Source organism: Dioscorea cayenensis, chromosome 10, assembly GCF_009730915.1.
Source record: "Dioscorea cayenensis subsp. rotundata cultivar TDr96_F1 chromosome 10, TDr96_F1_v2_PseudoChromosome.rev07_lg8_w22 25.fasta, whole genome shotgun sequence".
NCBI lineage: Eukaryota > Viridiplantae > Streptophyta > Magnoliopsida > Dioscoreales > Dioscoreaceae > Dioscorea > Dioscorea cayenensis.
Genome location: NC_052480.1, coordinates 19,851,587 through 19,909,567, shown reverse-complemented (window position 1 = coordinate 19,909,567; position 57,981 = coordinate 19,851,587). Strand labels below are relative to the sequence as shown.

At 32.7% G+C, this 57,981-nt stretch overlaps 2 protein-coding genes across 5 annotated transcripts; one reads left to right on the top strand and one right to left on the bottom strand.

Annotated features, from left to right (window-relative positions):
• The first annotated feature begins 13,299 nt into the window (after nucleotides 1–13,299).
• LOC120269985 (endoplasmic reticulum metallopeptidase 1) lies at nucleotides 13,300–35,630 on the top strand. 3 transcript variants are annotated; one of them, XM_039276983.1, is made up of 21 exons: nucleotides 13,302–13,649; nucleotides 13,732–13,817; nucleotides 16,048–16,149; nucleotides 16,810–16,916; nucleotides 17,010–17,110; nucleotides 18,973–19,060; nucleotides 21,065–21,153; nucleotides 21,722–21,861; nucleotides 21,968–22,130; nucleotides 22,258–22,393; nucleotides 23,098–23,194; nucleotides 23,918–24,047; nucleotides 25,798–25,857; nucleotides 26,948–27,066; nucleotides 29,021–29,145; nucleotides 29,737–29,961; nucleotides 32,806–32,966; nucleotides 34,300–34,463; nucleotides 34,544–34,626; nucleotides 34,718–34,803; nucleotides 35,204–35,630. In XM_039276983.1, the coding sequence occupies exons 1-21, from the start codon at nucleotides 13,431–13,433 to the stop codon at nucleotides 35,345–35,347; spliced, it is 2,625 nt and encodes an 874-aa protein (XP_039132917.1). In that variant the 5' UTR covers nucleotides 13,302–13,430; the 3' UTR covers nucleotides 35,348–35,630. The 3 variants fall into 3 exon arrangements, with proteins under 3 accessions (XP_039132918.1, XP_039132917.1, XP_039132919.1); XM_039276984.1 differs by lacking the exons at nucleotides 34,300–34,463; nucleotides 34,544–34,626; nucleotides 34,718–34,803; nucleotides 35,204–35,630 and adding an exon at nucleotides 34,099–34,263 and having other exon boundaries at nucleotides 13,300–13,649; XM_039276985.1 differs by lacking the exons at nucleotides 21,065–21,153; nucleotides 21,722–21,861; nucleotides 21,968–22,130; nucleotides 22,258–22,393.
• Nucleotides 35,631–41,929: 6,299 nt separating this feature from the next.
• Nucleotides 41,930–48,417, bottom strand: LOC120270082 (UPF0235 protein At5g63440). Of its 2 annotated transcripts, none has more exons than XM_039277089.1 (7): nucleotides 48,233–48,417; nucleotides 47,975–48,089; nucleotides 45,393–45,546; nucleotides 43,120–43,216; nucleotides 42,644–42,732; nucleotides 42,485–42,553; nucleotides 41,930–42,086 (listed from the first exon to the last, which is right to left on the bottom strand). In XM_039277089.1, exons 1-7 carry the CDS (start codon nucleotides 48,345–48,347, stop codon nucleotides 42,027–42,029), a joined length of 699 nt encoding a protein of 232 aa, XP_039133023.1. In that variant the 5' UTR covers nucleotides 48,348–48,417; the 3' UTR covers nucleotides 41,930–42,026. The 2 variants fall into 2 exon arrangements, with proteins under 2 accessions (XP_039133023.1, XP_039133024.1); XM_039277090.1 differs by having other exon boundaries at nucleotides 47,975–48,081; nucleotides 48,233–48,298.
• Nucleotides 48,418–57,981: the final 9,564 nt, after the last annotated feature.

Sequence of the window (57,981 nt, the reverse complement as noted above, 5' to 3'; positions counted from 1 at the left end):
TGTTTAAATTGTGATCAGGTTATGAGTCATGATCAATTTTTGTAGTTCATTTATTATGATATTGTGAGTATCTTAACTAATTTTTGTAGTTCATTTTCCATTTGTGTTGTGGATTTCAAATTGATGGAAACTATTGGGTCTCAATCAACACCATCAAATGAAGTTGAATCTGCTGAGCAAACTTCTTCTGGTGTACATATCCAACAAAAAAAAGATATTGCATGGAGATATGCAACCGAGGGGCAAAATTCTCAAGGGAGAAGGATCTTCATTTGTAATTTTTGCCAAAAGCAAAATGCGGGCGGGGGAATCAATCGAATGAAACAACATTTTGCTGGATCAAAAAGCAATGTTGATTTATGCAAAAAAAGTCCCTTCTGATGTTTGTTTTTTGATTCAAGGATCATTACAAGAAAATGTTCAAAGAGCCAAAGAAAAAAAAGGAGTTTATGATGATACCAATGTTTATGGAGAGTCTATGCATGAATGCAAAGGCGATGATGTTTTGGTTGGTAAAAGTAGTACATGTGTGGAGATATCCTCTAAAGGGAAACGAAAAGCTAATTGTGGCATTGGGTCTTATTTTAAATATGGAGTTGGCGATCCTACCCAACTAACTATAAAAGCTTCTATGCAAAGTAAGGAGAGGTGGCATAATACTAATATGGCAATTGCTATGTGGCTTTATGATGCATGCATACCATTAAATGCTATCAATTCTCCATTCTATCAAACTACAATTAGCAAGATAGCAAGTATGGGCCATGGGTACACAGGTCCTACATATCATGCATTGAGGGTCAATGCTTCATATTCATATTCATATTCATGACTATTAATTCATGAAATGAATTTTTAGGTGATGATGAACAAGATGATGTGATAATCACCGAAGATAGTGACCATGAAATAGTCGGTTTTCAAGTAATGACTAGCAATAATTTAGATGAAGAAGATTGGCTACCATCCCCACCTCCACCCCCTCCAAGAAATTAGATGAAGATGTTATGTTTTTTATTTACTAAACCTTTTAATTTTCATGTATGCATGTTGTTGTGACCTTGTTAGATTCTCTTTCATGTTGCTATATGTCTTGTGACAATGTTAAATTTTCTTTTCATGTTGTTGTGATGTTGTTGTGACCTTGTTAAAAAATTTTCACGTTGTTGAGACCATGTTAAATTTTCATTTATATTGTGACCTTGTTAAATTTTCTTTCTTTGTAATATTGTTAGATTTTTGTACTATTATTTAGATGTTCTTCTATAATATTGTTTTTAGCATTTGACATTATGTGATAAATAAGGTGCAGTTTTTTGTCATTAGATTAAATTGGACATGGAATATATATGTGAGTTTAGAATTTTGGAGAATATATATGTATATATATATATATATGTATATGTATATATACAATTATTACATCATCAGGTTCGACCAAACCGGGGCATCCGGTCCAACTGATTGACCCATAACCCGGTTGCTTTGGCTGGTTCACTTCCTGGTCCGGTTCTGAAAACATTGTTAATGTGGACATGCGGAAGTGTGTTCTTGACTGTGAGCCCTACCCCTTAATCAAATCCTAGCCATTGCTTTTAATCCTAGCCGTTGGTTTTACTTTTAATCTTAGCTATTGATTTTGTTTTTGTTTAGTTTCAAAACCCTAGTCGTCTCTTCAGCTTCTTCGGTTTTAGATCATAGGGGAAAAGAGAGAGAGAGAGACTTGCCTCATCTCTTTCTCTTCCTTTTTGCCGGTGGTGTCGGCGATGAGGACGGGAGAAGGGTCTCATCGTCACGGATTTCGTTTCACTGTTATTGGTTGAGGTAAGATTCCGAGTTATTTTGTTATTGCTCTTTCTTATGCTTGTTTGTGACATGTTACTAGTTAGGGTTAGGGATTTGGTGAGAATTGATTTGATTTTAATTTGAGGATAAAATTCAAAAAGTCCCTGTTAGCACAGTAGAGATCTCTAATTTATTTCGAAGATCTAGAGATGAAATTTGGAAGAGATAAAAATAGAAAAATTGTAGATCGAGATCTTGTTTAGCTTGTTACCAAAATTTCAGAATTTTCTGAGTAGTATCCTACAAATTATAAATTTTTAGACGCAGGTGACGCGGACAAGATTTCTGTTCAGCCCTTGAACAGTTTTTGATTATTTTCATAAATGTATGTTCTGTTTTAGATTTATATTTATATAATAAAGTTATATAGGATGATCTTATATTTGACTCTGCAAAATTTCAGAATTTTTAGCCATGTAAATTGTGAGATATGATCATATTTCTATAGGTGTTCTCAATACTATTTCTGCAGAGAACATAACGATTACTTAGACAATTTTGATGCTCTTGTATATGGAATTTGGAGATGATTAATATAACAAAGTTATAGAGTTTGATGTTACCTAAATACCTGCAACAATTTTCAGATTTTATTCATCTTTATTTTGTGAGATATAGCCCTATTGGTATAAGTGTCTCGGATGATATTTCTGTGCATAGCCTGAAAAATTATGGTCATTTTTTATGATCATGAAAATTGAATTGGATAAGGTAAAAAATAGGAAAGTTGTTCATTTCTAAGTTATCTTATTGTCAGTAAGATTTGTATCACTTTTGAAGTTATATGTTGTGAGATATTTTTTATTGGAATAGGCATGCCTGAAACTGTTGGTTTACATAAGTATGATTGTTAATACTGGTGGCTTAAATTCTGTAGGTCTCAAATCATTGTGAGGTTTGGATATGTTTTAGATGAAGATGCCAAGTTTTCTCATAAATTTGAAATTTTTGATTTGGGTTAGAATTTGCAAAGCTACGCTGATTTTAATCTTAAGGTTTGTAGGTGAATTAGTTATTGGTCTTGACCTTGGAAATTTTGTTAGTGTTTGATTTGTTTTTGCATTCGTGTGAATTTTAGAATTTTTTTACTTGTAATTCTGATGGGTTATTCCTAAATTAGGACTTCCTAAGAAATACTCGATTGGTGTAAGAATTCAAAAATCTGGCTGTTAATCAGGTAAGTATCTTACATATAAATCATATTATATGTATATACTTTAGTTTTCTGAACATCTGAAAATTTTGAGAAAAATAATGGTTTTATGTATTTATTTATATTTTGAATTATTTATTTATTATTATTTTTGGAATTATTTTAAAGTTCCAGTTAATGATATTTTATTTTGGATTAGAATTATCTGAAAGGTTTAAATAATTTAATTACATTTGGATTACTAAATTTTTGAATTCCAGATATTTATTTACTTTCTGATTAATTACTTTTGTGTTTTTCTTTATTATCTGTTCATGTTTGGATTCAATTAACTGGATTATTTTGATATGATAAAAATGGGATCATGTGACTGCAAATTACTTGCATTTTGCCCAGTATGAATTTTGATAGTTTATTGTTTTGTAAACATGAAATATTTTGACAAAGTACTCGTAGTCCCCAAACTAACTTTGGAATAACCCTGTCACTGGGGGTTAAACACTGACCGTGTCGACATGTACTCTGATATAGAAACTATAGTTTCCCACCGCTTTTCGTCGGTGAAGAATAACGGCCTCTGATAAATCTGGCTCGGGCCACCGAGGGTAAACTTATGAGTTCTGATATTATGGCTTGGGTCACCAAGGATAAATATATGAGTTCTGTTATTTTGTTTTGGCAATAGTTGTTTGGGGGACCTATATGCTTGGTTTTGACATTTATGTTTATTTGAAATAAATTTGATTTCTGATTTTGATTTTGATAATTTTTTATTTTTGCAAATGATCCCTATAATTTTTTAGTGGGTGCTTACTGGGTTGTCAAGCTCATAATTTATTGTTTAATATCTTTTCATATCAAGAGTAGAGTTGAGTGGCAGATAGCTTAGCGGGGATCGTTAGGCAATCGTCGAGTATTAGCATGTATTAAGTCCCGTTTTTTGTGGGGCTATGTTTTATTTGTATAAGTTTATATTGTTTTTTGCAATTCACTAAGTTTGATTCTTTGTTCTGTTTTGGATCAGGTTTTGAGGCCTTGTATGCCTACATGGTTTCGGCCTTGTAGGTATACGGTCATTTGTCGGCGTCCCAGGTCTATAGAGCTGGGTTCGGGGCGTGACATTGACTTTTTAGGGTGTTGGATGTTTATCACACTAAGTGTTTGTCTTTTTTTATTAATGTTAGTATATGATTAATAAAATTATTGATGCTTTCTATCCTTCTTGCTTTTAACAGTTAATATTAAAGACCTTGTAAACAGATGGTAAGCAACTATTAGGAGATCTCAAAACAATGACTTCTATTAATTTTATAGGATTGTTTTAAAATGAAAACTTGCAAGTTTGATGCAAAGAATTTCAAGCATTAGAAAATCCATAAGGATGTATTGTTTGGATGCCATGAGATTTTCGTGAGATTTTCGAGATCATTAAAGAAGGTTTTATAAAATATGTAGAACTTGGTATATTTATCATTGGACAAAAGTTACTCAGGCTGTATTTGTTTCAAGGGATTAACTCCAAATCCTTTCCCTTTTTGAATCCATTGTTTGTTTTAACGTAGTTTCTTTTCCAAATGTTTTTGAAATCCTATGAATGAAGGATTTTGTTTTATTGTCATTTTGATCATAAACAAAATCCTATGACTGTGGTGCAGATGAAATCCCTTACGTGATAAATGCGTAAGGGATTCATGAATCCTTTGCGAAGGTGAGCAAATCTCACCATTTTCCAAATCTGCTTGCATTCCTTCTCAACTCCAACGCCAGCCTAGCTTCATCGCCATCGTTTCTTCTCCAAGCTCCAGCCTCGATATTGTCGACATTACCATTTTTTTCTTTCCAAGCTCCAACTCCAGCACTGTCACTATCATCATCTTTCCTTCTCTAAGCTCCAGCCCTAGAACAGTGATTATCTTTTTCCTCTCCCCCATCCCAGGTTGGTGTTTCTTCTCAAATTTTAGATTCTACTTTTATGCAAGTGATTAATACTATTCAAACATATGAAAACGTATTGAACCAATCCAGACTGCATACTTCATCATTAAGACATTTTTCATATTCTTCTATTTTGTTCCTTAAATTATGGCCATCAGATTTTATTCCTCAAGAAGCCAACCATTTTCTACTAGTTTTCACACTTTCCAAGCCAAAGCATCAAAATCACAAAATTGTAATAACCATGAATTAAAGCATATCTTTGCTTTCATACTCCCAAACTAAAGAGGCAAAGAAAAAACACAAAATTCTAGGTAGAACTCAGCAGGCCATCAAATAACATAAGAAAGGAAAAATTATACATGGAAGAAGAGGACATGAGGAGATCTTCATCAATCCTGCAAGGAAAAATATAATAATAATAATAATGAATAAAGGACCCTTGTTAACAAGACCGGTGGGTTTCTTCATTCAAAGCTTTAGAGATGAGATGATCTCAAACTCATATGAGATTTTTATTAGTTCAATTATTGATGTGATCCTTTTCTTTTTCTTTTTTTTCATTTGCTAAAGTGTGATTCTATAATGAGTTTCATTGAGATACGTGACTATATGTAGACCTAGTTCATTTATTGATGTGATCCTTTTCTTTTCTTATTAGCATATGTGACTATATCTTGTAAATATGATGATGAATATCCGAAGTCCAATTTGACGACATGATTAATATTTTAATATTAATTAAAGAACATTAGTATGGTATTATATAATGCAAAAAATGATAATGAGTTAGGAAAAGAATGCTTGGTGACAAAGTCACACTAGCCATTTAGATTTAATCTCTATTTGTCAGACTTTGTGCCGTCTGGCACCTAAGAAAGGATATTAATTAATTGTATTAGCATACATGTAATTCCAAAAGCCAATTAATTCAATTCTAATGCACCTTATTTTATTGGTTTCAAATTCCAACAAACAAACATAATAGATATTGAATTTCCTTTTATAATTTATTTTACTACTTATATGTACGTATGCCATTTTCTTTATTGAATATTCTTTTCAAATTTATTGAATTTTTTTTTATCAAACAGAATGGATAGTGGATTGTTTATTTATGTAATTTTATTTTATGTATGTCTATTTTGGTCAAGTTTGTACAACTACTACATTTTACAATATTCTTTTGATTTTTTTTAACAGGGATGTTGTCGACTGTAGGACATCACAAAGAATTAGTCTTGAAATGAAGAAGAATGGTATATGTAACTTACTCTATTTTTTATATTGTATATATATATATATATATATATATGTATATTTGTCATTAATTAGTCATAAATTGAAAAATGAATTTATCCACATGTGCAGGTCTTTCGAGTTTTTTTCAAGGGTGGCCAATGAGTGGACATGAATATGTAAACTTTAGTCTTTAGAGTTTTCATAAGATTGACTTTGAACCTTTTGAATGTACTTTTTTATGCTCAGTGAGTTTACATTCTTCTTGTAGTAAGTGCACTTTGTTTAGAGTCTTGTGATTTTGGATGTTTTATATTATGAAACTTTGAGTGTGATTTGTTTATACTCTTGAGTGAAGATATATTTATTTATGGATCATGCTTGAATCTTATGAACTTAGAATTTTTTTCCTTTAATATGTATTGAATTGGGTGTGTTTCAGCTTTTGTTGAAGAGCATTGTTTGAGATCTCCTTTGTATAGTTCATGCTCGGTTTATGAATGCACAAAAATATTTACTTTGTGTTTTCTTTTTTGTTTCCTTGTCATTTAAATAATAAAATTTACATTCTACACGTTTCATTTTTTTTTACATATTTTGATATTAGCTCTTACAAGAGACAAAACAAAAATGGTAACAATAAGTAGCAATTATTAAAAAAAAGAGTAATGATATTTTTACCGAATAGATTTTCCGAATAGATTTCCCGAATGATGTGGATGTCAAGTTGGCATCTATGTAAGCATCACGTCATTCTTTATTTATCTCTTTTTTTAAAAACAAATTAATTTCTCTTTATTATCTAAATCCTAAATTTAAATATTTAATATAAACATGTAAATGATAAACCGAAAACCCCTCCCTAAACCCTAAACTGGAAATCACAAACCCCTGCAGGGGTTTTGTGATTTCTTGTTTAGGGTTTAGAACATAGGATTTAGGATTAGTGTTTAGGGTTTAGGGCTTAGGATTTAAGATTTAGGGTTTAGGGTTTAATATTTATTATTTAGGGTTTAAATTTTTAGATTTTTAAGGGATAGATTTTGTAGTATTTGGATTTATGATTTTAGATATAGTTTTATAATTTTTTTTTAAAATTTTAAGAATTTAAAAATTATTAAGGTTCAAATTTGAAGTTTATATAAAAAAATAATAATAATGTGGATGAGGATGTGGATGACAACTTGGGCATTCACGTCATTCGAGAAATCTATTCGGTAAAAATAGCACCGCTCTAAAAAAGAGTATTTTCTCCTTAACAACTCTTTCTTTAAGAAAAAGAAAAAAAGAAAAAATTTAATGAATAAATGATAATAGAAATGATCCAATTTTTTGTTGTGACTCTATTATAATAAGGTATTATAATAAATTAATAAATATAATAATAAATTAATTATACGAAATTAACATGGTCAATAGTAAATAATATTTAAGTACATAATAATAAACAATAAAGTTAATAATTTAATGTATACATAGTAATTAGAATATTATAATAAATTGATATATTAAAAAAAATATAGGGGAAACTTCACGAGGGGTACCCACATCCCAAAATACATCAAACCAAGCATGTGTTTTTCAGTTTCAAATTTACAAATCTTTCTAAACAAGCATAAAATCTTATAATATAATAATTCTAGTTACATCTAAGCAAACACAAAATTTGAGTACATTGTATGTATGAACAAAATCAAGTATTTTCGGATATATTGTAATTAAAAATCCACTATATTTAGAATTACATCCAACCAAATGCACTTTAAGAAGCCTTGATGAAAAATCTCAAAACATTATTTTGAATATTTTAATTGATAGATTTGACCATAGTTGAGAATGTATTGTTGATAAAGACAACAAAAGATACATGGGATGCCTTTATTTATGCTTGTAAGGGTGTGGAGGAAGCTTAAATGGTTTGTCAAGTTATATTTTGGAGATAAGTTCTAATTTTCTAAATAAAGAAATCATAATCAATTTCTGATTATTTTTTGCAAACATTGGCTTTAGTTAATCGTATGAAGTCCAATGGTGAGAAGATTGATGATAATTTTTTTTTTCAAAGAAGGTACTTCATTCTCTTGCTTTGCACACTTCTGTCTTATCTCATAATGCAAATATATAGTAACAACTATAATTTAATTTAAAGATCTATCTACAACAATCGTGAATGAATTGGTTACTTCTCTACAAGTTTGGAAACAATGTTTAAGGGAGAAATCAAAGAAGCATGTTGAGGAATCTTTACAAAGTTAATTAGTATCAAAAGATGTTAAAAGAAAATCAAATCATAATTTTAGCAATAAAAAGGGATTTTTAATGCTTAAAAAAATAATATGATGCTTTGTCCAAAGAAAGAGAAAATGAAAATTTAGTGCTTTAATTGCAAAATGTCACGTCTCGACCAATGGGCCCACGGGACTAGGGCTGTGCACGGTCCAAAACCGGACCGGACCGGTCCAAACCGTTTTGGACCGGTCCGGTCCGGTTTGGACCGTTTTGGACCAATTTGGTCCAATCCGGTTCGATCCCGGTTTTTATGAATTAAAATTAAATTAATAGAATGGTCATTTAATATATAGAGTTAAAAAAACAAACAATCGACTTCATTAGCAATAGAAAATTTACATATATATATATATATAGAGAGAGAGAGTTTAAGGTAAAAAAATAACTAAGCAGGGTAGAACCGGTCCGGTCCGGTTTGGACCGCTGTTCCAAAAAGCTGAACCCGGACCGGACCGATCCGGAACCCGGTTTCAAAAGCTGGACCGGACCGGTTAATAATGAAACCGGTTGGAACCGGACCGCGGTTCAAAAACCGGTCCGGTCCGGCTTTCTGGTTTAACCGGTTTTTGAAACGACCCTCTACACGGACGCGACAACTGACGCAACGATCCCGAGGAGGGATACCCCGCCACTCAACCCTCAGGACGCACTTGCAAGACTGACCAATACACCTGGAATTCAATAATATCTATCGCAGATATAGAGTAGAGAGGAACAATGTTACACAATGATAGTAACAACAACAACAATAATGACAGCAAGATACAAAAAATATAAAGGTTCACAAATGCATAGGGAAACAACATTAACAACAATAGGAAATGCTGATACACAAAAGTTTAAGAGTTATTTAGATACCAAATCATGCAACAAGGTTTTCTACACACTAGTGGATCCATAGGTCAAACAACATGTTCCATGACAAAAATAACATACATGAACTGAAAGAAGTATAAACAGAAGATGGAACAGTAGGAAATGCCAATACGCTGCCACACAGCCACACCTACTACCTGCAACAGACTGGGAGAAAGAAAGAGGGGTGAGTAACTAAAGTTACTCAGTGAGGGGAGGTTAGTACAACTCTAACAAAAATATACCAACAACAAAAATAATAATAAATCATCAAAACAAATACTTTACGAAAACAATACTAGTTTAACAGCATTATCACATATAATATAAATCTTTAAAAGAAGTAAAATAACATAATATAATACCAAGAAAACCCTTTTTACACCAACTAGCGTTTACAACACCAAAACCACAAAACATAGTTTCAAATACAAGTAAAAACAACTAAATGTCATGATTTTGAAATAAACAAGCACAATACCCAACACTCACCCAACATAACGTGATCTAGAAAACTCTCTAAACCTTCGCCGTGGCCATGGCTAGGTTTAGAGCCGTCAAGGTACTCATGTCCTTGACGTTGACCCATCGGTTCACCGATTGGTGACTCCGGCTACCCGATGAATATCTAGTCAAGGCTCTACACTCCCACCTGAACTAACCCTTGTAGAAATCAGTCGGTCTACCACGCCACCTCATCTAGGCTGGTCGTAGAGATAGCCCACTACAGTAGGATACCACCATACAACTCACACAATAAGTACAACTCCACTGGAGTACAATAGTCATCCGTAATCATAAATCAACAACACCTCGGCCATTTGCAGGAGGACAAAATAAAAATACAAGCAAAGCTCAACACAAATTAATTTACAAATCTCAACACAAGAAACAACATAGAAATCCTTTCCTTTCAACAATTCGAAATGAGTTTCAAGCCTTAGATTTCACAAAAATAATGATTTTCACAACAAATCCCAAGTTTCACACAAAACAAGGATTTCGCGAACTCATTGATATATATATCAATCACAAATCCAACGATAACAAATCAAATACCAAACGAGACATCCAAGATCTTTTCTCAATAATAACTATCATTCACCAAAATGCTAAACAAGTATAAATCAATAAAACTTACTTAAAACATGATATGTATATATATAAATATTTATCTCTAGCTATCGGCATTCTTCTAATAAAGCTATGCTCAACAATTTCACTCACAGAATTGGCGATTTGTCTTCCTCGCAAGCTAATCCTCGGCTAAATCTTTGCCTCTAGCCAAGACTTCTTCTCCTTGCCAAAGCACAATAAAGCACAACAATAATTAGCAAAATTAAATCAAATAAGGAAACCCTAAGTTTTTCTAACAAACAACCATAAATCGATCCTAGGGTTGGCTCAAAGCTAGGTCTAAAGGTTACTAATGAATTCCTGGGGGTTTTAGCTTCACTCTAGTCCAAAGAAATCAAAGAAACAACTAAAGATTGTCGGTACTATAGTAACCTCGGAATTGCTACAGTAAAACTGGCACTTATACAAGGATTTTCTCCCAATTTACAACACCTAAACAAGAAATTTTTTCACAAACATTCTCATACATGAATAACAAGTCATTGGCTTCAATTTGAGCCTATAAAGTACCAAATCTATGAAGAAATCTAAGTTTTTAAAAATTTCTAAAAACAAGGAAATATGAGGAATATACGAGATAAAAAGCTTAGATCGAAGCCTTACCGTACTCAAGAGGATGTGAGAAGGAGAATGAAGACTTTGGTTCGCCGGAAAAGCTCACCGGAACAACCCAAGAGAAAATGCAAGGTTCGTCCAAAAACAAGGAAAGAAGAAGGAGAAGAAAGGAAGAAGGGTTTTAAGGAGATATTTTCGTGTTGCTACAGTAACTCAGCTGCGACAGTGTTGGGTTGGAAAATCTACAACAATGGGTTAGTTAAAAACTACAGTAAAAACTGGTTATAACACAAAAGATTTAGAAACAAGTCTGAATGCAAGAGCAAGAAAGGAAATAGATGTAATCAATATGTTAGGGTTGCAAGGACATTTGATAATAGAGATGAAATTAAAAATATTATGTTACTCACTTACATTATAGTAGTAAAGGATCAACCGAATATTTTGGTCTAAACTTAGGTTGTAGCAATCATATATGTGGTTAGAAAGAGGTATTCTTAACAATGGATAATATTTTTCGATTAGAGATAAAATTTAGAATTAATACAAAAACTCGAGTTATAAGTAAAGACCACATCAATACTACCACAAAAGGTAGGTGAAAATGGTGTATTGTTGAAGTTTATTATGTCTTTGGACTATATCAAAATCTTTTTAATATCGGCCTACTATTTGTTTGAGGTTATATTATGTAAATTAATAATAGAATGTGCATTATTATAGACATCCAACGCAACTTACAAAGTTGAAGATATCCTCTAATTATAGTTGTCTTCATATTAAGTATGTTAGTTCTTGTCTTAGCTTTTTCATTTAAGATTCTTTTTTGGTTTTGATATATGTGGTTTGGTGTGTCAATTATATGTGAATGCTAATAACTTTGAACTTATTTGGTGAAGTAGCTTTTTTAATTGATAATTAGTTACAAACAAAGCAAAATCTCTTCCATCTAAAAGAAAGCATAATGTCTTCCATTTGAGAGAATATTGATAAAGAAGATCACAAAACTCAACTTGACACAGAAAAAGAGCTCAATAAACTCATATTTGGTTCTCGGAATGGGAATGACAATGAAGAGAATGAGAATAAGAATGATATAGAAGGGTAATAGGAATAAAAAATGCTTTTGATTGGAATGATGAATAATTGAAAATAAAAAAAATTTATAGAAAATGTAATAAAATTTTCTTGGAAAATAATTAGAGAAATCCACATTTATAAAATATTTTAAATATCATTATTCACTCTTATTGTTAATTATTATTAAATTATTATAAAAATTTTCATTGATTAAATAATGCTTTATGTGGGCAAAATAATTTCTTTAAAAAGGGAAAAATGGGCGATCCCAAACTATGAGAACTCTATTTACACGTGATGTCATTTTTAACTTAATGTATATCTAAAGGTGGATATATATATATAAAAAAAGGAGTGATTTCCAAGAATAGATAATCACCTATTATAACCTTATATACCTTATGTATGATTTTATGCCTTAAATTACAATAAAAAAACCATTTCTATTTATTAAAATTAAAAAATATGGTATTTTTATTTATAGTATAATTTCACATTAAAAAGATAGTAACTCTTCCCTCTCTAAGTTATTAGAAGGATAGTAACTCTTTTCTTGCTATATAAAAGATTGAGGAATTAATTTCCTTTCACAACATTTGTTGAAATAAATGATTTATCCATCTTATAAAAAATTAAAATTTTTTAAATATATATATATATATATATATATATATATATATATATGTAAAAAGAAACCAAAAGTAATTTAAAATAATCAAAACTTCATGATGGTACTAAAGCTTCATTTCTCTATAATCTTTTAATACTCTCAACATTTTTATCCCAAAATGTGCCCAATAAATTTTATTTTATTTTATTTTTTATAACAAATACAAGCGTCTGATTTATAAAAATTATATCGATTTAATAAATTTTTTTATTATACAATTTTAAAAAAAACCTACATATAATTACTAACTATTTTTTTTTTTTTCGAGTAAATTTTGTGTGAGCTTATGTACAACGGGAAGAGTTCCCCGGAGCCAAGCAAGTCTCCGGAGGTTATGTACCACGTCAGCCATGTGAACCCGTCAAGCTCGCCGGCACAACCTCGACCAGGAAATTACAAATAAAAAGGTAAAAATTTTTAAAATTTTTTAATTACAATTAAAAAAAATTATAATAATATTAATAAAAATAAAAATAAAAAAAACACATTCATATTAACTCCCTAGTTGCGTCCAAAAACGAATCATCTCGGTCAACTACTCCGTCTCTCTCTCTCTCTCTCTCTATCTCTCTCCCATCCAACATCGCTATATATAAACCTCAATCCATCTCTTCCGAGCAAGATCCAATCCAAGAAGAACAAGGCAAGGGAAAGGTAGAGAGAGATCGGGCCATGGCGTTTGGGTGGAGAGTTAGGGAGGGTGATAGGACGGCGTTCAAGTGCTTGATCGCGCTTGCTGCTGTCTATGGAGTCATCGCTTTTGGTGTCTATGCGATTCTCCACATGTGGCATGTCAAGCCACTCGCCCTTGATGCCCCTCTTCATCGCTTCTCTGAGGCCCGTGCTATTGAGCATTTAAAGAAGCTCACCGTTGATATCGATGGTCGGCAGGTGAGCTTCTTGGTTTTTTGTTTGTTTGGTTGTTTGGGGTTTTGGGGATTGATGGTTGTTGTGGGTTTTTGGTGGTTTTTAGGAAGGGAAGCCTGGGTTGGAGGCGGCGGCGAAGTATATAAAAGAGCAGCTTGAGATGATAGCCGCGCGCGCTGGGCCGGATTATAGGTTGGTGTTTCTTTGCTTTGATTGGATTCGATGTGTGTGTGTGTGTGTGTGTGTGTGTTTTTTGATGTTGTATTGATTGTCGATTACAATTTCAAATGAATAGATCTTGGGATTATAAATGGTGAAATTTGTTTTTTTTATATAGCCATTTGTTTGTTGGTTTGTTATTTGTTGGATAATTTTGTTTTCTGTTATTGTTTTGATTGTTGGAGCGTTTGTCAACTTTTCCCTTTTTGGGTGTTTCGTATTAATGAAGGTATCTCGTGATATTATTAGGGGGATGTTTGGAATTGAAAATTGGGCTTTGAATTTGTACTAGGGTGCTCATTAGGTTTAATACCAGATCTTCATAGGAATTGCGTCATACATGTGTGAGGTGTAAGTTACTGATTCAATGACCTTGGCACGAATGCCCTTCATTATTAAAGTTTGTTGAGTTAACTGACCAAATTATCTTTCATTACAATATTATGCAGTCAACTGACTAAATTATCCTTCAGTACTAAATTTGGTTTTGTAGTCAATAATTCTTAAAACTTGCTGCCTGACAAGTCAAATTTTGTTGCTTTACTGACAATACTTGTATGTAACATCTTAATTTTTTTTCAAAATCTGAGAAGTTTATGGATTTGTCATACACTGGTAAATATAGGATGAATTTGATTATTATAACATTTTTCACTATGATGTTTAAAATCTCTCTTTTCCATATGCTAAATCCACTTTTTTAATAAGTTGTAATATTTAATAGACCTTTGGAAATCTTGGTGGTGTCCATGAAAATTCTGCAGGGACTTTTTTCAATAAAATCAAATATTAAATTTATGTGTTTTTTGATTCTATAGATATACATGCACAAATTTCTTGAAATGTTTATGCAAATTAGTAATCATTAATAATTTTCATATCTTCATATTGAAATTTATATCTGATGTGGAGTGAGTGAGCCTATATCAATAAATCAAAGAATATCTGTGTATGGTTATTATTGTGAATGTATATTAAACATCAAAATTCCATGATATCAACCATACAAGGATATCTAGCATGCTTAGTCTTTTGCTTACTTCCTATCTGAAACAACTTAATAATTTGTTAGAATCAAATTTTTAGGTGCTAAGAGTCTTGATTATCACATTCTCAGGGAAAATATTGTTCTCACTACTTTTGAAGAATCTTATTAGTGTTCCATATCCTATGATGACTGTTGGTATGGATCTTAAAAGGTAGAAGCTAATTAAAAGTCATTATTCAAATAGAGCCTTGTCCACCAACTGCATCCAAGATCATGATAACTGGGTTATTTTTGAAATGTCATGGATTTTTTGGAAAATGAACAGCTTGAATTATAGATTATTGTTAGGATCATTTGCTTGTTAATGGATTTATTATTGTTGCTGGGTAGAAGCTAATAAATAAATAACTCATAAGATCTATTGTGGGGTGAGTGTCCTAGTGAGTTTTATTTTTCCTCTAGGCTGAATTTGTTCTGCAGGCCAATGTGAAAGATTATTAGGATGTTAGGTATGACTGCTTTCTAAGCAGTAATTTGGTCATGTTTGGCTGGTGAGTTAGGGTATGTGTTTAAGGGAACTTTTCTGAAAATTGGTTTGGTTGGAAGATTTTTATATGAGCTAATGGCACTTTGACTTAATTAAACTTAATCAAAATTAAATATTTTCAGCTTACTTATTTTTAGTTAATAACAAGTATTTGCTAATGTCAATATTTTTAAAATAATTAATAAGTAAATGTATGTAAATAGTTAGTTTTTATAAAAAAGAAAATATGAATAGGATTACTCGAGGTTGTTTGGTTGGGGAGTTTTGCTAACTTATTAATTAAACAAATCCTTAACTGTTTTGCAAAGAGTTAATGAACTCAACATGATTCATTATTCCACAGGAAAAGATCTCCACATTCTAATTCCATGAAAAGTTTCACATGAAAACTTCCTTAGATGTTGCTCATGACAACTTCCTTTACTATACATACTATACCACTGACTTGCATCTTTCTTTGGTACGCATTGTGCATGTGTGGGTATTTCCTACATCCCAATCCAGCATTTTTTATGCCATCTTTGTGTTCATTTGTCTATATATTGAGGGTTGCTCAGCCCATTATTACTAACCATTCTCCAACAACTGTTTCTTTGCGTATGAACCATAAAAATTTCTTGTAAGTTGATCTTGCTTTTGACCTGCATTTGGTTTTACTTATTTTGCAGAATGGAAATAGAGGAAACACTTGTCAGTGGTTCATTCAGCATGATTTTTTTGCGCCATAGCTTATCTCTAGGCTACCGAAATCATAAGAATGTTGCTATGAGGTAAGCCAATTTCCATATTTATTCAAAGTTAAATTTCAGCCTGAAAAATTCATCTCTTATATCAAATTATATTTTGACTTGAATTGGTTCTGTCAATTGATTGTACTTCCATATATATTTTCTTGATGTGCTTATGATAGTTCCTAATATGGTATGTTCTATGGATTTTTAATATTTAAGAAATTTGAACAAGACTTTTCCTAAGCTATATTAGTGTGGGTGCTGTTTATAGCTCAACGGTGAATAATTTTTTCACCGGGGTCCTAATTGTCAGGATGGTGGTTGATCTTTTTCTCCATGACATTTTCCAAAGATTTGAGACTGTAGTGGGAAGGTGCACGTTGAGTAATGCTATCTCTTCATTTAGATGAACAAGAATGATTGCGAAGCAAAATGCTCAAACTTTAGTGCTTTTCTTATATTAGGCTTGTAGTCGTAGGGCAGAGTAAATAAAATATTTACGTTTCTCTGACAGAATTAGTAAAAAAAAAAGCTAGAGTTGGCTTAAACTTCCGATAAATTTTCTTTATGGGATAAAAAAAAGCAAAATGTAATCCTCAGGAAAATCTCATTTCAGCGATCCTTGTTTCAATAGTTTTGCAACGACCTGTTTAATTAGTTTCATATAAGGTGTTATCAATAATTTCAGTTTGATCACAGGATCTCATCAAGGAATTCTACAGATGATGATCCATCTGTTATGGTGAATGGTCACTTTGATAGTCCGCCTGGTTCTCCTGGTGCAGCGGACTGTGGTTCCTGTGTTGGTGAGTTGAATAATATTAACCATTCATGCTTAATTGTCAGGAATGTTATCTTGTATACTGAATAATTCATTTTTTCTTTGCTTTTGACTTCAGCATCAATGCTCGAAACAGCACGGCAAATAGTTGATTCTGGCTGGGTCCCTCCGCGACCAATAATTTTTCTTTTCAATGGTGCTGAGGAAGTTTTTCTTTTGGTAAAAACATTATCAATTTTGCTCATCATGCTTGGTTCCCTTTTCTTGCCTCAAAATTTCATTGCTGGTCTTCTATGCAAATTTCTTATACTTATGTGTTCAGCCTTTTCTTTTCTTATTTCACTAGAAGTGGCAGAAATGCATGGAATTGTTAAAAATGCAGTCATTCACTTTATCCAGGTCATTACTGGAAATGAATTTCACGTGATATTTTGAACAGATTTTTCATGCAACATTAGCCAATTTGATTGCTCATGCTCCTTAAAAAAATGACATCTGAGACAATGGAATAACCTAAGCAACTTATTTTGAAAGGTGTTACTGCTTCCTAGGGCCATGGAATCAATTATTATGAAGAATCGATTTTAATTTTTATGTTTATTTTTGGTAACAAGCAATACTTAAATGCTTAAATTGTGTGCAGGGTTCAAGTCAATTTTTCCCTGAGATTCTTGTTGTTGTGTGATTGTTAGCCTAGATCTCTCTTTTCTTGCAGTTTGAATTCTTACAATTTTGTATATTGCAAATGCCAGTTAATCAGATCACTTTTTTACTTCTGAATAAATGATTGGTGGTGTGGTTGGCCTAGATCATACTTCTTTGATTGTTATTGATGTATTCTTTTCTCCCTTTACATCATCTGCTTGATACTGGAACCCTTTTTCCTGGATCATTTTCCCTCAATTTGATAAAATTTAAATAAAATGTAAAATTTAGAAGGAGAGTAAACTCCGTTGGGTATTATTATTCCATAACTTCACTCTCTCTCTGGAGAATTAAAATGGTAAATTAATCAACATGGTAAGATAAATTCCGTTATTAAACTACAAATAATATTCTTACTAGATCATTTCTTAGAAACAAACTAGATAATCATTTCTAATACAAAATGCACTATCCTTTATGACCTATGGATTTTATTGTGGCAGCTTTCTGATCTTATTTTGCATAGATCTTTGTGGTTCAAACTAGTTACTATATTCCCTTTTAACCATCCATGTTGCATTAGAAGTACATGTAATGAACTAACGATCCCGAGGAAGCATTGAACTTCCTATTGCTTCTGTCAGACATTTTTGTAGACTGCTGGAAGTCATACTTCCATGTGGGTGTGTTTCTTTATTTCTGACTAATTGGTTCCTGTTTGCACAATAACTGCTTTATAAAAAAACTGAAGGGCAGCAAGTAGGATTTGAGGGAAAATAAAAATATGAAAAGTGAAATATTTATTATCGTGAATTAGGAGGTTCGTCTGGGAAGATATATTTTCTAAATATATTGACGAATTCCTTAACTTACAATGTTCCAGTCACCTTTTAAAATTAGGTTTTCTTCCTTCCATTTGGGATGCACAGGTGGGATGTGTGTGTCCATTTGTTATGCACACCTAGGTTAGTATTATTTTCTATTAATTATTACTTTTGAAGGAATTCTAAGAGTTACCTGACTCAGCTTCAATGACTTCTAGGGCCTTCCGTGTGCAAAATGATTATTGCATTTATTCTTTTGGAAGCTAGGACTGGTTGAGGTGTTGATGTGGGCCCAGTACGTGGTTTGTTCGAGTGTAGCTCAACCCTTGCTGGACCTACCAATATGAGATATTGTCTTGATGTTACATCTATTGTGGTTAGGCAAATTGATGTTACTTTTTTTTTGTACACGTATAAACCCACACAATAAACACATGCTAGGGTTTAATAGTTTCCCGGGCTTTGATTTTACCATGTTTGTGGCTTATTTGATTATAATTGATGAGCATACTCTTCTCTCTTGATGCTTCATATTGTACTTGTTAGGTAGTTTCTGAGACATTTGATATGGACATTAATATAATTATTCTTATTGTTAATTGATATTGCCAGGGATCTCATGGATTTATGAAGACAAACAAATGGCGGGATACAATTGGAGCTTTTATCAACATTGAAGCATCTGGAAGTGGTGGTCCTGGTATGAAACAATTGATTGAAGTGTGTGCTCTGTTGTTTTTCTTTCATTATGAGACTGAAAAAATGGCAGGTCAAGCAAATGCGGATTAAGCAAATAGTTAGTTTGTGATTAACTATTTATATTTTGGTCATGTAGTCTAAGGAAAAGCCCATATGACCAGTAGCTTAGCAATCAGATAGTTTTCCAAGTTTCAAGAGTGGACTAGTTCCTTTTCTTAATAGCATTCCATAAACTTTATAACATCTAATAGAATTTCATCTATTATTCCATAGAATTTATAACATCAAATGGATTTTATCAATTATTTTATTGAAAATTTCCAAGTACTTTGTTAAATTTAACTAGCAGCCAAATCAGCATTATCTTAATCTTCTATTAGGGCTTCTTCCATTTCCGGTTGCTAGCGACTATAATATAATTTTGTAGAAAATAACTACCAAATCTAATCTGCATGATTTTAATCTTCCACTCAGAGCTTATATATGTTCTGTCTTAACTTCAATTCCTTTTTTTATTTTTATTTTTTATGGTTCTGTCTTCCATTTCAATTTTGTTGAACTCTATAATGTACAGAGATGATAATCATTATTGAATAAAGGCAAATCTTAAAGTCTTACACTAATTAACCATAATTCTTTAGCATGGAAAACCCTATTCATTTTTTCTTCCTGCCTATGATTTGGCATGCATTCAATTTCTTATATTTGAGAATTGTGTCTACATATATGTGCTAAGTGCAAACCAAACACATATTGCTTGGGGGCTCAATTCAACTCACAAGCTTATAGGCTGATAGACCAGATGTATATATTCATATTTATATTTATTAATTTAATTGACGTGGAACTGTTAGCTAGTTGATTTTAGCTATGGATGTTGCAAAACAGCCAAAATAATAAGCCTTTGATACCATGTTAGATGCAAATCGAATGCATATTACCTAGGTTGTGCCCCACATCCAAAGGCTTAGGCTTATAAGATGAGAGACTTAGACATATATTTATATCTATATTTACCAACTATACCTATGTGGGACTATTATGCTAGATAGTGTGGACATTAACCCTCATGTCCATAAATGTGAGACATGGTTAATTGGAGTTTCCTTTGATCCTTCAAAGAGCAAAAATGAAGGTTTTTAAAGATAGACCATCTAAATATTAGCATATTCTCTTGAAGATATGACTCTGGAGTCTTGTATAGATACTGACTTAGAAGAGCTTTCTGACATGCACGTGTAGTCTAACTCGTCCAAGTGTTTTATAATTATTAGGTCAGAATTATTTTTTTTAAACAGTGGTATCACTGGACTATTTAAATATACAACTGTGTGCTGCCAATTATATGTGTTTGTGTCAAACAGCAATAACAATGTCCATTGCTAAAAAATCATAGTTATAAGTTTCCATACAATACCTATTTGCAAGTACTACTTTTTATAGAATGGGTCAATTTGAGAGGTTATTTTTATTATTTTCTGACAAATGTTTGTCTGGTTTGAGAAAGTACCCTAGTTTTGATCTTTTTGGACTGCTCAAGTCAACACTAACTTTAGTAAGAAGAAAAATACTTCACTTTGCCATTTTACTTTTAGTTATTCTTTTACCCAATCAAATAGATGGTGTTTACTTGGCATGTGGCAATTATTGTGTTAATTTTTAATTCATTTTTATGACCCTGTTTATAAGCATAATGGAAGTCTCGGTTCAGGTAGCTTTGAATTAAATCATGTGGAGGATCTTCCATAATTTTTTAAAGTTTGCAGTTTGTATTGCTCGTTTTTCATATTTGCCAATGCTGATTACAAAAATTGCTATGCTTATTCTGGCCAGTCCCAATATATACTTAATATGCGTGCTAGTAATGATTTGTGCAAATGTTGGTAGTTCTATTAATGGCCTTCTTTGGAACCATAAGAATTGATGTATCTATTTGACAATAAAGTGCTGTTAACTTGCTTTATATTGCACACTTCTTGCTTTACTAAGGTTTTATCTTTGACAGATCTGGTGTGCCAATCTGGACCTGGGTCTTGGCCATCAAAAATATATGCTCAATCTGCAATTTATCCCATGGCAACCAGTTCGGCACAGGTTGCTTGCTGCTCAAATCTTGTTCACATTAATGCTTCTATAATCGTTCTTTGGTTTCCGATAATGCTAGTAATCTCATGTGCATTTTTGTGTTCATCTTTGAATCACAGTATTCTTCATTAGTTTTGAAAAATGTGAATGTTGTGAATTCTGTGATAACTGAAACGCCATGATTTATTTTGGCAAATAATAGATGGAAACTAGTATAGAAGCTAATTGAACTTACATTTCTCGGTTAATTGCCCATATACAGAAAATGTGCCATTGGCTTTACTTATAAGATTTTCTTTTTAATATCTGATGGATCAGGATGATTGCTCAGTAAACTGTTTTTCTCTGTTGCAACCTGTAAACATGTTCTTTTTTACAGTCTCTGATACCTAGTGGAAATGTCTGTGAGGAAGACTGGTTTTAAATGAAAGTTTGAAATGGTTTGGTAGATTTTCTGTCAAACATTATTCTATGAGAGGAAACTGTCTTCTTAAATTCTGTTTCTCATGCATTTTCACAACATTTTCATTGTTATCCTCTACTTTTGGTAATGCTCATCTGTAACATGTTTATGCAGGATATATTTGGCATCATTCCTGGGGATACAGATTACCGGATTTTTGCTAAAGATAATGGTGATATTCCAGGACTGGACATTATCTTTGTCCTTGGTGGTTATTTCTATCATACCTCTTACGATACAATCGAAAGGCTATTGTATGCATTAGGAAGTACTGTTATTCAAATTCTCTCTGTTTTGAATATCTTGATCTTGATATCTTCACTTAGTGGGTTTTGATATTAGAAAGCATTGATGAAACAGTCCCGGAAGTATTCAAGCGCGTGGTGAAAATCTTTTTAACTTGATTGAAGCTTTTGCTAATTCTCCACTACTACAAAATGCTAAACAAAGGTCTGATATGGCTGCTAAAAAAGGAGGGGAGGGTGAACGTGCTGTCTACTCTGACTATCTATCGTTCTTTATGGTACATGCCATACTCTAGTTTATGAGTTATTTTTTTTAGTATGGCATGTCTTCTGGACAGGTTAATTTCTAATTGTTTAATGTTTACTAAGTGATGTGTACAATGTTTCTTTTGTACTGTGTTATAGATATACTACTCAAGAAGAGTATCCTTGGTCCTCCACACTTTGCCAGTACTCATTTTCTTTCTTATGCCACTAATTCTGTGTCTTCCTAATGTTGCTCTGCACCACTACGTTGCAATATTTACTGACATGCTGAAAGGTAAAATTTGGTTATTGATTTTGATGTTGCATGCTGTATTTAATAGTTTTTTTTTCTTGGAATTTAATTAAATCACAAATTCTAATAACGAGCTTTCTGCGTTTGAGATTTAATTGGCATTCCAAATCAGAGTAAAAAATTTGCTGCAGATGAGTGCCATAATTGTCTTTATTTTTATGTATTTATTTATTTTTCCTCATTCCCAATACCTTAAATGAGCCTGTATGGACTTGCATTTTTTATGTGATTTTCAAGCTCTAATTTGATTTTTTTTTATTGTTTTATATTGCATTTTAACCATTTTAGTCGTGCCATGCCATTTTGGTTTTTGGAGCACTCTTACGGAGATAATCATTGTACATGATCTGAATGACAAGAATCAAGCAATACTAGATGCTACAGAACATCCACTATTAGTTCCACATTCACAGTTTCTGCCTATTTGATTTCTATGCACAGCTTTCCATAATCTTCCCTATGAAATGAGTTTTTTGTTAGCCTTCACTCCAGCATTTGGAAACCTGCTATTTGATTCTTCCTTTCTCACCTTGAGCTGCTTAGTATCTCTGCATAGTGTTATTGATTTTCCAGATGGTAGTCCTTTGTTGTACTTTCCATAGAATCAACTGATTGGTCCTCTGTTATCCATATAAGCTATTGGATATTCTTATGTGAGCTAATTATTTTATATGGTGATTTTACAGGATTGCTATTCCATGTTATTGGGGTTCTTCTTGCAGTTATTGTTCCAGTTGTATTTGCTGTCCTAAGATTATTTTTCTCAAATTATTCCATGAGCTGGTAAGTTTTTTCAGGAAAGCTGTCTGCAGTACCATAAATAAAATGAATTGAAAAAAAAAAAATTCAGAACTTGATGTTTATTTTAGCTTGACAAATCAACTACGGAGTGTTGCATGCTTCTTAAATGACTCAAATCACTTAACAATTTCATTTGAAAAGTAAACACTTGCTTATATCCATTTTGCATCATCTCTGAGGTTGGAGCACTGCCACTGCCTTTACCTCTTAATTTTTTACTTTCTTTGTGCCTTAGCAGGCACAAAATATATGTTCAACACTGACCTGTATTGCTTAGGTGATTGTGATGACGTGTTGATTGCATTAATGAAGTGATCAGGTTATCTACTTTGTAAATTGTAATGGTTTTCTCTTCTACGTGCATGTATTTACTTAATTCAACATTAGATTTATGTGTGCATGTCTATTGTATTTTCAAGACCCGAGGCTTATGTTGTACCTCAATAGAATTTTGGAATTTTTAAGTGGCCTTAAATATATTACTGTGTCACCAAGTTTGTCATTTATCATGCATTGTCTTGGATCAAACCCTTGAAATCCTTTATCTGTCCCTCTAATTATTTTCTGAGCTCTCCCCCTTTTTCCGCCGACTTTTTTGTCTTATTTGGCTCTGATTTCAATGTATTTATAATGGTATATGATTCAAATATTGTATGAATATTACCTTTGTTTTTGTGCTCATGTTTGTAACTTGTTCAAATGCAGGTTTGCTCATCCATATTTGGCATTCTTAATGTTTGTCCCTAGTTCATTAATTGGTTTGTTGATCCCCAAAACCATTTGTGGATTCTTTCCTACCTCTCAAGATACTTCAATGCGCAAAATGCCAAAAGAAGTACGATGTTTATTTTATTTATTTGTTTATTTTTAATAGAGTGTTTAATTTCTTACTTGTGAACTAGAAAATTAATTCCATTTTAGATAGTTAAGGCTTGAGCTCCTTATTTATGCCAATTATTTCTGAATTGAATTCTTGTGGTATTGCAAGGATCTTTGAATTTTGACATAGACCAGAAACTTGGTGCTTTGAAAGATTAGTATTAAGTTCTTTCCTCCTTGTGTTTGTGGCTGCCAATCTGGATGTTTTGTTGTTTCTGCTTTTTATGCTTCCTTGCCACCTGTGAACCATAATAAAGGATAAGTCAATTTCTAGTACATAGCAATCATGTTTTCTCTTTAAATTGGTGATTGTGTCCTTTTTGGCATCACTTTTGTTATATTGGTGTCCATATATTTGTTTAATATGTTAGTAGTGTGCATGAACGTGCCTTCTTTACGACGAATTCTCCATTTTAAATAATATCAACTGTTACAGAATGGTTTTCCTGAGCTCTGGGGAGTGATTTATAACAGGCCAAATTTTTATTTATCTAAATTCCTAGCTAAAATTTTCTCTTCTATTTTATTAGTGGTGTTTGTACATTATTAGTGTGATAACCTGAGTATGATAATCATCGGCAAACTTGATGGTGTAAACATGCACATACACACAAACGTGCTTCCTTGAGATGGAACACATCTAAGCCATCTATACTGGAACTGAAATGCATGGTCATATTGCACATTACTCACATGTAGGTTTTTCATGTGTCGATCTTGTGTAGCTCTGGTTAAAAGTTTTAATTTTACCTAAATGTTAGTCAAGCATGAATGCGGTATTAATCCTTGCCAAAAGTCATCAGAGCTCCTTAAGGAATCTTAATTGTTGCTCCAATAACTCAACAATTACTGTACTTGCTTTTCTTCTAACTACAGAAGCATGAAACTATTCACACATCGAACTACACTTTGAATTCTCTTCAGAAATTTTTCATCAATTTGATTTGCAATGATTTGTCCTCATCCTTTCTCTTAATTCTACCCTTAATGATTGAATTGAATACATGCTTTGCAAAAGCAGACTCATGAGATAATTAACACTATGTTAATGGCTTAATGCCATTAATCAAGATCCTGTCTTTCGATATGTTAAGTAATAAGATATTTGGTCTTTTTTGTTTCATCTGCTCAATCTTTCGTGGGAAGAAGCCACTTTTTCTTGTTTTAATCATCCAAATAATCCCCTGGCCGTAATTTATTATAAAGATAATATTGGCAGAAAGTTTCATAAGAATTTTTCTCTACTTGTATTTCCATCTTGCGAAAAGTGATTCATCCAGATTCCAGACTTCATTTAAGCAGTTTCCATAAAAGAGGTTCACTACGATTTTTTGAAGAATAAACTCACTGGCTTCTCAATGAACTTTGTACGTAGGAAACTACACTTTAGCATCATTTTCATTGCTTTGGAAATTGTGTTTATAAAAACTTAATAAGGATTTGGAATATTGATCTTGGGTTTTATTTTGCAGTATACTGTTTTTGTTTATTGAGCATGCTTATATGTTCTATATCTTCATTGAATTTTAAATTTGCTTTATAGGTTGTGAAATATTTCTAATTGATTATCTAATCCTCTTGTCTGGTTGAAGTCAATATTTTGTTTAATTTCGTACTCTTTATTATTATTATTATTATTATTATTATTATTATTATTATTATTATTGTCATTATTTATTTATTTTTTTAATCACTGGATTCTGCAGGCTCTTTCTGAAGCAGCACACTTTTGGGGGGCTTTTGGATTTTACAGCTTTGTGACCATGGTAAGTTGGATTCATGCGCATGGCATGTAGACTAGATTGCTTCAGGAATGACGGTGTATAAATATTCCATTCTTAAAGTAATGATCTGCCTGAGCATGCTGTAGTAAAGTAATTTGCACTAGTGGCAACACTTAACAACTTTATTTATTTATTTATTGCCATCTGTTTTTTACAATAACTGTTGCATGGACAGTCTTGGATCCATTGTCTGACACATTATTTCTTTGATATCCAAATATGCGTTTTTTTAAGGTGATATTTGGTTTTTATTGTGTGATCCATAGAAAATATGATGCCTTTTGCACAGAATCTGCTGTCATGCATTTCCTTATGCATACATTGCTGAGTGTTTTTATTGGTCTGTGTGCCAGACTCTGATACTATTCGTATATTGTATGCTTTGTTATCTTAATGAAAGAGTTTTACTTTGTGACTACTTGGCAAATTGCGCTTTTTTTCAAATTTTCCAATAGGCAAGAGTGTTTTGCTCTATTTCATATATTTTTACAATGCGAGCATACCTTTTAACTATGATCTGTAGAGTTGTTTCAACCATGTACAACAAGTCTAGCTTTAGGGATGGATGCTCTTTTGTCTTTGGCCAGAGGTACTAAATTAGGCTCAAGTTATACAAATTTAAAAAACAGGTGATGAATACTCACCTCCCACCATTTATACAGAAACAAACCATCGCCATTAAGCTTCTGATTATAGTTTTTCAACCATGCTTGAATAGTGGAAATGAAGGACAGTAGTGTCCGTGATACGTTAAAACTGGTTTATAAAGCTATGTTCTGTGCCTGTTATTTACACTGGTACTAAATACAAGTCAGCAAGTGACTGACGAATTTACTTATAGAGTTGCCATTATTACTAAAAAGTTTGAGCAATATGAGACAACTTGATGGTTATATTTACAGGTTGTACGCTTTAGCTTTTTTGTGACCATTCTTCTGCTGCATTACATGTTTGTTGCAAGTATATGGGGCTCTGTAGTACTTTGTTGACAAAAACTTATCTTCGAATTCCTCCGTATCTGATGCATAAATTACTTGTGGGAGTTGATGGATCTGATCTGCTATATGGGCAGGCTTACCTACTTGCTGGCTTGGGTGGAGGAGGCTTAACTTATTTGATATCATTTTCTATGGCTCTATCATGGTGCTCTTTTTTTCTTGTGAGAAAGCATTTTGGCTATCAATCATTCAAGTACGACTCTGTTCACTTTATAGTTTTTAATTCTGGCCATGTTCAGTTATTCAATTGCCTACTCTTTTACAAAAGCTTGCTTGTTTTTCTTAAATACCACAAGATACTTTGAGCAAATTTTTATTTTAGTTTACCATCGGAGGATGGATATTTTCAAACAAGGACTGAATCATAAGCAAACTTTATGTTCCAATTTCTAATACATTGTAGTGTAACTATCTGATATTTAGTCATTTAGAAACATTGTGGTAATTACTAAGCTTGAACAATCTTTCCTGTCCTTATATTTTCCATTTGCCAAAAGCATATGACTTTTATCCCATCCCAGACTCAAGCACCAATAAGTAATTAGACATGTTGTAAGTTTAAAACTTTAAACAATGTAAAATTGAGTTGTGATGGATCATGTACGAGTGAAGGACAATACTTGTGGCTGGCCCAAATAAGTTTCAGAAAATGCAGATGGCCAGACCCTTATACATAGGGATTATGTTGGAAATATAGTACCACATCGGTTGTGTGATAGAAGTGTAATGGGTTTATATTAAATTTTGTTTGTCATGTTGGTGGAAATGACAGGAAATAGGAAAGTGGAATAAGAGAATCAGTATGAATTGAGAGCAATTGGTATACTGGGCACAGAGATCTAATTAGTTCCCTCTTGGCGAATCTGACTGGGACCAACGCCTTTGTTTGGCTTGTCTATTCTAAGAAAATCTAAGGGGAATCAGGGAGTTCAGAACTCTCAGTTAAATTGAATAAAATCAAACAGTTTTTGTTGTTGACCAAGGTTTACTCAAGAAAGTTGATTTGGATCAGTGAGTTTACATGTAAAAGATGCACAGATATGCATATTTATTGACTAGCATATATCTGGACTACATATTATGTTTAATTTATTGACAAAAGATCTAACACCCACTACTGCTTGTACCTGAGGGATAAAATTTATGGTTGTGCTTTCTATATGAATTCTACTGAGCCAATGTTACAATAATTTATAACCCAAGTAAAAAATGCAGACTGTTTAAATTTATCTGCACTGTTTATATGACCCAGAAACAAATATGTGTTTGCGCGAGTGCAAATAGCATTATGTATTGGTAAGGATATACATTTCATCTATCTGTATTTATTAAATAACTACTAAATTTCATACTTCAGTGACGTTTATTCTGCCTATAGACCATAATAAACCGACTGCAAGTTTTACCTATATTTTAATAAAAAAGAACGCAATCAAATGTATATTATTTGAGTGTGATGACGAGCATTAGGAGTCAACTGCATGAGTGGCCATCTTTTTGGCAGAGGTTTTTAAGGGCATCTATATATGCTATGTGTCTTGACTGGCATTTTAAATGGTTGAATTAGAATCTCAACTGTAATACTCTTATATTAATATTACATTTAAGAAACATACTTTTGAAGGCTTAATTTTACATCATTTCAAGCAATACTCCTTGTCATTGTTATGGAGATATTCAGATCCTATGCGAGGGTCAAGAATATGCATTATCCTTGTCAATTTGTTCTGCTGATGTTTCCACCACACCTATGACTGCATGTATGATCAAGGTAGTTCAACAAATTTGTCCTGGGGGGCATATTTATCTGTTTGTTCTTTATTATCAAATGTGAAAATGATATTATATTGAATCTGCAGAAGCCATGGTTTTTGGTTTATTATTCTATCTTTGAAGCATACAATGTGAATTCTGGTTGCTTATCAGAAAATCCTAGGCTGAGTTGCATGATATTCTGAGGTTTGAGGATGTTATCCCAAGCATTATGTAGGAATACCAGTCACCCTTTTTTCCTGCTTGCTAGAAGATTTTTGTTAGGCTTACATTGGCATATGTTGTAGTATTCCAAATAGTTTTCTTAATTTGGAAAATGGTAAACTAATTATTTATTTCATTCTAATTCTGTACTAACAAAAAACAATGTACAGATCATTGACAGCATACGTGGTCCCACTTATTCCATGTCTCACATATCTGATCTACTTTGGTGGGTTTTTAGTCCAGTTCTTGATAGAGAAGATGGGTATGATGGGTTCTCTTCCCCCACCATATGGTAAATCCATTCCTCTCTTCTTCCAAGTGTTTGTGTCCTTATTTCTAGTTTTTTAGAAGGTAGTTTTATGAATCAAAATCCATGCTGTAAGATCAAGTCCATGTGTCATATGATATATATATATATTTTTTTAAAATGCTATTATAAAGTTTTGGACTGTCTTGTTGAATTCTGACTTTTTTTTTTTTAAACGGGCTTTACACATATATGAGAACGTTCTTTCTTTTCCCATGGGTTTGCCACATTTTTTGTAATACTTTACTCAGTTTCGGCAAATGTGTTGGACCTTTTAAAACATCTTGTTGTAATTTTGTAGTTTTTCAGTTTGGCAATTCAAGCAGCCTCTTGGATTCCTTGGGGACATTCTATTAACACTTGCTGCATTGTTTATTGGCACATCATTGTAACTTGATTTACCATCATTTGATCTTGGTTCTTTTGGAAGCAATGTACCACTTTGTCAATGCTCAAACAGTAGAGTAATTTTCACCAGTTCATCAAGTTATATGTTACCCTTCTAATCAGTCATTTCTTTGTAAATTTATGGGTGGGCTCTTTGTTCCTCTATTTACCAGAATGTTTGTCTGCCAGGATATTTTATCCCTGATGTCATAGTGGCTGCAACAGTCGGAGTTGTGACCGGTTGGTGTGTCGGTCCACTCATGCCTATAGCTGGTCGTTGGCTGGCCAGGTCCTCTGTTTTGCAATTTCTGCTACAGTTTAGTGTGATTGCTTTGGCTTTGTCCTCCCAGTTCTTCCCATACTCTGATGCTGCTCCTAAAAGGCTTGTTCTTCAACATCATTTTGTCACTGCAGGTATATTGTTTGTTTTCTTTGGAAAAACATCAATCGTAAAAGCTTGCTAATCAAATTTATGTGTGCGCCAGTCTTTATCATCCTTTTTAAAGATTTTTTTTGGGTGCTTGTAGATCGGGGCAACTTATTTGCCTCTATATATCTTTAGCCTTATTGCTTGCTCCTGTTCAAGCATGCCTAGAAATTAGTGCAGTTTCATGTTGAAATATCCATGTTATAAATAGATAGTTGAAAGAGTCAGGTGGTAATATTAACTTCTACTCTTGCATCTGTTAAGTTTGTAAATATGGGTATGAATATGTAGAGGTCTCTCATCCTAAAGTTATTGTGGTTTGAATTGGACTGGATAAAATGTTTGGTTTGCATCTAATATGGAATCAGAGCTTTCTTAATTGGGTTATTTGCACTTTGGCTAGTTAAAAATAAACTAACACATATTAATAGGTATATTAGAGTGATCAATAGTCTTCTATCAGTAAATATGGATATGAATATGTAAGTCTGGCTTTCTCCCATAGAATGAGTCTAAGCTTTTGGTTTGAATTGGACCTTGATAATATATTTGGTTTGTGTCTAGCAAAACAATATCGATAAGAAATGCAGTGATATTGTTTCGATGCAGATTCACCCCTATTTAGTGATTGCTTTCTGAAGCTTAATATCTGATTCAAGCAACTGCAAACCATGAAAGTTATGTGATTTACCGTTTTTCAATAAATTCTATGCCCTATTTTTTGTTCTCTCTAATTTTCTTGAATTACTTCGACCAACTGCATGTATCACTTCTCATTGTTTAGTGTCTATTGTCTAGAACACATTTTGAGTGGTTGGCTCTCTTATTTTCTCCCGTTCCTAAATTTGATTCATTTTATTCAGTTATTTATTTTGCTACTGGTTTAATCTTGTTGGATTTGAAGAAAAACAACAATACCCTCACCAGCAAACAGTTAAGTCAAACATAGATTTTGCCTGACTAATGATTGACATACACCAAATGCATCAATGAAGACTTTCCCTTCCCCCACCACTTAAACCTTCCATGTTTGAAGAGTATATCAAATTACATCTTCCTCCCTAGTGATGGTGTAAAGCTTCTTGCATATTCTTTTTTTTTTTTATTAATGAACTGATGTCTTAATCATCTCTTCATTCTCAAATTTCCTTCCAATAAAATGGCAATCAATTATAATTTATTCACTCAAATTTCTGAATGAGCAATTGCTTTGTTCTCCTTATAAACTACATTCTTTGCAAAGTGAGTTGCCACCTGGGGGTTCACAATATGCTCCTAATGGCATCTGAATCTTCAGTTTGATTCTCTTAGTTGTAATCTTATCATGATATTCCGTGTCTGGTTGACTGTGAAAGTACAGGCTTTTTGTTACTTTCCCTAGCCAAAACAAGTAGTAAACCTGCATCCAAATAGACCATTACACTCAAATACTGTTGTAAAATGTCTCTTCTTGGTGCTTTTCCCTTGAAGAAGTTTGTGAGTGGCAGTACCAAGATGAGAAGCCACTGGATTTTCCATGCCTAGCTAGTGACCCAAACTAACTGACAGTGATAAAGAAAAATAGTTTGTCCACTATCAGCAATATAATTCAACATCTGAAATCACTTGATCTCATGTATAAACTTAAAAAATATGTGTCATTTGCATGTTAGGTCTCACTTCAACTAACCCATTCTTGGGGAACAGATCAGATGCATGCTCTAGGGTGGGATTTCAACATTATTTTAATTCACCAAGAACAATAGTCTTGAATTCATGTTTAAGAAAATTCTTCGATCCTGACCATGCCATGCAATATGCTAACAATGTCATCCATGTTTAGCTCCAAGATAAAAATAATAACAAAACTATGCAGAATAGATTTGGAGCTGTGTGATCCACAAGGCATCTACACACTATTAAAATTATCAAAGCTTGCATTTAGTTACATATTTGATTCTGGGCCAGTGTACTGTGGCTCATTCTGTGTCTACAAAACTAGCCAGCTACATATGTTCCTGTTGACGAGATTCTTGGTGAAAAGCATTTCCGGCATTTAATTGAATAAATCTTTGTTGGAGATTAACTGCAATAGGGAAAAATGTAAGACTATTAATCACATGTGATATGGTTCTTAAGAGGATATGAAATTATGAATATTGAGGTTGAGTTGCAGATTTCAACAAATATTGATTGCTCTGAAGGGAAATCTTGGAGCAATGGCATCATTCCAAGTATTATTGACATATTGACTGGTTTGGTTTAGAGTAATGGTTAAAAGATCATAGTGTCACTTATGTACTTGAAAGGGGTTTAAAGTAAGATGTCTACCACTAAGTGTAATTATGATCTTGTATCTTAAATATTAATAAACCCCACCTTTTAAAAGGCTTTGAAATTGGATGATGCCCAAATCCTTAGACCAGCCTAAAAAAGAATGACATAATTTCGATTCATCTTCCTAATGATCTGAACTTGGTTTATCTTATTTGATGTAAACTGCTCTAGTCTAGAATTTACTGTTGATGAAGCAGACCCAATATGTTTGGATCTAGATTAAGCTAATCAAACATTGATTTGGTCATGTTTGTTCATTGGTCATTCTGCTTTTTAATTCTTTTTTATAAATAAAATTACTACAACATACACTGGAGCCAGCAAAGTAATCACAAATGGGAACCCATAACAAGTTGACTTCAGATAACAGAATGTCTGATTTTTAGCTTTCATGGATATGAAAGAAATTGTTCACATGAGTTGCAGACTCTTTTGTTGTTATATCATGTTTCATATATATATATATATATATATATATATTTTTTCTGATGATTCCCTTGTTGACTGACTGACAGGTGGGAGTAAAATAGTGGAATCGAGCTATGATTTCTCCGTACTTGATTCCAATTCATTGTCCTTCGTTTTCAAGAACGCACCTGAAGCAGCAAAAATGCTAAATATTGGTGCAGATTTTTCATTTGAAACAGCTAATCGGTCTGACAGGAGTTCTTCGGTGGTACGTTAAATTTTCTCTGCCTATGAACACTGTTAAATTTTATATCTTCTTGCTGAAAAGTCTTAAATTTCTTGAATTAGAGTTGAGTTCATATTTGCTTGTTTTGGCAAACAAATTGGAATTTTGCTTCTTTTGTGAACAATGTGATACGTGACTTATTGAAGCATGTTAATGCATCTTTACTCGATGAGTTGCCGCAATGATCCTAAACCCTTCAAGGGAATAGCATGTATAAACCACCCTTAAACTTCAACTAATTTATTATAATGATGATTACTTTACGGATTTCACCCTAAATACTAGTGAGTGATGACAATGTTTTAGTTCCTAAATTCTCTCAAACAAAAAAGGCTTTACTTCAGTTTGTTTCGGGATGTTTCTTGGTAATATATTGAAGACTTCTTATATGGGGTTTAGGACTAGATTTTTCAAAATGCTTAGGGATTATTTATGTGTTGAAAATTTGTCACATTTGCAGCTGAATGTTGTGGTCATTCATTATTTTTTCTAGTTCTGATGCTTTATGCAGAGATCCAATCCATACCTTTATCATATAATCTAAATCTGCTCACTGCATATTAGACCTGGCAAACTGGTTGAGCTAGGAAGATAGCAGGTCATCTTACCCGCTGGTTGGCAACCATGCGTTGGACTTGTATCTTTATGGGTATATAAATCCCTTAGCCATACCCGCCCTTGGGTAGGCTGGTGATGCCAGTTTCCTTGTATTATATGTGACTAGGAACTCTTTTGCTCCTTATGACCTCATTTGTATGGGCTTATTTCCAAATGATAATTTTTACATATTGTAATGGTATGTGTAAATTTTTTTTTAAAATTTGATTTAGTTATTAATGCACGCAGGCAAATCTCTAAATAATCATCGTTGTATATCTTCTTTTTTTTAACTTAATATGGCTGTTTATATGCCCTTGTAAAGCATACAATTATTAACTAATATGATTTTATTTTTCACATATTGCCTATTATTCTAGGGTATGCATGCATTAAAAAAAAAAGACCTAATTAATCATTATTTTAAAATTTTTTAAATTGGTATTAAATTTTAACATATATAAAATATATTATATATTAGAATATATTTTTAAAATCGACGGGTACACACTTGCAGGTACCCGCCTGTTTAATGTGTGAAATTACAAAGAAATTATCTATGTTATGGGTGGGTACCCGCGGGCAAGCGTGTATGGGCTTCTTTTTCCAAGTTTACTGCATATGTTTGAAATTACTAAATATTCAAATATCTAATGCATCAACTTGAATGTGTACTTCTTCCCAATTCTTAATGACGAATAAATAATTTTTCTTTCAGGCAATCTTCCCTGTATCTTCTCTGTTCTCAGGAAGCTTGAGATTCCCTGCTGAAGATGTTGACAATTTGATGCATTATACACACATGCCTCATTTATCAACACAGAAAACCATTTCTACTCCCGAAACTGGTGCCCGGAGGGTGCACCTGGAACTTAGTCTAGGGTGAGTATTCATCTTCTATTCCAAATCAGTTGCAATGAAACCTGCCTTTTTTTAAGCTTACATTGTTCCATCAACTGTAGTTCATTAAAGGAAGTGTGGGTTACTGTCCTCAACATCACTGGTCCATTGTCTGCTTGGTCCTTTGCCGATGGTAGCATTCCAGGTGAGCTACTGTGATTATCTTTTTTCTCAATCACTAAATTAATTTTCTCCATTTCTTTGAACAATCATAAGTTTGAAAATATTCTTGGCAGCTCCTCATATGGTGGTTGGTGGTCCACCATCTTATATTTTAAGACTCAGTGGGAGTAGCCATGAGAACTGGACCTTCTGGTTAGAGGTGATCATTTTTCTCACCCATGTTTATACATATTTGCACACTTAATAGATTTCCTAACAAAACTGAGAAATGTACATCTGTGATGGAAATGGTGTCTTTTTTTTTTCGCAATTCAGAGCACTTATTTTAATAAAACAAGCATTTCCTGAGGTAGATTTCAGGTGTTTGTTTTGGTTTCGGAAATAAAAACATAAACACTTAAAAGAAAACAGTTTAAAGGCTTGTTCAGATCCATTGGCAGAGAAATTGCATAAGAAAATGTTTTAAGTACTTGAACCAGTTAGACCCATGTTTTAAGAGAATAATAAATGACTTATGTATATGAAAATTTAACTTTGGGACCTATGCGTCTTCGTGTTATAGATTTGTGACATGAATTCTCCATTGTTTCTCTTGACAGGCTAATAGTTCTGAAGCTCTGAGAGTGGACCTTGCAGTAGTTGACCAGTATTTAGTCGATGATACTAAGAAACTGAAAAACACTTTCCCCAGATGGATAGATGTGACTGCCTTCTCTTCCTTTTTGACCACGTATTACTTTTAAATGCCTTCTATCTTTGATTTATTGATTATTTTACAATAGCCAAAAAAAAAAAAAAATTATGATTGGTTGATTGTCAAACTATAATGATTTACAAACAGCATTAAAGTTTACATGAACCTCGGAAGACTCTTATGGACGTTGGTCCTGAATTTTGGCATTAAAGTAGGCTTTGTATCTTGTCATTCTGAACACGTTGATTGATTTTATGTGCAATATTTGTTCTTACGAGTGATGTATGCTTATATTGGTTATATCCCTTGGTAAAAGGTGTTGGTTATGTTAAGTTTTCTTGTCAAATTTTGTAATACTTGTTTGTTGAGTGGAGTTTGGTTATTGAAGACTATTAGGAAATGCATTTCTAATTTGGTTTTTATGATGTGTTTGGTTGGTTGTAACCATCTTATCTGATATTTAAATTTGGTAATTAAACTAAATGTTCTGAAGTATTTTGATCATATTTAGGAGGTGAAAGTGCGTTTTGGTCCTTTCTTATTCGGGCAGCGCCTACGCTACTATGTTGTTATTATTTTGTAGGTTTGCAGTTAAGAGTATAAGTTTTGGATATTTGATTTATTGATAAATAGAAAGTAACAAAGAAGCAAAGGTTACAAATAGCTTGCATCAATAAATTAGGAGTGCAGGTGGACTATTTCAAACAAAGAACAAACGACCAAGAAATGTAGAAGCCCAGAGCACGCGTGGGCCATCAAACCCTAGCAGAAGTGGTACAAGAAATCACGAAGATGGCAACTTGAAGTTAGACAATACCAAGACAACAACCTTTGCTTGTTTGTTATCTATGAATCATAGGGGTGGGCAAAATCCGGGTCCGGACAACTACTATTATAAGTAACTAAATTAGATGCCCGGACCCGATCCGGTTTTAAATCCGGACAAGTGTGACTTGCCCAGACCCGGTTTTTTTTTAAAACTGGGTTGTCCAAATATCCGAATTTTATTTGAATCTTGTAATATACATTTAAAATTAATTTAAATACTAAACTATATACATTTAAATCCGGACATTTAATATACATTTCAATGACAATCATGAACAAAGGCTCGGTTGTCCGGATATATATAAGAAATTAAAAAATATATATAAGAAAAATATGGGCTTGGGTTTTGAATCATGAACAATCATTTAAATACTAAATTACATTTAATAAACAATAAAAAAACATGGGCTTTGGCAAGTGGGCTTAACATTATATATATAAGAAATTGAAAATATAAAGGCTCGATTGTCCGGATTTCTTGGGCCAGACCCGGCCCGGATTTAAATCCGGACAACCAGACTATGTCTGGACCTGGCCCATATTACTAAAATTTTTGTCCAAATCTGGTTTATTCTAGGGCAGACAAAATCGGGCCGGCGAGCCCGGACAAATTTTTGTCACCCTTAATGAATCACCAACTTGAGTGTGATAAGTTGTAAGAAACTCTCTAGGTAAGATAAACTACCTGTGTAGGGTCTAGGCAAGGTGAGAAATCCGCCATCATATGCCTTTCCAACAATCAAGCATCATATGAAACTGATATGTATTCCCTTACCATCAGTGGAAATACGATTGTGTTGTCTTAGAGAGTTCCAAAAAGTAATTTTTGCTAAATGTATGACACTCTGTTCATAGTTTTACATTGTGCACCTCGAATAGTCCAACCCCTCGAAACTTTTGGTTAACAAGTATCCCCTGACACTATTCATATCTTTACTCATAGTTGTCAAAGGCCTGAGGCACATCTAGGCTTAAGGTGCAGGCGCGCACCTAAGAGACACTAGGCATCTAGGCTTAAGGTGCAGGTGCGCGTCGAAGAGATACTCGGTGTACTAATTAAAAAAAATTAAAAAATAGTTCTCATGTTATATGTTTTAAATTTTTAAAATGTCCTAAAAATTAATATTATAGAAGACATAATAATATGCATAATAACATACAAAATAATTTTCAAATGTTCAATACAAAATGCAATTACATGATATGATGCATGTATCAAGTCCTAAGTCCTAATTTGAATAATAAGATTTAGTGACTATACCATCAAAATCATCAAGTCCATCGTCATTATCATCACTGCCAACATCATCAATTTTCTTTTTGATTTTATGATTCTCTTCATCTAAATATTCATCTCCAAAATTTTCTTCCTCATCATACCATCTCTAAGAATTAAGCGGGTTTTCAAACTAATAGATGCCTTATCTTTTCCCCTTTGATGGCCTCGAATTGAAGTGTTGAGCTTTGTGTTCTACTTGGTTGAAGTTGCCTTAATTTTAATTGGATTTTGGTTGCAAGTTTTAGTTTTATGTAGGCTCTTTTTATTTTCAGTCACTAAGATGTGTGCGCAAGATTAAAAGTCAAAGTTAAAAATAAGAAAACATAACAAAATTAGTAGATGCTATGGAGGCACGCCTAAGCCCTCCCTTGTCGCCTAGCACCTAGGCACAAAGATGCGCGCCTTCTTGACATTGCCATCCTGACATGTATAAAGAGGCAAGCTTTTGAGCCTTTTGTGCCTTACGCCTTAGGCGCGTCTTTGACAACTATGGCTTTACTCAAATTAATATTAAAGGTTTAGAAGGTATTGACCTAATATATGGTATCTCTAGCAAAATAAGGACGTTTGTGAACAAGAGATGATGGTGATGGTTTATGTGCATTCTATTCAAGTTTAAATTCCTTGCATTCACTTGTTTTTGTGTATGGAAATAGTCCCACATTGCTTGTGTATGAAGGTGCTTGGGTTCTTGGTCTTATAAATAGGTCTATATCTCTTATAGGTGTTGCAATTTCAAAATGAAATAAATTTTGTACTTCAATTGATATTAGAGCCTAAGGTTCATCATAGGTTTTGTTGTATTAATTTGTAATTGAATATTATAATTTTGTATCAAAATAGTGACAAAAGTTCCAACCTTGAGGAATGTAGACAACCATGACATCAATCTTCTCATGAGCATCAATGATGACAGTAATGTCAAATTTTGTACCGGAGTTAATTAATAGTATTGGTCATTTTGGAATGTGGCAAAGTGAGGTGCTAGATGCATTGTTCCAACAAGATCTAGACATTAGCCATTGAAGAAAAGTAGCCAAATGATATGAATGATAAAGATTGGAAGACCATCAACATATGACATTTGTAACAATTTGATGGTGCCACTCTAAAGAATAGAAGTATGCTTTAATTTCAAGAATAAGACTTTTGCATTCAAATTATGGAAAGTATTGGAGGATAAGTTTTTGAAGAAGAGTAGAATGGGCTCCACATGAAGAAAGATTATAGCACTTTGATTATCGACCAATTACTTCTATGAATGACTACATTATTGTATTCAACTAATTAGTAATAGATTTGTTAAATTTAGAAGAAACGTTCAAAGATGAAGATTGGTTTTGATATTGTTATCATTCCTTCTTGATGAATTCGAATACTTTGAAATTGCTTTTATCTCATGGAAAGGATATGTTCTCTCAACAAAGTTTATGCTTCTTTGTGTAGTTGTGAATTAAGAAAGATAAAAAAACAAGTAGGAACGTAGCAGCAGAAGCAATTGTAACAAGATATTGATCACAATCCCAAAAACTAGAAATGAGAGAGGGATCTCTTTTGAAGACCAAACTTGGTAGAGGTGAGAATACTTTCTATCATGAGAAAAAGACACATGAAGATAGACTGTTCCAAGCTGAAGAAGCAAGTAAAAGGTTGTCTCAAATGCAAATATAGCAAAATATGAAAATGATACTGAACTCTTGCCTTTTGTTTCGCCTTTGGTAACCCATTTAAATGACTGGATTTTGGGTTCAGAATTTACCTGTCATATATTTCCAAATCAAGAGTGGCTCCTTGATTTTGAAGAAATAGATGGAGGAGTTATTTATTTGGGCAATGATAACATCTGTAAGACAACTGGGATTTGTTCAAGCCGATTAAAGAACCATAACATATCAACTAGGACTATGATAGTTGACCTATATATACTGGGCTCAAAGAAGATCCTTGTTTCTTTGGGAGCTTTGGAGTCTAAAGGCTTAGTTGTGACAATGAAAGATGGAGGTCTAAAGATTATTTAAGTGCACTCATGATAATGAAAGTTGTTAGAAGGAACATCCTACATTAATATCAATTAGTTGTGACAATGAAAGATGGAGGTCTAAAGGTTATTTAAGTGCACTCATGATAATGAAAGGTGTTAGAAGGAACATCCTACATTAATATCAATGTAGTACGCTTATTTGGACAACAACAATTGCTTTAGGGGAAGACAAGGAGTTAGAGGCAACTAAGATGTGCATATGAGATTGGGACACATTGGTGAAAAATATCATGTCATTTACTCAAGAAATTAATCTTGAAAGTACTATTGCAATGTCAAAATCCGGGCTACATAAGTGTGCACCTAATAAAACCTTCCTCGGTTGTGGTAGTCATTCTTCCATATTCAACTTGTCCTAAAAGGCAATAACAATTTACATGACTTTGATTTATCTTAAAATAATCTTCAAACATGATGAGTCCAATTTCATGGTATGCCAAGGAGGCATTTGTCAGGTAATTTTTTTAGTAGGTCACTAAACTATGATTTATTTTTTATTTTGGTGATCAAACTTCAATTTGCATCAAAGTGGTCACTTACTTTTAATTTGATTTCACTGAAAATTCATTCGAGGGTTTTCTGGCCCCTTTGCTTGACCATTAGAAAGGTTCAGTCACTGTCCACATTATTCAAACTTGCCATGTCAAACCAAAACCTCCACGTCAGTAGCTTCTTCCTTCATCTTGGTTCTTGAGAGAACAAAGAAAAGTCTCACAAAAGGCTACAAAGCAAAGAACCAACCAATCAACACTAACCTTAATTTCCTAATTCCATTCGTTATTCCAAAATCACCAACTTGAACTGATGGAAAACCAACAACAAGAAAAAAGAAAAAGAACAAGACTCACTCTTTCCCTTCTTTGACCTCTTTGGTTCTACCAGTCAATCCTCTTCCATAACCCTCATCGGCTTCTCCTCCTTCTCGGCGCAACGCTTGAGCCTATCGCCATCAAAGTAGTTCAACACATACCAAGCAACAAGAGAAATGACCAGAGAAGTCTAAGGTAATGTTTGTTTTGTGATATTTGAAGTTAACATTCAAAAATCTTTTGTTTCGTTTGAGGGATTTTAAAACTCCAAGGTAAAACCAATTACTCTCACGGATGCATTTGAGACTTACACATATACATATACACATATATATACTTATACACATATACATATATACACATGCATATATACACATATATACATATACCTATACATGGTATGTTTACATATACATAAACTCATATACATGTATGTATATATATGCATATATACATATAGTTATACATATATATACTCATATACATATACATACATATACATATATATATGTACATATATGAATATATACACACATATATACACTTATACACATGCGTTTTCCAATTATATAAAATCTTAAAATATAATAATTCTAGTTATATCCAACCAAACACTAGATTTGACTTCACTGTATTTTGAAAACTAAAGTATTTCCAGATACATTGTAATTGAAAATCCAGTGCATTTAAAATTACATCCAATTAAATACCACCTAAGTGATGATCAACTTCATCTTCCTTCATCCTCAACTACAACCAACTCTCATGCAAATAAAGTGTGCTTCAAGAGGACACAGGCATTGAACTCATGAAGGAGGGGAAGTAGTAGTATCAAAAGCTTTTCAAGCTTGGAATTTGAGGATCTCAAATGCTTCATGGACCTTCAGTTTACATTTTCCGACGCTGGGACTAATCCCAGGCTTATGTCTATTGTCCCCAAACTTAGATGAAAGGTTACATGTGATGATGAGAAGTTTGAAAGTCAAAGACATGGATGTGATGATGATGATGAACGTGGTGGTGGTGATGTAGTGAGGCCTTACTTGTTTGAGGTTCTGGGAGGTGGAGGAAAGAAGGTTGAGGAATTGGAAAAGAGTGAATATGAAAGATTGCCTGCGGCTTAAGCCTATCCCCTTTATTATCTTGTGTGGATTCTTTGTTTAGTTCAAGGTCTTTTCTTATTTATTTATTTATTTATTTATTTTTAAGTTGTTGTCAACCACAAAAGAGGACAAAAATGATGTGGAGGTTTTGAGTTGACGTAGTGGGTTTTAAATGATGTGGCATCTTCCAAGTGACTTCTACACGCCAAATAAGTTTAATGATATATCACAGCAAAGCTACCTCAATTATTTCAACTGCCATGTAAGCAAAAAAAAAATGTAAAAACTCCAGATGACTTATCAGTGAAATCAAAGTAAAGATAAGTGACCACCTTAATGCAAATTGAAATTTGATCACCAAAATAAAAATAGATCAAATTTAATGACCTACTGAAAAATTAACCCAGCCATTTATCAGAAAACATGCCATCATTTAACAATAGAAACCAGGCAAAAACACTGAATAGGACCAAAGCAATGTACTCCATAGCAGCTTTGATGCTTGAAATATTGAACGCAACGATGGCATATTAATTGAAAAGGTAAATGAAGCGAATATACACAGAAAGAGAAAAAGTTTTTGTCCTTTTTGATGATCAAAGGAAACATTCAGATAGAAGTGCACAGAAGAGTAGATAGACATTTGAACAAATCAAATATCACATGCTTCAAGGTTGCACAGCTTCCAGAAGTTTCTCATAGACCTGCCTGGCAGATAAGTCCTCAACCTGATTTGAGCACCATAACCAAAAGGTAACAATAAGTTCGTTTCCAAATTTTGCATCAAAAATGTTTGTTTTTAACATAAAGATTATGCATAACTTGTTCTTCAAAATATATTGCTCAACAAGAGACATGATATGGCTCCAAGATTCATCAAAGAACAATAAGAGCAGTACATGCACTAATTCATTAGGCAAGGAAGCAAAGATCAGATTTCGAAGATACACTCAAGTCCATTACATGTAGTAATTGTTAAATTTGACATTTGGAATTTTCAAAATCAAAGGTTTGGAAGGTTAAGCTAAACTGGCCGCATGTCACAAGCAGCACTTCCATAAAAATAACAGTCAAATTGTTTTACTGGCATACAAGCAACTAATAGAATTTTAGATCATGAACTTACCACAAGAAGTTTGGATTTGTTATTCCATCCTCTTTGAAGGGTCATTTGGCTCAGCCTTAAGCCCAAAACCTGCTCCATAGCAAACTCAGGTTGGAAAATCTCCTTAAAGATTGTAACAGCTTGTTAAAAAAAATAAATAAATAAAGAGAGATATTTTACCTTGCCCATGAATTCCAACAGTTCATTATTAGCTTCCCCTCGAGCAGCTGGAGCTGCTACAGTAACTCGAACATCATCAGCATTTACTCCTGCAGGAAAATTTGAAATATCGTAACAAATTTGCAAAAAACTGATAACAAAAGCTTATATAGTAGCTGGAGGAAACCAAAAATTATTTCATTTTTCTTGGCCTTCATAGAAATGCATGAATTATGATTCAAAATTTCTTTTGTCATTCCCTCCACATATTATTGGATACAAATCGAAAAATGGAGAGCAAAAGCCTTCCTCTGCAACAACTAAACCTAGAGACAAAGCAGGTAAGCCATCAAAGTTGTCTCAAATCAGACAATAATTACCTAAACTACAACCACATCAAGACAATGTTAAAGAAATAGCTTCAAGAGATACCATAATCATATTATTATAGGGCATGCCAATACCATACCCCATAAACGTCACAGTTAGATATTTACTTGTTATTGCTGAACGTTGTGCTCGGTCTTCTACTTCGATTGCCACTTGAACAAGACCACCATCTAGCTGAGATATGCAGGGAGGCACAGGAGCATCCTACAGGCAGGAAAAAGAATTGAAAAAAAAATACGGTCAATAAAAAAAGACATATATGAGCATGATTAATTGTTATAATCTCTTCCACACATTTCAAGAAACAATCATCTATTATCTCTTAACAGGCAACTGAGTGATAAGAAAGACTATAAAAAAAACAAATAACTCACTAAAATCTTCTGTATTTGCATATAACTCAAAGATATTTTCACAATATTTGCAAAAACTCCTTGAAATTTTTTATCATGTTAAAACCTAATTAAATTAGAAATAATTTATAATTTAAAACATGAATGGTCTTTGTTGTCCCTTTTTCTTCTCAAATTGATGAAGCCCTAAATATGACATGGAAAATACCGATTGGAGAAAAGTTTATTGATTATTATTTGAGAGGAGAAGCTCCACTATTATCTATATAAATGCTCCTAATGACATAGTTCTTGGATTGTTGGGAAAAATTTCAATAAAATTAAACGTAAATCCTTATGTTTCACATAAATATACCCTCAAGCTTGCTCTTAATAGTAGGATGGTTGCCGGAATTGGATTAAGAATGGCATTGGTGCAATTAGAGATACTTCTACATGTGGTGTTAATAGAAACATAGATCAGGAAAATAGTTTGGTTGAAGAGGGCACATTGATGAGAAGAAATTTTCCAAAAAATAAAAATAAAATTTCACACCTGTCTGAAATGTTGTCAATCCAAAGAGAAATTTGCATACATTAAGGATTTTAGGGAGTCATATCAAAGATGAAGTCGGTCAGTTGCATGTAAATACGAACATGTCAAGGTCTACAACAAAAAACAAAACAAAATGCAACACATGTGCAATTTTTCTACTTCGAAAACTAAATATTATTCAAGTCATAATCAGTTATCTACATCAAAAAACACCATTACCTTATTTCCACAAATACCAAACTATTAAGCATTTACTAAATAATTGCAAAAATTAAAAATGGTAGCCCATAAAATATATGAATGGTCAATATATCCTTTTTTTTATTATAATATACAAATAAATAAGGTGAAAAATAGGCCCACATGTAAACTTCGGAGTCATGCATGCAAGTTAATACACTGATTTTGATATTACAACTTAAGATAGAATATAACATCAAACTATATATGATTTTTGCATTTCACATAGATACGAATAATGAAACATATCCAGGACATAAAGTGTAGAGATACTTTATTGAAGTGTAAGAGGCCTATGACTTGGTAGACCTGTATTGGTCATCCAACTCCTAAAATGCTCACATACATAGCTGGCACACATTATTGCTTTTGCTAGTAAGCTTGCAGGTATCTTTAACTCACTTAAGTGTGCGTTTGGATTGTGGTAATGGTTCCCCCTTTGAGGGGAACCATTACATATAGTGACGGGTACCCATGTTTGGGTATCCACCATAATGAATTAAAATAGTTTATAAATAAAAAATTATTTACTTGATATATATTAATTAAATAATGAATTATTAAATTGAGATATTTATTTTAAATATTTAATTATAGTAATTAAAATCAATAATAATATTTAAAATAGTTTATGAATAAAAATATAGTTTTTATAAAGTTATTACACATAATTCACTATTTCATACATAACTATCATCTTTTACTTCAAAAGTATGAAGGTAATTTTGCCATAATCCTTTCCCTCACTTTTTCTATTCCTAATAACTTATCCCTCAAACCAAACCTATTTTTGATTACCATTCCTATTACTTTATTTTCATTCTCATTACCTTTACTATTCCCAATCCCATTACCCCCATTCCCATTCCGTAAACCAAACACACCAAAGTTCACTAACACCATATTACATAGGAGCTACAGATTTTAGAGAGAAGTTCCAAACTGTCTAATGATGAGACTAAAGGGAGCATATAGAGAAGAAAGCTGGCATCGCAAAAAAAAAAATAAAAAATTGTGCCACGATTATATACTGCAGTTGTAGCAAACCCCAACAAAGAACTAATTTCATATCATAAATTTAGTGGGGCCTTCTAACAGTAAACTAGTAACATAAATATAACAATAGAAGAATAAAAGAAACAAATTCAAGGATATTCTGTCTTTTCCATTGGGGACACAAAGTTGATTACATAAAGCAACCAAAAAGGGGCAAATATGGAAATAATATCTTATAGCGGGCAACTATGAGTACCTGGGGATTTGTTTCCGCTGCAACTGAGCTCAATGCACCATCTACCACATAAATGAAAGGAGCAAGATCCAAATCCTCCGCTGAGCGGTAACATACGAGTAGGTCACATCCTACACATGACATGCGGAATTGTTTTTCCAACATGCCTTCACCGCTACATACGAGATTCATATGTCAGACAAGAACAGTGCACACCAATAACTAAAAGACAAGAATCAAAATCTTGGAATGAAATCATTAACCTTTTCTAACTAGAAGATAGAAAAAGCACTATCCAAACAGGCAAAAAGGAAGGATAGAATCCCAGAAAATTACTATTAAATGAATTAATTAATCCACTTTGATACTGCATTCAGACATCCTAAATTAAATAATTATAATCAAATTATCATGATGAGTTATCAAGAAAGCAAAAGAAAAAAAAATGATTGAATATTATCCTCACAGTAACTGATTCACTTAGAAAAAGACAAAGTCAGCAATGTATGCCAGAGCATATCTTGAAAAGGACTACATATGCAAATATTAGTATCAACAATTTCTTCATATAGTACATAATAAAATTTCCATATCATTTTAACAAGGCTATGGCTTTTATTTTTTTAGAAAGATGATATTGTGATCCCAACTTTATGATGATCGAACACATTAATTTTTTCTGTGAAGAGTCTAAATTTGAGAAGACTATCGCTTATACCAAACACTTCAAGGATTATTGAAGAAATAAATCTTAATGTGCTCCTGCTAGAGTTGGAGTTTATTTACTAAAGTTATTTACTTTATTAGGAGTCTAATATTGTAATCTTTTTTAATTTCATAGGGGATTTTATGCTTAATTAGGAGTCTTGTTTTAGACATTTTCTCTTAAGTTTTTGGGGTTTTTCTCCATAAAAAAAGCATCAATTAATCAATGCAAAAAACGAATGGCTTTTGAACGGAAATTGATTTCTATCTCTCTTTAGTCGATGCAATTGAAATCCTCGGATACTTTCCCATTCTTGGTTTGAATTTTGCTTCCCTGGCTTCCTTTCATCCTACCAGCCCAAAGTTGGGTGAATAAGATCTGAAAGACCTCCAAAGGTAATAATCTTTCTGTATTTGAGGACTAATGTATCATATTCAGCCAATCTAGATCAGTTCCTCCCCATGCTTCGTTGTTCTTAAAGAAAATCATTTTGGGAGGCATAAAAATGAAAAGTATTGGATAAATATAAGACCAATCCGAAGGACCGAAGTCAACCACATTTTAAACAGAAGATAAAGCATTTTCATCTTCACAAATTAAAAAGGGCCTTGAAGGAGTCTCAAGCCTAGATTCAATTATTCCATCGCATATGTGCGCACACACAGACACATGTATGCAATAATCAGGCTAAATATTTTGACATCAAAGTTGATGATATTTTAATACTATAGTTCCTCTGAGTTTGAATGTAAAATGAAGAGATAGCTTTGCAGCTTAACTTGGAGCTGACCAGGCATTGGTATACTCTAGTGCAGAAATAGGTTAAGCTAGAACAAAAACCTTCAACACAGGACATTGAATTTAAGAATGAAAGCAAGAACAAGATTCCAAAATGGGGGAAGACTATACTGCTAAGAATTCAATGTGATTGAGGAAGCAGAAATTCTCAAGCATAGATATAAACTGGCTGCATAGCACACATTATCAATCACACTGTCTATTGCCTATGTGTAATTGATTTTTCAATGAGATAAGGGACTTATTACTAACTCCATCATCAATTTTCTATCAGGAAGGTCTGCCTCAAAGACCTTGAAAATTGTGTGTGGTAAGTCCCTGATTTGGCATGAGTGACATTCACCTCCAACCACAACTCATGCACTAATTTTTCAATATCAGTCAATTTGGACCTCCACTTTTAGCTTCACCCACACTTCAAATACAATACAGCTGAGCATGGAAACTTTTAGTTTTGATTGAAGAATTGATTGAAAAAATTTATCAAAACATGTACCATATTGAGTAAATATAATCTCTAAGAAACCACTCAAAACAAGCACCCATGTCCAACGCATTAAAGACAAACAAGTAAAACAATAACCCCCCACACCCCCTCTACAAATAGAGATGCAAATTTCTGGTAAGTTCTAATTTACAATTATATCACTTCAGAGCCAATCTTCCCTTAACATCTTTTCCTACCAAAGTCTATTGGCCATCTCTCTGCTAACAGGCTAAATTTCACAGTAAAAAATAAGGAAAATCCTAAATTTAGAACATACAAGAATCAGAACAGCTGGTGAGCTGCCAGTCTCCCATATTTAACATGCATTAAAAATTCGGAAAAAAAAAAAAAACTCAAGTGCATAAGAATCAGCACATCTTAGTAGTGACCTTCTGAGAACAACTTTGTCAGTATCCTACATTAAACAAAGCTGAATTTAATAGGACACCATAAAACACAGAAAACCCATAAAATTAGCGTGCATAAGAACCAGAACTTCATAAAACACAACAATCTATAGATATCATTTGAGTAGAAAATGAAGAAAAACCCTAAATTTAGCATGCATAAGAATCAGGAAATGCAAAAAACTGAAAGACAATAAGTAGATACCGTTTAAGAAGAATTTTGCCCGCCTCCTTAACATTCAACCTGGAAAGATGCTTCTTTTTATCAAGAACATGCGCTCTATCCGTCTTCCGCCTCGGCATCTTCTGCAACTGGGTATCTACAAACAAAAACAAAATTGACTAAAAAACAAAGAAAAAAATACTCCAAGAAATAAAAAAACTCAGCATCAAAAACAAGATCAAAGAGTAGAAAACCCCGATCGGATCGGAGTTTGAGGAGATGTGAGGGAGAGGAGCGCACCAGTGATGAGGACATGGGAGCCGCAGTGCTTGCAGTAGTAGACGAAGAGATCGGACTCCGGGCCATCGGGCGCTGCGTCCTCGCTGGAGTAGGTGTGCGTGGTTCTCTTCGGCATTTCGTGCGCGATGTGCGAGCTTTCAGCGGATCACTGACCTAAGCCTTTGCTTTTGGTCACTGTATGTTGTTTTTGCATGCTTATCCCTGAAAAGATACATAATTTATTTATACAATTTGAAAAAGTTGCTATGACTTTCTTAGTCCTTGGATATTTTGAAAAAAGTTCTTTAATTCCTCTAAAGATCGATAAATTATTGATTTTTATGACAAATAGCAAGGTGATCCTTATTTTTATCTTTTCCTTCTTGCTTGTTTCCCCTGAGTTTATAGTCATCCCACCAACAATTTAAAAAAATAAAATAAAATATTAACAGTTGTCTATGGTCAAAATTAATATTTTATTGTTTCATTCATGGATACTTATTAAGTTAGGGTTTTTTTTGAGGTGCTCTTTCATTTTGTTCATTATTCAATTCAACCCTCTTATTTAAAATTTACCTAGGTTTGGAATCACACCCTCCTTGCACCTATCTTCCATTATCTCCCTCTTTAATGGCAGTTTGATAGCAGCGTATTATCACCTGATGTAAAGCAAAGGGATGTGAGCGGACATCGTTTATACCTTAAGAGATAATAATCTCTAATGAACATGTTATAAGGCATATTTGTGGTAGAAACAATACACCTTGGCACTTGAAACATCAAAAGGATGGTTTAGGCAAACTTGCAATGCAACAATTGGAGGACCGGCTATTATAGGGAGTCATTAGTATATAATGCAACATTACTTGTATTCATGAGTCACATTGTTTTATAAATAATTGTGTAAGGATAAAGAAGCCCCTCATGAGTCCCTTTCTCAGGAATGAGGTCACAAGCTACAACTTAATGTTAAATACATTGACAAAATCTAGGCCACAAATCCGGGTAGTATTGTAATACTTGGCAATGGTGATGGTCTATTCAATAGAGGGTTTTTGAAAGCATTACTACATGGATTTAAGAAATGGTGTATATAATTGTTATTTCTTGATGGTATCTAGCAGATGGAAAAGTATGGCAATTGTGGTTTATAAAGGCATAGGGCTAAAGGTACAGTCTATGCTCATATGAAGCTGTGTTTTGGTTAGTTATACCAATTTTATTAGCGATACATGTTGCACAAGATTTAAAAGGGGTAGAATTTTTATGTTTGTTGTGGCATGTATAAGTAAGTTTGTCTAAGGGTGCTCCAGCTAAGGAATGTTAAGGTAACCTATATCACTATTGACAAAAATAGTATGATATTCTAGGTTTATAAAGGAGAACTTTGAAATGAGATGCATCTCAGGAAAACAATAAATATAATAATTTGTAATTTGCATTATAGGTGTTTATTATTTATATGTAATAGTTTATCATAGATGTTAAAGAAGTTAAATTTGTCATCATATAGTGCAATATACAGTGGATATAGGTTTATTATATCAATCTCACAATTTATTAAAATAATGTGATAGTTTATTATTATAGTGTAATGGCTTATTATTATTGTATAATAGCTTATTATTCTTTCGTTATATTCTATTTATAACACTTATTTGTTTTCCTCCCATTACCTGCATTATAATGACCCAGAATTGTTACGTGTGGTATGTTCATCCTTTCCGATGGTAAGCCACTCAATATGTGCCTTTGTATGGATATTGAAGAAATCTATTTTCAAGATATAATAATCTCTAAGTATGAACCAATAAACTATAACTTAATAACAATAAACTATTGGCTCATAATAATAAATTATTACATAAGACCCAAAAATTGTTAATGAAATATAATAAATTGGTTCCTGAGTCATATATATATATATATATATATTATAAGTGCAATATAATCACCAGCTACTAAATTGTGATGAATTATGATATGTTTATTTAGACTTTAAATAGTAACAAATACTTGTTAGCTAGAGCTTCTAAGGAATGATTCCATTAAAGTTTTTGCCAACGAGACTTTTGTTATACTTACTCAAGTTTTCCATCAGTAATTAGCGACCCAAGATTTTTGTATTCCTTTACCAATTACAAAGGAAACCAAATAGAGTCTACAAGACTTTAATGCCATTTCAATATAGCGAGACACCATAAATTTAGTCACAACTAGGAAGACTTGGTGGATTAAATCTATATATATTATCTACTTGATACTCTTTGAAATTTTGGTGCATCTAGATGAACAATGACAAATTTACAATTTATTAAGTGACTATAATAGTTTATTTTTTCGGCTTTATACTTTATTTGATCTGAATTATATTGGTATAATACCTGAATTGGTCCATATACTTTTTCTCTCTTCCTTTTTGGTCCCTTTACTCTGAGAAATACTCCCGACTAGTGACTTAGTCCCATTTGCAAAAGTAGAGGGACTAGATGGAAGCAATTCTCCCTAAGTGGGCACATTTTCAAAAGTAGAGGGACTAGTCGGGAGTATTTCTGAGTAGAGGGACTAAAAGAGAAGAGAGAAAAGTAGAGGGACCAATTCAGGTATTATACCAATTATATTTTATTACTTTAGTGTTGAGCCCAAATAAAACAAAACAAATCTTTCAAGGCTTTTAGAAACTTACTATCATTTATAGATAAATTTAAATTTAGGTAGAGAATGAAGTCAATGATGAGATATTTAAGCCAAATTAACTCCATCATCTGGACAAAACTCCACCTACTTTCATAGTTTATTTAGACTTTTATAATAATTAGAGTTTAATTGCTTAAATCAAATAAAAAAAATAAGATTTGGAATCATCATGAGATATTTTTACTCTCCTCTTCTCTTGCTTTTCACCTTCTTACTTTCTATTCTCTTCAAGAATTCTAGGGTTTCCGGGCACCCTTCAAGATCTATCGGTCTTCTTCTATGCAAATTTCTTAGATTTATTTATTAAGTAGAAAAGGATTATTATGTTAAGATCGCATGCTTCTTATCTCTAATTATAGTAAACATATTTAATCTTGTGAATTATAGTTAAAAATATCAAGATAATTAGTTTTTTAATAAAATAAGAAATGTTAACAAAATTTATAATATATTTCATAAATAGTTATTAGTTAATATATTTAAATTTTTAAAAATATATTTGTGCCAAGTAATTTTAAAATATTTTTTTTTTGCTTTCTTATTCCAAAACAACATAGGAATATATAGAGGGTATTATAGTAATTTTATATTTAATTGTCTTATATTAATTTGTATTGTCCTTTGAATATCAAACATGGCACAAGACAAACACTTGTGCTGTACAACAAGCACTTGTGATGTGTTGTACTCTTGTACTATACCCTTGTGTAAATCAAATGGACTTAGGTTTCCTTTCTCAATAATTTAGCTTAAGGGGATGGAGGTCTTATTGTTAAGAATAACACCGGAACAACCATTATAACCAACCCAACAACAAGATAATATCACAAGAGACCATAACAAAGACAATATAATATTTTTGGAAAATCTGACGAGGGGAGAATAAAAACCATAACCCATTAGCGTATATTTCATAAAGATTAGGTTGATGTATGTGTATATAAGAGAGATTGTGAATTTTGTGATGCAACGACAAAATGGATAACTCCTTTATTTATAAGCTAATTGATATATTGATCCTGAGACAGTATGAATGAAACATCCAAGATTTGCCCTTGATTTTTCCTAGAATATTTTAGATCAAAATTCCAATATTCTTGGAATATTATATCCTTTAGACTACGAAAAATCCCAATATTTGGAAAAATAATCTTTCGGATATTTTGGATCCATCAAATATTTCCTGCTGAGTTTTGCTTTCAAACCTAATAATCTCTCACTTGAGATTGGCACTAGTGTCCCAAATGCACCGTCTTCTTTTACTTTGTACTGCCCAGCCTATAATGTCAAATTGCTACCCTATAGCATTCATTTCTCTTTAAGCTAAAACTTCTGTCTTGGTGATTTCCACTTCTCCTTTACTTCTTACCATTTCAATTAACCAATGTCCACTCCCACTTGACTAGTGTTAAAGCCCAACTGAGGTAATGTATAGTCTCAATTTGTCAATGGTGATAACCTTCGTGAGCATGTCTGCGAGATTTTGTGTCCCAGCAATCTTTCCCAATTATAAGGTCCTATCATTCTCGCCACTATTGTTTGATCTGAAGCACTTGAGCTTTAGATTGGTCTCATTCTTGACCTCTACTTTCCACTTATCAAACACTTCAAACATGTCAGACTTGTGCTTGAGAAAATAAACCATGCCTTGCAAGTGAAATTGTCAATAAAGGTGATATAATATCATGAGCCACCGTGATATTGGATTGTTGCACCTTCATAGATCAAAGTGCACCAGATCTAGCTTTATCTCCTTGTGCTCCGACCTAACCTATGAGAAAATAACCCACTTTTGCTTATCAAGCATGCAATCTTTACAATATACAACCTTATCCTACCTCATGGTCGTGATCGGTACAAACTCCTTTGATGCTTGAACCTACAATCCCTTGTTAATCATGTTGCCCAAATCTCTTTTGCCACAAGTTTGGATTAGCTTTGGCCTCTGTTACAACTACCAAATCTCTACTATCATTGATTAAATAGAGTTTATTGGACTAGTACCTTTTGCCACTGCTATAACCCCTTTCATAATTTTCCAAGAACCTTCCCTAAAGATAATTTTATACCTCTTATTATCCAAATGACCTATTGAAATTAAATTCTTTTTTACCCCAAAAATATAACAAACACACTGTTAATATCCAATTATAACAAATACTAGATTTAATATGAATATCACCTTTATGTGTTGTGTCTAAAAGTTCATCATCTACCTAAGTCTACCATCTCATATTCCCTGACCATCTCATCAATTCCTTACAAGAACTAAGAGTGAAAAGTACCTAAATCAAGTACGCATGGTTCATTAGGGTTACCAACACAGAGCACTAAGGCATCATCCAAGTCATCATTGTTTATTGAATTAATTAAACTAGACTAGCCTATTTTCTTCTTCTTGGTATTTTTTTATTGCCTTGCACTTACATTTCATGTAGCCTTTCTTTCCCCAATTCCAACACTCTAGCTCACGTTTGGATCAAAACTTGCTCCTTCACTTTGAATTTTAACCTTGCTCGATTATTGCTGCCTCTTTGACTCATATGACCCCATCAACCTTTAAGGCCACTTCAGATGTCTTCCCTCACACCTTCTTATGAATCTCCTCCCTAATGTACCCATTGTAGATGATTTCTAGATACACTTTCTCTTTTCCACTTATCATCTGCATAGTTGTGGAGAAACTATCAGGGAGAGATACCACTAGGGCCATGCCTTCAACTTCTGTCTAACTCGAAGTCAAATGAATTTAATTGATTAATAATATCAATAAATCCACCAATATGTTTGGCCATAGATGTACCTGAGACCATTCTAAAGTTGAAATATCCGTGGCAAGTGGAGATGGTTAGACATTAAGGGCTTTTAATGTAGACTAGTCAATCTGTTAATGACACCTCATGCCATGGTTGCTTTCATGACATGACTTGCCACACTCATAAATAAGATAAATCTTATAATACCAAGTGCCTTGCCCATTATTTCTCACACTAATTTGGTCACTCCTGACATCTGATTTTTGGGTAGAGTGCCTTCAAGCACTTCAGCATGTTTGTCATTTATATCTTCCAATAGCCAAAATTACAGCTATTAAATATCCTCACTTTAGCTTAATTGGACCACATCCAATTGATCAACTGTGTCTCCTACTCGTACCACGAGCAGAACCTTCACTTATTGAACCTTCTTGGTACTAGTTGTTAAGAATAAAACTAGGATAATCAATATAACAAATAAAACAACAGGATGATATCACAAGAAGACTATAATAAAGGAGACACAATATTTGTGAAAAAACTTGACGAGGAAAGGAAACAAAACTACAACCCTCCAACCTATATTGCATAACGAGGAGAGTGTATTTGTGTGTATATAAGAGAAAAAAGAGTACCACAACATCTAAAATACAAAAGGTTTCTATTCAATATCTACTAAAAAGAAAAAAACAAATTAGAAGAATGTTTGTAGCCCAACAACAAACACTAAGTTACACACTAGTTTACCTTATTCTTGATCTAAAGGGGTATAAAGAAAAAAAAAGAAAAGAAACAAGATTATAAGCTTGATAACCAAGTAAACAATCTACTAAAGGTGATTGAGATCATATAATAGTCTAAAACTTAGTTTCAAGAATTAAGAATAACCAAAGACACAAAAAAGAATGAGTCATAAGATGTAGCATGGATATAATAGATCAAAGATGTCAGAGTAGAATAAGGCCAAATACACATCTTATAATAGAGTAATTCAAAAACTAAGAACATGTTTGCATGCATAGTAAAATTTTCTGCAGGAATTTTATTCCATAGGATTCAGAAATGATTCCTATGGAATTTACTACAGGAAAAATTCCTATGGAATCAGTGTTTTAATGTGCGCGGGAATTTTTCCATAGGAATTTTTAATTTTGAAAATAAAACTAGTCGTTAGAGTGCACTAGCCATTGGAGTTTTTGAAAACTAGTGTTGGAGTTTTTAAAACTATGTTAACAATTTCTCTCTATTTAAAGCCAACACTCTGATATCATTTGTAAACTGTCTCTCTTAGCTTAAGTTTCGTCTCAAAGTCTTTTTGTTTCAATATGGATCTGGATCTGTGGAGAAAAGATTAATGAAGATGATGAGATTCATGTTCACCCATTTTACCAAGTTTTATTTTCGTAAGTTGGAAACTAGGGCGTATGTATACATCAATATTAACAAGCGATGCATATGTTCAAGAAACTCTTGAAGGTCATGAGGCACGTTGTAAGCGTGAATTTCGTATGGAGCCTCATATATTTCAAGCACTTGCTAATTGTTTAAGAGAAAGATCTCTTATTCAAAGCTCGAAAAGGGTTACACTTGAGGAACAACTAGCAATGTTTATGTACACTCTTGCGCACAATGCTAGTAATCGTGGCATACAAGAACGTTTTCAACATTCAGCATAAACAATTAGCCATTATTTTAAAAAAGTACTTTAAGCTATTACTACTCTTGCGGCTACATATATAGAATTGCCACCAACAACTATATCACTAATTATACAGAATAATAGACTTTTTTCCATATTTCAAGGTTAGAGATCTTTATACTGTATTTTTATTTATTATTTGTATTTTTTTATATATTCTCTTAACAATTATTATGGGTTTTTATTTTAGGATTGTATTGGTGCTATTGATGGAACACATGTTCCAATCACTATTTCTTTGGCCTTGCAAGATCCTTATAGAAATAGAAAACAAACATTATCCCAGAATGTCATGGTCGCATGTGATTTTAACCTACGTTTTGTATATGTTTGGGCTAGTTGGGAAGGTTGCCCTGCTTACCGATTTTAGGCATTTCCACATTGATCGACCAAGGCTTCCATGCCCCCCAATAAATATTACCTAGTGGATGCAAGATATGCAAATACTCCAAATTTTATTGGTCCATACCTGGGTGTGAGTTATCACTTACAGGAGTAAGGACGAGCAGGGTATAGACCAATTAATTACAAAGAACTATTTAATTTGCGACATGCTTTATTGAGAAATCTTGTTGAACGCATTATTGGTGTCTTGAAAATGAGATTTTCTATCTTAAAAGTTGACCTTTCATCCAATAGGATTCTAAACTGATATAGTGAGTTGCCACATATGTCTAACATAATTTCATTAACGCTATACACAATGGTATGGATGAAATTGATCGGTAATGAAAGTGCGAAGTTACCATCCCAAAATGGAGATGATACATATCAAAATGATGTCAACGTCTTGAACTTTGATCCATTGCGGTGCTCTCATAAAAGAGATGAAAATAGCAATGCAAATGTATTTCTAACTACTTGAAGTTCTCAATTAGTGATAATGACGCGATTTTGAAAGATTTTGTAATTCTAATTACATGTGCTTTTTACATCTGTTAGTAAACACGCCCTTGGTGTAGAGGAAGGACTCATGCGGAGTCCCAGGTGATCGGAGGAAGAAAACATTGATTGAGAGATTGGATTGGGTACAATGTGATGCTGGAGAAGTGGATAAGGAGGTTGGATAACTTCTCAATGTTCTTCAGAAAACAAAAATTATGATTTCTAATTTTTTAAATTTGAAACTAGTTTCATATTAACCTTGATTTATATGTGGTTAAACCTTGACTTGCATAAAAATCTGTCTAATAAATTTACGTTGTTATGGATAAATTTATTATTTAAATTCTATTGAGGGTTTTAAACCAAAGATATTTTTAAAATTATTATCTAATACGATTTTATTAGATAAAAATTATAATTTATAGGTTTTTAAATACTAGGTAGAAATATAATCATTTTAAAATAAGTATTTTAAAGTAGTTATAGATAAGGTTTTTTCATATAACCGACTCTAATGTAATTTTTAATAGTATCTCAACCCCAAATAAACATACCAACTAAACCTACCATTTTTGTATCTAATATAGTCAAGACATCATTTCTCATATGCGCACCTTCTCTCAACAGATGAACTATATTTCAGGTAACTATGGTATATATTCATTGCATATTATTGATAATAGTAATCTATAAATAATGATAGTATGTTTTGAATCATTCTATTATATATATATATATATATATATATATATAATAAAATGTAGTCTTAGGTGGTGTTTGGTTCAAGTATAAACTCAGTTACAATGTAACTAGAAATACATGGATTTTAAAATATATTGCAATCAAGTCTGGTGTTTGGTTATTGTATTACAATATTTTGTATTTGGTTGAAGTGAATTTACTCGTCTAGAATTAAGAAAATATTTTATATACCAAAAATATTTCGTCATTTTAATGAGTTTTCAAGTATTGTATTAATTGAGTCCCATATTACATTTGCTTATTAACTTAGTCATTAAATTTATTAGTATATTTATTAAAATTTTATATATTTTCTAGTTTTGAATTTAATTATTTACCCAACAAAATAGCATTTTTGAAATTTTCATAGATTTTTAGGATATGTTATTTAACATTTTTAGCATTGTATTGATCAGTTTAATCCAGCCAATTTTTACTATTAGATTTTATAATTTTTCCATTCACCAACGGTATCCGTAAATGTTTGCCACTATAGGAAATCTTTCACATAGTGGTCACATGTGTGCACATTCTATACATGTGAGGAAGCTTAAATCCTTCACATTGAATGTAATCTATGTCAAGTTTTAAAACCAAGAAAGGCGAGTAGCCATTTTTCAGCTGTGAGGTGAGGTGTAAGCCTTGAGGGCATTTTAAAGCGTGTAAGTCTTAATAAACAAAAACTATCAAACCATAAGTCTTAGCATAAGAATACATCTCAAACATAAATTATGTGAAAGAGAAGTTAATAACACCAAAAACATCGATCTTAGAATACAACCAAAGGCTAAAAGTAAAATATTAATATTTCATATAAAAATTATTCATTCCATCTTCATTTGTCATCATCTGTCGTCATCATCACCATTAGTCCTGCATCACATCATTGAGATTCCAGTATCATCCCACTCATTTCTTCATCCATCAACATTGTTGTTTTCCTTTTTCTATATTGGCATCATTAAAAATAGAGTTATTATTCTGAAAATTTG

Bases quoted from the DNA above. Each gene is read 5' to 3' on its own strand.
- LOC120270082 (XM_039277089.1), bottom strand. From the start codon at position 48,347: ATGCCGAAGAGAACCACGCACACCTACTCCAGCGAGGACGCAGCGCCC. The intron at 45,547-47,974 runs GTATCTACTTAT...TCTCGTATGTAG, and splicing joins GGCAAAATTCTTCTTAAACG to CGGTGAAGGCATGTTGGAAA. The intron at 43,217-45,392 runs GTACTCATAGTT...TCCTGCCTGTAG, and splicing joins CAGCGGAAACAAATCCCCAG to GATGCTCCTGTGCCTCCCTG.
- LOC120269985 (XM_039276983.1), top strand. From the start codon at position 13,431: ATGGCGTTTGGGTGGAGAGTTAGGGAGGGTGATAGGACGGCGTTCAAG. The intron at 16,150-16,809 runs GTAAGCCAATTT...GTTTGATCACAG, and splicing joins CATAAGAATGTTGCTATGAG to GATCTCATCAAGGAATTCTA. The intron at 16,917-17,009 runs GTGAGTTGAATA...TTTTGACTTCAG, and splicing joins GGACTGTGGTTCCTGTGTTG to CATCAATGCTCGAAACAGCA.